The 72089-nt window shown below is 36.2% G+C and overlaps 2 protein-coding genes across 2 annotated transcripts; one reads left to right on the top strand and one right to left on the bottom strand.

The window, feature by feature from the left end:
- Positions 1-17796: 17796 nt before the first annotated feature.
- LOC107780932 (syntaxin-32-like) lies at positions 17797-26492 on the bottom strand. Its single transcript, XM_016601557.2, has 5 exons — positions 25860-26492; positions 21612-21856; positions 21203-21372; positions 19881-20081; positions 17797-18274 (listed from the first exon to the last, which is right to left on the bottom strand). Exons 1-5 carry the CDS (start codon positions 26107-26109, stop codon positions 18115-18117), a joined length of 1026 nt encoding a protein of 341 aa, XP_016457043.1. The 5' UTR covers positions 26110-26492; the 3' UTR covers positions 17797-18114.
- A 4470-nt stretch (positions 26493-30962) lies between these two features.
- LOC107780933 (uncharacterized) lies at positions 30963-41341 on the top strand. The gene is made up of 5 exons (XM_016601558.2): positions 30963-31198; positions 31323-33914; positions 34153-35940; positions 39772-40009; positions 40136-41341. The coding sequence occupies exons 2-5, from the start codon at positions 31419-31421 to the stop codon at positions 40660-40662; spliced, it is 5049 nt and encodes a 1682-aa protein (XP_016457044.2). The 5' UTR covers positions 30963-31198; positions 31323-31418; the 3' UTR covers positions 40663-41341.
- Positions 41342-72089: the final 30748 nt, after the last annotated feature.

The raw sequence follows: 72089 nt of genomic DNA on the forward strand, positions 1-72089 counted from the left end.
AGGCCATGTAGAAGAGTACCAGCCTCATAAGAAGTCAGTATGAAGCTCCCACCGGATTGTGTATGCACCAGAGGTGCAAGTGTTAAAGTAGAGCATCAAGTTATGGATGTGAATTATACCTATGTGGATTATGAAAGAGATAAAAGATACGATGTGAGATTTTAAGGTAAGGTAAGGGTGAACAACGTACGAGATACTCAAGTGCAGAAGGTTGTGAATAGTCTATACTTCAGATGGAGGGCAAGAAGCGCTGGGATTCAGTATCCAGGAATGATAGCGGTGTCATCATAGGCATATCTTCCAGCCTTTGGTTTCTAGGTACCGAGAGGTCTAGTTAAGAGAGTAAAGAAGAGTTAAAGTTGATGTGATGTCTCTCTTGATATTCCAGAATAACATAAGGAAATCTATGATGCAAGCAAGTTAAAGGAAAGTTGCGAGTAGTATAAATAGATATGTGTTGGTCGCAAGCTAAAGTATGGTAGAGCGACAAGGTTTTAGGAAGACATGAGTAAGGATTAGAAAAGGCGAGTGAGAAGGTGACGAGAATAGGTAAGTCCTCAAGATTAAGCCCGTGAAAACAAGAGAGTTGATGGTTTCTCTAAATTATAGAAAGGTTAGTATAGCCTGAATGAACTCAGAGGAGTCTAAGACTAGGAGCATTTAGAAGAGATGGCATGCGGCCTTGGTAGAAAAATGAAAGTGTAACTGTGATAAATGATGAGAGAGTGACGTTTAGGCCTTTGATTGAGTGATGATTTTAAGAAAAGGGATTTCATGAATTGCACGAGATTAGAATACCTTCATAAGATGAATCATGTTGGGATGCTATGAAATATGGTTATTGAAGTATAGTATCGTCCCTAGGTGGATTAGGCAAATCACTTCAGATGTTCCCCGATAAGACATGAGCCTAGTGACAATATGTTACGTATGAGGTTTCAAGTTATCAATGGTATATTATAAATCAACATCAAGGTGAATCAACAATAGATGGATAAAAGTTACAAAGTATGAGATTAAATTAGGTTGTCATTCTTAAGATGAACAGTAACGAGGAAGCACTAAAGGACTTAGATTTATACATATAGGTTTAGCAATGAGAATAACCTAGAGTTGCGAAGCAGACCTTAGTAATAATAAAACCAAAGTAAGAGTTCTAGTATAGTATGACCTACCTAGATGTAGTAAATCCATAAGAATATATAATCGAGTCTACGAAACAAAATATAGCAATAGTCGTAAGTTTGACAAGTAGTGATGGAATAACTTTAGTATATCTACAGATGCCCAGAGGGACAGCTTGTTATAGTACTGCATATGTTCACAAAGTGCGGCCTAGAGATTGTCTAAAAGCTGAAGGAAAAATGAGAGAAGATAGCATAGGCACAGATACAAGGACAGAGTCGTACAGGCTGCATGATAGAAGGTACCAACAGTTACGAGATTGGAAGAATTCCGACCGCAGGTCGGGGTGTGAGAAAGAGGCCTAAAGTGGGGAATGCCTTAGCCTTTGGATTTATTCACAGAGCAGTTTCCTAGATGGCAAGGACAATATTAAAAACTGTTCGTAAGAGCTATTCGGTTATGAGACCGATAAGCGCATCAGTCAACATTCGAGGACGAATGTTCCAAAAGGGGGAATAATGTTACACCCTGCATTATTACGTCAATGTTACACCCCATAATCTTATGTCGATGTTACAATTTGAAGTATTACGTCGATGTTACACCCCGCAACATTACGTCGATGTTACATCCCGTACTTTTGTACGTTGGATTTGTTATAAGATAAATTACATAAGTTCAAGGACAAGATTATTTTTGGAGGTTATAAGTATTATGCGTTCAAACAAGTGATAAGTAAGAGTCGTGAAGGTGAGAGGGTAAACGAGTTGAAGAAAATAAGGTTGGTCGAAGTTTGATATTTTGGGATAAAATACGGTCCAAGCTATAATACCCCGTATTTATGGACTAGTACCATACAAGGTACCATATGACCATGATAGTTATATGAAGTATATTAGTATTTAAGTGAAATGAGATTTAGAAATTAATTATGTGGGTAATTAGTTAAATGCAAGGATGTAATTAGGGATTAGTGGAAGACAAGTGTCCACAATAGGGGATAATTATGGAGTCCACGTGAGACTACTCAAATCTCCACCTTATGACTCAAGTTCCATGGATAGGTATATCTTGGTGGTTACTCCATGACCAAGCTTCTTTTTCTTATTAAATGACTATTATGTGGGGCCCACAACCCACTAAGTATTAGCAAACTTTAAAGTTTCATTTCATTATATGTATATTATTAACAAGCATCACCACCTTGCATTAAAAGCATAAAAACATGAGAAATTAATAGGCAACTTTGGGATTTTATTTTCAAATAATTTCTATCTTTTGATGGGGCAAAACGTGGGCAGCAAAATCATAATAGATAATTTATCCCCCCTCCCTCCCTCCCCCTCCCCCCCAATAGATTAGCCTGTTGTAGCTGCTTATGGCATGACTGTTTGGAGCATAATTGGCAGGTCCTAGTTTATTAAGGTAAGATTTCATCTCTCATATATATTCTTGAGGTTGTTGTTGTGATATGCTTCTTGAAGTTGGAAGAAGGAAGTGTATAAGGTACCGTATAAAAAGTATTTATTGGGCTGTCTTGGTGTATATTCTTAGGTGTTGATGATTTGAATTTAAAGGGATTAAAAGAGGTTGTAGTTGTGGTTGTTAAAGAATAAGGGAAATGTTGTCCATTCCAATTCTGAACCGAATTATCGTTTGATGTAAGTGATATACTAGCGTCATCTAAGTTCGCATATGCATTCCTTTGTTATAGGATTGGCGTACTAGTTATGACGAGTTCGTTGTTGGATTGTGTTGATGACACGAGATATGTTAAGGTTATCCTTTCTTTCCTTTTGGCATGATTCATATGATACAAACAAAATAAGCAAATGCGCAACTTTTACATATGACTATATTCATAGAGGTACTAGGGATGCCTATGTTCTTGATTCCCCACGTGTCCTGTTATTGTATCGTCTGTTCATGGATCTCAAAAAATACGTAAGTTGATAAAGTTTATCCGAAGGTATATTGATTTTATGATCCGAGAGATCTTATCGACTTACTTCTTATGTATTGCATTCTTTTATATATGTACATTAACCCATGAACAATTGATGCTATATACGCGTATATTATATATATATGGGGTATGAGAAAAGGTTACGTCATTGTATACGCACCATCACCTGATCAGTTAGTATACGTTGATGATTTCGCCCATAGAAGCCGGGATGATATGATGGGATGCCCTCAGAGGCTTGATAATGTTATATACGTATATACCCATGCATGATATGACATTTATACGCATATGCGTCTATTATAACTGTTTCACGATACACAACAATATTCAGACTTACAGATTGAGTCCTTTACTCCATGTTTCATTCATGTCTTTTACATACTGATTTTTATGCCTTAAATACTCGGTACTTTATTTGTACCGATGTCCCTTTTGTCTGAGGACGCTTTTTTTCATACCCGCAGGTCTCAATAGACAGGTTGACAGTCCTCCTAGTAGGTTATCAGCTCGGCGGAAGGTGTTGGTGTACTCCACTTGCTCCGGAATTGCCTATTTGGTCAGTATGATTTAGACATGTATTAATTAATATGGCGGGGCCATGTCCTGACCTTTATGACATTTATATACTCTTAGAGGCTTGTATACAGATGTCATGTATATAGATACTTGTATGACCTTGTCAGCCTATGTTTTGAGTGTACAAATGATCATGTTGGCCTTATAGGCTCGTATGTCACATGTATAAGTTTCTATATCATGTTGGGTAGTCCTATGCCTAGTATTCCCTTATGCTTTATTCTGGTTATCTCATGACGTCCCTTCTGGCCCATTTACACATGATGGTGTAATAAGAAAGATATGTTGCGTTAGTACACGGTTGAGTAAGACACCAGGTACCCATCGCGGCCCTCTGATTTTGGTCGTGACACCAACAATCCTCCATTAATGCAAATATAAAGATAAGAATAATTTCTGGGCAAAAGGAAGGAACATGTACTTAAATGTCAATATCTTTCGATTTTAATTGACATGTAGTGAAATGAGGCAATGACTAATATCCACAAAGTGAAGTACTCTTGAACCAAATGGACATGAGTTGAGACCCCCACAACACAAACTATATCCTTAATCTTTATGCAAATTCAGTGATACTACCAAAGTGCTTTTATGGTCATGCACACACCTCGTGTCTCATGAGTGATCTAGAAAGACATCCCAAGTCTTTCATAAAAGGCGACCGGACCTTTACACTCACGTATGTGATTCCATCAAGTCTATCAACATTTAGACTACCTTAAGGCTACGGAATCAATAAGAGCAAAATAGGCTCAACCTTATAGAGCACCATACACGCCATAGGTATAGGAAATGTATGTGCATATTGAAGTCTCATATGGATTTGTTTGACCACAAACGGGTATCCACCATACTTTCTCAATCCACGGGCTTTAGCCTTATCCCCCTCGACATTTCAAGGACAACTCTCCTTGCCAAACCTTTGGTTAAAGGATCCGCCAAATTTCTCTTAGATTTTACATATTCCAAGGAAATAACACTATGTTTCAATAATTGTTTCACCGCACCATGTCTAATAGGGATATATCTTCTTTTTTCATTGTACACACTGTTCTTGGCAATTGCAATTGACAATTGTGAGTCATGATGTAAAGAAACTAATGAAGTTTGTCTTCCCCGCAAAGGCACATCTACCAATAAGTTTTTTAGCCACTCAGCTTCTTACCCGGCTAACTCAAGAGCAATAAATTTAAATTTTATGGTCGAATATGCTATAAATGTCTGCTTTGAAGACTTTCACGAAATATCACATGGATCCAAAGTAAACACATAGCCACTAGTGGAGCTAACTTCCTCATTGTCAGTAACTAGTTTGCATCACAAAAGCCTTCTAAAACAGCAAAAAATTTATTAAAATGCAAAACCAATCCATAGTACCTCTCAAATACCTTAGTAAACGATGAAGAGCATTCCAGTATTTACTACTGGGGTTGTGAGTATATTTACTTAATCTACTAATAGCATAAGCAATATCATGTCGTGTATAATTCATGAGAAATATTACACTACCAATTATCTTAGCATATTCCGTTTGAGAAACACTAGATTCTTTATTTATTTTCAAGTGTATGCTAGGATCATAAGGAGTTCTCACAGGAGCTACATCAAAACAATAAAACCTTTTCAACATTTTCGCAATGTAATGAGACTGAGACAATGAAAATCCATTAGCAGTTCTTTTAATTTTAATCCCTAAAATTACATCTGCTTCTCCAAGATCTTTCATTTTAAATTTAAAAGACAAAAACTTCTTAGTCTCATTTACAATATTCACATTAAGGCCAAAGATTAACATATCATCCACATACAGACATATAATCACACAATTTGATCCTGCCATATTGGAATAAACATAAGTATCAGATGCATTAACAATAAACCCGTTATCTACTAGTGTGCTATAAAAAAATTTATACCATTGCTTAGGTGCATGTTTAAGACCATATAGAGACTTTCTCAATTTGCATACTTTATTCTCTTGTCCTTAGATCACAAAACCCCCAGGTTGAGTCATATAGATATCTTTCTCTAAATCACCATTTAGAAAAGCTGTATTAACATCCATTTGATGTATCACTAAATTATGGATAGCGGCTAAGGCAACAAGAGTTCTAATAGTTGCTATTTTAGTTACGGGAGAATAAGTATCAAAGTAGTCAATGCCTTTCTTTTGGTTAAAACCCCTAATAACAAGTCTAGCCTTATATTTCTCAATTGTACCATTAGATCTCAATTTCTTCTTACATACTTGCTACTTATGGGTATTCTACATCTGTTACTTCTTCGAAGTTAGTTTTCATGATCATTAGCAGTAATACTAGAAGAAGGCACAATATGAGAATTATCAGACATAGATGTAGAAGCAATATTAGGCACATCAGTAGGAACACTATCTTTCAATGGAAAAATATGCTCAAAAAATTTCGCATCTCTAGATTCACAAATAGAATGATCATTCAGAGATAGAAATCTATATGTAGCACTGTTTTGAGCATAACCAATAAAAATAGTATTAAAACTCTTGGGTCCTACAATTACTTGTTTAAAATCAGGCAGACCAACCTTAGCCAAACAACCCCACACTTTTAGAAATTTCAAGTTATGGGCAAATCCTTTCCATAACTCATAAGGAGTTTTTTCTAACTTCTTATGAGAGACTTTATTAGAGGTGGGCATAAAATTCAAAAAAACAAAAAATCGGACCGAACCAGAGCGAATTAATTTGGTATTAAAGTATTGATTTTTCGATACTAATTCGGTATAATTTTTTTAAAAGTTCAGTACTTCAGTACGATTCTCGGTATTCAACTTTCGAGACATCGGTATACCGAAATGCCGAAGTGACTAAATATTTCTGTCTGTTGATGTATTTTGCCTTCTTTATACATGTAATTCCGGTAATCTTCAGCTTTTCTTAAGTATTATTTTCTGAAATTTTTAATTTTTTTTTTAATTGTTGATTTTTTCTTCTTTCTTACGGTGATTAATTTTTTTGTTTCATTTGCACTTTTCTTCTACTGCTTGAAACATTTAGATGTTTCTAATTTCTTTAAACCTCAGCTATGGTTGAAGAAAGAAAAGGGCAAACTGATTCTTCCTTAAAGAGCTAGCTGTAAAGTTTTTTTGTTCTCGCCTATAAAAAAATGAGGACCGGTTCCACCGTTTGATTAACTTAAGATCATGTCTTTGGTGTAGAAAACTTTTCTATAGTTATTAGAATAACCTTGTGCTAAATTGAACTAGATTCAACACATTTAGCTTCTAGCAATGGATAATGTGATTGGAATATATATGTGAAGCCAAAACATCATAGTTAGAAGTGAGGAACATCGAGTTGGTGGAGAAACTATTTTTTCTTTAAATACCGAACCATACCGAATCAAACTAAGAAATATCAAATCATACTGAACTACTTTGGTACGGTATTTGGTATGCACAATTGATATACCGAATATTGAATTACCGAACCGAAATTCTTAAATACCGCACCGAAGTACCGAACGCCCGCCCCTAGACACTATTAAGAACATAACATGTAGATAAGACAGTCCCCCCTCTCCCCCCCTCCCCCCCCCACGTCTTATCAGATAAACCTGAACTCAAAAGTATAGAATTCATCATTTCTTTAAGAGTTCGATTTTTTTGTTCGGTTACACCATTTTGTTGGGGAGTACATGGAGCACTAACCTCATGTATAATACTATTTTTCTCACAAAAAGCTTCTAGAGTATTAGTACTATATTCACCACCCCTATCAAACCTAAGTCTCTTGATTTTCCTGTCTAATTGATTTTTTACTTCTGCTTTGTATTTTAAAAACATGCTTTCAGCCTCATCCTTAGACTTCAGAAGATATACCTTAGTGTATCTCGAAATGTCATCTACAAAAGTGATGTAGCATTTCTTCCACCCTTACTAACAGTGTTCTTGAAATCAACTAAGTCTGAATGCACTAGTTTAAGCAATTCTGTCTTTCTACTAGTTATATTTTTAAAAGGCTTTTTGGTATATTTTGCTTCTATACAAACTGGACACATAGAAAATTTATCAACATTAACCCTAAGAATTAATTTCATTTTTTAAAGTCTTTTTATAGAAGCAATATCAATATGACCTAGCCTACCATACAACAAATCAATAGACTCAGCAATATAAGCAGAATTAGAAGTACTTGCATTACTAGTAATCTCTTGAACAATATTCAAGACAAATAAACCTCCATTGAGGTAACCCTTCCCAACAAAGTATTCGCCACGAGAAATAATAATTTTATCAAATTCAAAAACAAATTTAAAGCATGCTTTGTTGAGAAGTGTACCAGAAATTAAGTTTCTACGAATGGAGGGAACGTACAGAACATTGTTCAAGGCTAATATTTTCCTAGAAGTTAACTTAAGAAGTATTTTTCCTTTACCCATAACTCTAGCCGTAGTGGAGTTACCCATGTAGATACACTCGTCATCGGTAGACGCCTCAAAGTCATGGAACAATTCCTTGTTGGCACAGAGGTGTCTTGAAGCGTCTCTGTACAGTATCCAATCAGTCTTGTTAGCCACTATATTTGCCTCAACGACCATCGCAGCAATCATATAACCACTTTCAGTAAGGTTATCTTGGATTGGAGCTTTCCCTCCATGATTCGAGCTTTATCCTTGTCTTGCACTGGAAAGCCTTGTGACCAAGTTTTTCACAGATATAACAAGGTCCTTTCGACTTATGGATTTGGCCCTCCGGTTTATTGAAGTAGTTCTGCTTCTTCAGATATCCTTTCTTTTGGCCTTTATTCTGCTTCCCTTTAGACCTGTCTTTTGCAAAAGTACTAGCAGATTTCACAAGGTTAGCTTTAGAAGAATTAAGAGAGAGATATTTCATCTTATCCTTAAGACGTTCTGCCTCTTCATCTGTGAGACAGTTTGCTTCCTCAATCCTCATGTGACTGATCAGTTCTTGGAGAGTTAAGTTCTTCTTCTTGTGCTTGAGTTGATTCATGTAATCACTCCGGGAAGGAAGGAGCTTTTCAAGTAGAACATTAGCTTAAAGAATCTCACGCATCTCCATGCCTTAGTTTAGAACATCAGCAGTCAAGTTCTTGTACTCGTGAACCTGCTGCATAATTGACTTATCATCAACCATTTGGTACTTGATCCACCTTCCTACTACATACTTCTTTTTTCTTGCATCATCTGCACTATATTTATTCTCTAAACTGTCCCAAATAACTTTAGAAGATTTATAATTTATAAATAAATCAAATATAGGGTTAGTCATATGGTTAAGCGGATACCCTCGAACAATTTTATTATTTTTTTCGAATTTTTTTTTAGCAGCATCATCAACAACAATAGCAACAGTAGTATTAGAACCATCAACAACAACAGTAGTATTAGAAACAACATTAGTAGAAAGTCCGTTGAACAAAACATAATCAACTTCTAATTATTCGAAGAAAATCAAAAGTTTCTGGAACTAACGCTTATAATTGTTTTCATCCAAAGGCTCAAGCTTTGACAAATCGGGAAGAGTTTTAGTCAAAGTTCTAGCCATTGATCAATTTTATACGTGAAATCGCTTTCAAATTGTTAGAAAAATAGTTGATAATATTGACCAAGAATAATAAGAGAATAGAAATAACTTATCGAATAAATATTGTGTCGTGGTAAGCCACTGCCTTGAAAGCGATTTCGGTCCGACTGGGTTCAAATCGTTAAGACTGGTCGCTTTCCAAGGTTCCACAGTACTTCCAAATACGTTCACTCGTAGCTGAAAGTTTGGAGTTTACAAAAAAGAATTGCCCAGAAAAAATAGGAAGAAGAATAATCTTTTGAGAGGATAAGGGAATAATGTTTTTGGGTGATTTTTTAGTTCACAAATGATGATGCTTATATAGGCAAATCATCTACGGTTTCTTCCATCAGAAAAATATAAGAATCAAATGGGAGTTAATGTTATGTAACATTATTCTTGTCTTAATGACAAAATTGTCATAAAGAGAGTATCTTCAAGCTTTCTGAAAAGCTAATATCTTTTCACAAACGAAGCCACAAAATTAAGAAACTGTCATATGAATGAATGTGAACACTTATGAGGTAGTAACTTCATTCTCCCACTCTGCATATACATACAATCTAGATATGTTACAAAAATTAATGGTGGAGAGGTATGAGAATTAACCACAGATTAATTGTGGATTAGAAGTTCTTTATTCTTTGCATTATCAAATTAAAGTATAACGCCTAAAGAGGAATAATACCAACACCTACCACTTATTCCCCAGCATGACTCGAACTTTCAAGGCCTCAACCTACTGGTTGATGGTAGAGGTATCAACCACTAGAGCAAGCTTCACTTGTCCAATCAACAACCTTTATATCATTTTATCACGACATTTGTGCTGGAGCTTAAGAAATGAAGAAAATGCTCCAACATATGCCCTTTTCTCTTATCTTTTCTTATTTAAATAATAATAGTATTCGAGCCAACTTGTGCGCCTTCCATCAAAGCATGTATATAGGATAATTTTATATGTTATCTTTCTTTACAATGGAGGTGTCTGAGCCAGTTTGTGCACGCCTCGACTATACAGCCAAATATCTGCTACCTTTCATCAACACAAGTACAAGATAATTCTGACCATCAAGGCTTAAGCGAATAAGAAAAAATCACTTAGTATTTTATGTATGTTATAAAGTTTGAACACTAGTCTCCGAAATTTTGCACATACTTCATTGGTCATTGGATCATACCAGTGGCGAATCTAGAATTTTTAAGTCATGGGTGCTGAACTATTATTTATTTGAAAATTAGTATTAAGACTGGATGCTCAAATAATATATTTGTAAGAATTACTAGCTTTTTTATAATGACTCCAAAAATAATGGGTACTTGAGCATCCATAACCATCAACATACATCTGCCACTAGATCACACCCTTTGGTATCCTCAAAACACATGCATTAGGCTATAAAACAGATTAAAAGATCGAACCTTAGAGCCTTATGATATGAAACGTATCTTGTCATCATTCCTATAATACTAGTTACAGATAGTCCGTGCTGAGCACGAGCCCAATAACTCTATGTTAAATCTTGGGGTGCAATTTTATTTTTCTTTTCTTTTTTTCCTTCTTATTTATTAAAAGGGAGATTTTTATGTTGTGCAACTACTGTAATTGAGTAATTACATTTTGCAACACAACTTTTGTCTAACTATCAATTTTTTATTTCTGATTTTATGAGAAAATATCTGTAATTATCTCAAACTAAATATTAGTCTTATAGAATGAGCAACCTGATTGTTTTATGCGATTTAGACTTTAAAATACTTCAACAAAGCAATATATACAAATTTGAAACTTTTTTACACCGGTAGTCTTTAAAAATACTTAGAGTAACATAATATATAATTCACCTTTAGAATAATTTCTTCTTTGGTCGAGAAATAACAAGTTTGAATAAATTATATTTGATCAAAATTAATTTTCGACAAAGATTAAATTTTTAGTAAGAATTTAAATCAGGTCCAATTCATAAATTTGGCTGCCCAATGGACATTACAAAGTGGGTTCGTTGCAACTGTTACTTTAACAACAAAATTAACCCAAATAATCGACCACCCAACTGTTTAAACTACAAATAGCTAGAGAAAGTATATTATATACATAACTTATATATTATATGTGTATAATTATATATAATTAATGTATAAACTATGTAAACGGTTAGAAAAAGCAAACAATAAATATAACAGACTATTCGTGTAAAAATCCCTTTACGCAAGCATAAAAGTGGTTGTACGTGTAACTATAATTTTTTCCTAAAACTATCACTTTTATGTCCTTTTTGAGTGTTCAAATAAATCTCCAGAGTACATTAAATTCAATTTAATAAACTATACATTTGTTGGTAATGTTGCAAGTGGCAAAATCAGGGACAAAAAGAGATTCACTATTTGTAGCATTCCATGAATTTTCAGAAAAAGCTCCATTGTAACCTAATTTATATAAACATGTGAGGTAATGTGTAACGACCCGATCGATCGTTTTGAGTATTTACGCTCCTTTCAACTATTTGAAGTTTTGAATGGTTTCATACGATGTATTATGACTTGTGTGAATTGTCGGTTTACGTTTTCAGGTGTTTCAGAATTAGTTCGGAAGAATGAATTTTCATGTTTAAAGCTTTGAGTTGGAAGAGTTGACCAAGTTTGAGTTTTAGTATTCGACCCCAGATTGGAGTTTTGATTATTTCAATAGCTCCGTATGGTGATTTTGGACCTAGGAGTGTGTCCGAAAAATTATTTGGAAGTCCGTAGTTGAATTTAGCTTGAAATGGCTAGAATAGAAAGTTAAGTTTAGAAGTTTGACCGGAGAGTTGACTTTTTGCTATCGGGGTCGAAATCCGATTATGAAAATTAGAATAGGTCTGTTATGTCATTTATGACTTGTGTGCAAAATTTGAGGTCAATCGGACTTGATTTGATAGGTTTCGGCATTGAATGTAGAAGTTGAAAATTATTAGTTTTCATTAGGCTTGAATTAGAGTGCGATTTGTATTTTTGATATTGTTTGATGTGATTTGAGGGCTCGACTAAGTTCGTATGACATTTTAGGACTTGTTGGTATATTCAGACTGGGTCCCGTATGGTTCGGGTGTGTTTCGGGGTGAGTTTTGAGCGAGACTGGCCATTTCGGCACTCTGATGTTGTTCTGGAACTTTGAAAGTGCGGGGGCACATTTTGGAGTACTGAGGCAGAGGAAAAGTGCGGACCGCAGAGAAATTGTGCGGACCGCAGAATTTCTCTCGCGGCCGCAGAATTGAGATTTCTGCATATTCGATGGTTCGAATTCGGAAACTTATATCTTTTAATCTAAAAGGAATTTGGAGATGATTCAAAAACGAAAGATGTAGCCCTTTGAGTCTAGTATTCAGAAAGGTATACCATTAATCATTTGGACATTTATAGAGAAATCTATGGTTAATTTACTGAAGCCTGATAGTGTAGAGCTGCTGAAGTGTGGTCAAAACTGGTAGTGCAGAGCATTAGAGTGAAGTATTAGAGGATGCACGGCCGCACAAAATAAATGTGCGGTCAGCACAATGGGGATCAAATTTTGTACTATATAAATGAAGGTTTCATCTCATTTTTCATATTTGGACTTTGGAAGCTCGGTTTGTGGCGATTGTTTCGTGGGATTTTGAAGAACATTCATCGAGGTAAGTGATTCTAACTCGGATTTGGTTAATATACATGAATATATCATTATTTTCATCATTTAATCAGTATTTTGAGATGAAAATTTGAAAAAAATTGTAGAAATTTTATAAAATAATTTTTTGGGATTTGAATATCGATTAGAAGTCGGATTTTAGTAAAACTAGTATGGTTGGACTCGTAATTGAATGGGTTATCGAATTTTGTGAGTTTCATCGGATTTTGAGACGTGGGCCCCACTGTCGATTTTTCGAGCGGAGTTAAAAAATTTTATAAATTGTTAAATTGTAAGCACTAGAGTATATTTTGATTACTCTGTACGTTGTTTGAACAGATACACATCGTTTGGATTTATTTGAGGAGATAGGAAGGTGTATGAAGGTTGATACGCGCGGAATGAAAATTTTTGAAGTATTGTTTAGCTTGCTCGGCACCGAATTCGGCTTGTTCGAGGTAAGTAACATCTCTAATCTTGGAGTTGCGGTTATGAACCCTGATTATACATGTTATGTGAATTGTTTGGAGGTGATGCACATGCTAGGTGACAGGCGTGTGGGCGTGCACCGTAGAAATTGAGACTCGGTTGATTTCGTAGAGCTGTATAGTCAATTAACTTGTTTTTTCTATGTATATATATGTGTTAGAAAAACTGAGTTGTGACTCATGTTAGAAAACATGCTTATTCTGTTGGGACCCACCGAGGTCATTGTTGTTGTTGAATTATTTGCTTACATTGCGCAATTATATACTTGGTCATACGCATTCATTTTCATATTATCTCTCTGTCTCTGTCTCTGTCACCATTTATTGATACATCACATCATCATTTTTGGGCTGATTTTTTATGACATTGTGAGGCCGAGAGACTGGAGAGATTGATGACTGAGTGAGGCCGAGGGCCTGATGGTAAGTGTCACGACCCAAACCTTTGGGCCGCAATAGGCACCTGGTACCTTACTCAACCGAGTACCAACCTAACGTATCTTTCTTATTATGCTATCATAGGTAAATGAGACGGAGAGGTTGCCGTAGGGTAACTAGAATAAAACACGTAATACCAACTTATACATAAAATATATGGGCATATAAGCCCAAAATGATTACTCGTACATTGAACATAGGCCGACAAGGCCATACAAACTTTCACGTATATGACATATGTCTACAAGCCTCTAAGAGTACATCAACATCATAAGGCCGGGACAGGGCCCCGACATACCAATCAATACATGTCTAAGTCATACTAACCAAACAAGTAACTCCGGAGCAAATGGAGCGCACCAATATCTTCCGCTGAGTTGATAGCCTACTTGGAGGACTCTCGACCTGTCTATCGGGACCTGCGGGCATGAAACGCAACGTCTCCAGACAAAAGGGACGTCAGTACGAATAATGTACCGAGTATGTAAGGCACATAAATAAGTACATAACAGACCTAGAAGAAATATAGAGTAAATGACTTAACCTGTAAATCTGGATAACTCTGTAAATCATGAAATAATTATAGTGTCATGCATATGCGTATGAATGTCATGTCGTGCATAGGTACATATTTCATAACATCATCAGGCATCTGAGGGCATCCCATCATATCATTTTGGCCACTGTGGGCAAAATCATCAACGTATACCAGCTGATCAGGTGTTGACACACACACACACATATATATATATATATATATATATATATATATATATATATATATATATATATATATATATATATGTGTGTGTGTGTGTGTGTGTGTGTGTGTGTGTGTGTGTGTGTGTGTGTGTGTGTGTGTGTGTGTGTGTGTGTGTGTGTGTGTGTGTGTGTGTGTTACGTTAATAAAATCTCTCGGTACGTCATAAGACCATTATACTTCTGATTAATATCATAAAATAAACTTTATCAACTTACGTATTTTTGAGACCCATGAACAAATGATAAAATACTATGACATATGGGGAATCAAGAACATAAGCATCTCTAGTATTTCTATGAATAGAGTCATTTATGGAAATTGCACATTTTCTCGTTCCGTTCGTATCGTATAGATCATTCCAAAAAGAAAGAAGGGATAGCCTTAACATACCCGGAGTAGGGAAAAATTCGTATGATATTTTTAGAAAAGGTTGCACCGCACTCTTTTAGAACCGCAAAATTTTACGTTGCTACGATTCTAACAATTCTCGTTGGAGTTGTTTGGTTGCAAGAAGTTTGGTTGAAATCTCGTAAGAATTGCTTGAAAGAATCACGTTGTTAAGGTAATGTTTTAGAATCTGGTTGTAGAGTTTTGGTAAGGAATTTTGTAGGAATCTGATGTAGTATTTTGAGAATGAAAATGTTGTTTTTGTTATTCAAAATCCAAGAATGAAATGTGTCTTGAACTCAATGTATTAAGTTGCCACCTAATCCCAAATGACCAAGAGTCATTGGTTTGCTTAGGGTCTTGATGCCATGTGGGGGTGGGGTGGGAAATTTTAATCTTTATTCACTTATTAGATAATTAGGTAATGTCTCGTTACCCGATAATTAACCAATGACCCGCATAATTAAGAATTGTCTCAAATTACATAAAGTTCTACTTATTTTTAATATACTTTTATACATCATACTATCATTGTCATATGGTACCTTGTATGGTACTAAGTGCATAAATACTAGGTATTTTAGCTCGGGTCGTATTTTATCCCAAAATGTCAAACTTCGACGAAATTCATTTTCTTTGATTTGCTTACCCTTTCTCCGTCACGAACTTACTCATCATGTGTTTAAAATAGCATAATGCTTATAATCTCAAAATAATCCCATTCCCGTACTTATGTTGATTAACTTACGACAAAACTTTAACGTACGAAAATGTGGGATGTAATATCTTATTTACGAGCTTTCATCAATTTACTTATGGCGTATTTTTACGTACGAAAACATAGGGTGTAACAGGATATTTATGGGATTGGGCTGCGCGCCGCAGTATATTTTATTAATTTATGCCATGATTGGCTTGTTATAGCGCTTGGGATGAAGGACCCCCTCCAGAGTCTATACACACCCCTAGTGAGCGCAGGTACCTACTGAGTGTGAGTGCCGGGTGCGAGTACCGGATGATTGGGAGGATTGAGTGACTGTGATGACTGAGTGACTGTGAGGATTGAGTGACTAGGAGGACTGAGTGAAATGATACTCTAAGAGTATGCATATGGTTTTATTTCGTTTGCTATTGGAAAAAAAAAATCAACAATAAATAGTTTGGTTTGATTTGGTTTTAACTAAAAAAAAATCAAACTGAAACCAAACCCAAACCAACCTGACATTACATTTATACAATTTTAAAAATATTTTATACATATAAATATCTATTGTAATATAATTTATAAATATTTCTTAAACTTTTTCACAATTTTATCTTTTAATGTATTATTTCAGGCTCGGACTTAACATTCTTGAATAGTCCAATAAGTTTTATAGCCCATAAATGTAACAAATCAAATAAAGTTCAAATCAATACTAAACTAACAAAATAAATTCAATTCAACACTAGAAATGACAATAGTGTTTGTTGGATATCTATTTTAATTTTGTATTGATTTATATGAAAATACATAACTTAGTTTATCTTTTTCTTTAGTACTTAGTTAGGTAATTAATAGTACTTATTAGATGTACTTATTTTAGCATTACTTATATAGTACTTTTAGATTGTGTTCATGACTTATTATGGCTTATTAATTAACAATATTTGTTTTATGCGATTTTTTTATCTTTGTTATTGAATATTTTAATACAATGCTATGACTAATCTCATATTATTATGTTATTTTCTTGAAAAACATATTATATAGTTGTATCCTACTAGAACTAAAGAAATATTTGGAGCACAAGTTACAAATTTTCTGCCATGAAGATTTTACCGGAAAAAAATCCCAAAAAGACCCGAAAAAAAAACGAGATTGAAAAATCTGGGGAGAAATTCAAAAATAGTCATATTTACAAGTGGTCATTCAAAAATAGCCACAATTTCAAAAGTAATCGAAATTTAGTCACTTTTCATGTAAAGATAAATTTGAACGAAAACACTGTTCAAAATCCGGAAAATACTCCAGCATAATATACTGAAAATCTAGTATATTATACTGGAACTCTAGTATATTATACTGGAACTCCATCATAATATACTGGAGTTCCAACATAAGTATACTGGAGTTCCAGCATAATATACTGGAGTTCCAGTATAATATATCAGTCAAGCATAATATGCTGGAAGTTCATACACATGTGCACCGATCTCCAGTATATTATGCTGGAACTTTCAGTGTTGCAGTAAAATAGTGGCTATTTTTCAATGACTTTGCAAACGCTGGCTATTTTTGAATGACCAATCCGAAAACTGACTAGCCCGTGCTATTTTTACAAAAAATTGTCTTCGTTGATTTGATTTGGTTTATAGATTAAAAAATCCGACACCATTGAGTTGATTAGTAATTAAAAAATCCGAACTAACCCGATCGATGTACACCCCTACCCTCTGGTTTCTTCGCATGCAACAGCAAGAACGCATTAAAAGGACGGCAAACTACGGAAAGCACTCAATAATTAACTTAAAATGGTAGATATATATGATCATTTAAGTGTTGATACTTCAAGCTCAAAATAGTGATGTTATATGTTTTAATTATCCTGTGTAATATTTTTACACATAATATTGAATTCGCCCAATTCAGTAGTTTTTCGGCTTGTCATATGAAAATAAAAAAAATATCAAAACCTCTGAACAATAACCTAAAACTTGATTCAGCTTGATCGGTTCTTGAAATGGTTTTGACACCCCTATAGCTAATCATCGTATTGTTATCTCAATGTGGGATAAGCAAATACAATATTTCTTGAATAAAACAATACATGTACTAACTACTAACTATACTGAATTCAAATGGTAACCAAACGGAGTATGAAATAATAGCATAACTTTTCATACAAGGATAAAATTCCCTTGTACTGGTAACCCAACGTGACAGCTTTCATACAATTGAAGCAGTGACAGAAACATAAGTGCCAGTCTCAGTAAGCTCATAGGTTAACTACAATACGCCACATCTGATGGAATACAAGGCTCAAAAAGTACCTCTCGGTGGCGAGGGTATCAAATCCGAGCTTGAAACAACAGACAAGGTGACAAGCGAGCAAAGCAACTTATCTAAAATACAGGATTATTGTCTTTCTACATCATGCTGTGTCGAATGTTGCATACTTCACTATGCCACAAAAAATAGGAAAATCATAAGGAAGAAAATCAACACAAAGAATATCTTAATCATTAGCCACCTATTTGATGAGATGCTGTTGAGGTACTTGAGCAGAGCCCCTTGTGCCCCTTCTACATTTGCTAGTGTGTCATCCATGTTCTCATCAATCCTGTGTGGACACCAAGTTATTACTTTCTTCTTAAAAGAATGTATTATTCACCCCCACTGTATCTTGACCAAAATCATATATGAGGAGAATTTATTGTGAATACCATTTAACATCAACATTTCCACAATAAAGAGTGACAACAAGAGAAGCAACAAAGTTTAATTAAGTGGAAAGCACCATTTTACAAGATTCTAAATGCAGATAGCCAAAGTACAAGAAACTTCATCTGCTTTCAGATTTTTCTCTAACCATGGATAAAGCAGTAAATCCTGCTGATAGCACAAACATCATATTGAAGATCATTTATGACATCTCAAGCAAATATGAATTCACATATATCAATAATGTACAAAGATTTACTTGTAAAAAAACAAGTGCGCCAAATATTACACTACATATCACATTACACAGATATGTTACATAAAATGAGATGGTGGGGTTCATTGAGTGGTACATGCATCACATTGAGGTGGTAGATACCCGGTGGAATAGTCGAGGTGCGGGTAAGGTGGCCCAGACACACCGTCATTTAAAAAAAATATGCATCTTATATTAATGACCCTTAAAAGTTTCAAAAGCTCAATTAAGCATAAAATTTACAATACAACAATGGCATGCCATTCCCTTGATAAAATAAACCTACAAATTTGGATAAGATTTGTCAATCCCACAGATTTGCTCCCCTTACCGACTTAGTGTCAAACAAACAGGAAGGACTACCAATTTTTATTTTTTTAAGAATCGAGAAGAATTGACCCATTTCCCTGAAACCTAAATATGCAATAATCTAAAAACACAGGCTTCTAAAATCCTTATAACTGGCAGATGCATGATATGATCCCAAATTGGATCCTCAATGTTTTCAGTCCGGAAGTTCATGTCAAGGTTAAAAATCAACATTTACCATACAAAATAGAAGATCAACATTTTTCAGAAAGTGATACAGTTAGAAGTATAGTTGACAAATTGGAAAAGGTAAATTCCACTAGTTCCATTTGCCTTTCAAGTGAGATCTTATAAGATCATACTGAAATCTTATTAGCTAGTTCAATACCTTCTATACACAGCCTTTGCATTCAGGATCAGTTAGTACTTAGTATTGTGATTTGCAAGCTCATGACAGAGCCGAAAAAAAAAAAGGAGGGGGGGGGGAAGGGGGGGGGGAGGGGGGGCATCTGATCAGATTGCGAAGTCCAAATCTAATGATTAGTTTATCAAAATAATAACAAACAAAAAATCCATCACTAGTCATCAAATGTTAAACTTTACCACTAGGAGACTACATTGTTGTCAACTGGTTGTACTAAGATAACTACACAAAATGCAAGCATTGAGATCTCTTACATCCTTTTATTATAAGTCTAAATCTAGTGATTCTTTTATCAAAATAATAGTAACAAACAAAAAATCAATCACTTGTCATCAAATATTGAACTTTACTATAAGAAGACTAGATTGATGCCAACTCGTTGTACTAAGGTAACTACACAAAATGCAAATCATTGCGCTCTCCTACATACTTTTATTACTGTTCTTGTTGTTATTGTTGTTAAATTCTCTTACATCCTTTTAATTTTTCAAGTGCTACAACAATTGGCATAAATACCTGATTGCAACCTCTCCTTGCTGAGAAACCAAGGTAGCAAGCTGATTAAAAATGCTGCCCAGCTCATGGATAGTAGACTCAACATTTTGAAGAGCTTCTGCTCTACTCTGCATGTAGCTGTCTTGCAGCGGAACTAACTGCTGCTGCTGTTGTTGCTGTTGCTGCTGCAACAAGGGCTGGGTGTCTCCATCCCCTTGATTCCTACCAGAGAGAATTAGGAGGGAAAACTCATTGATACTTATAAAACCCAAAGTTGATAGCGAAAACAGATGTAGAACAGAATCTGGTTTATCTAAGTTAATTTTTCAGATAAATTTTTTTTTTGAAATAGGTTAAAAAAAATCAGATGGCTATTACCGATGGAAAAGAAAGTAGAAAGCAATGATATTGAAGGGACTGAAAATGATTTTGTACATTCGAGGAATAGCCTCTTGTGTCTGATTTCTTTTTGGTGTACCCATGAGGTTCCTATTTGTATAGATGGTTGGGTGTCTTTTGTAAAGAATCATGTTTTGATGTAGATTTTCTACTTTTGGTATAATGCTTATATACGGGAGTTCTTCCTACATTAATAACAAAATTTAACTTACAGAAGAAAAACTGCTAATATCCAAAAACTGACCATGTGACTTAACAACAACTAAACCTCAACCCCATGGATATATGAATTCTCACTATCCATTTAACTCCCTTTTAGACCCATCTTATTCCAATATTCTATAAATTTAGGTTTTCTAACCCTGGAAGAACCGTAAGCATATAGCATTAATCTGGTGGAGGTTGCATGTCTTATTAAATTTCACCAATTCAAGAATAGAAGTTCCACAGAAGAAAAGGGGTCAAGTTAAAGTTGTGTGTAGTAATGGATTAGATGAATAGGATAAAATAAAGATACATAGGATTATTGTAGACCATGTTTGGAGAAGCAGTTATCTGGAATTTTTGGTAGTAAAAGCAGGAAGACAGATAGGTCATAGGCTGAAGAGAAGGTTATTCCCATGAGAGGAAGAGTTATCTCCTCTCTTTCAACCTTTAATTCATGAATCAGTTGTAATTACTTTTTGGCATCAATATGGGTAAATCAGTGATTTTGGAAACATGTCAAGATTACCAAAAGCAAAAGTTAGAGAGACAACAAACTCCTTAACACTTCTTTTCTTTTCAATAAGTTAAAATCATTGCATTAAAAATATAGCAAGCAAGACGTTGCCAAAATTACAAAAGAGGTATGTAAACCTCATGGGTGCTAACCAAGCATCTACTCAGTGATAGCGGGCTTGTGGGCGAGAACTACTAACAGTGTAAAAAAAATTCATCCTCACCTTGGAAATAGCTGAGATGAAGTTGAACCATTAGCCCAAGGAGGAGGGCTGGCTGATGTACTAGCAGTATTCCGTGAAGCTAGAGGACGCTGGCGCACAAATGGATTTGAAGCTTCTTTGGAAGCCGAAGAAGAAAACAACTGCCTTCTGTTCTCATGAACCTTCATATTCTGGAAACAAAAATACAAGAAAATGCAAATGACCATGATTAAGCATATTTTTCTACTGTTAACGATAACAGTTGCAGGGCAAATCATAATAACCACAAAAAAATAGTAAACAGAAGCATTCGCTAACTACAGACTCACAGAAGATATATTTGAGTAAGAAAAGAGGCAAACAAGGAAGATTTTTCTCTTCTTTTTAGATGTAGGCTAACAAGGAAGATATAACCAGCATCTGGTCTCACCTCTGTCCGCATGGTGAGTACTTCTTTGAACTCCTTTGTGGCAGTCATCAGTCTGTTCTTCAAGTCATCTACAACGGTCGTCGAGTGACTAGTGGTATCACGATTACCACTTTCATTACGAGCATTAGAGTGAAGCTGAAGATCTACTACAGCAGAGTTAAGTGCTGTAATATCTTGCTTGATAACTGCAGTAAGCTCCTGAATTTCTGTAGTCGGATCATCAAAAACAGAAGTCCTTTTTGCCACTGCAATGAGACATAGTAAAACATTATCACTTTTGGATAAATCAGCATTTCTCAAGCCTGCAATCTAAATCAATTACCTTGGAAGAGAATCACAACCTATTTGATCCATGCATTTGTTTTCTCGATATTAGAAGTATACAAATGGAAATAATTTTTTACAAGTTCTCTTTTGTTCTCCGCGAAAATATATTTTTCACAAGTACAAATGAAAATACCTAAGAGGGAAGGGGGAAAATCATATGCCGAAATTTGTAGGATGATGGTGTCCAATAGAAAGGATAAGATGGTTTCATCTGAAAATATCATCTCAAAAGTAACCTTCTAGAGTTTATTTGCAATCATAGGGATTTCATTCTTATTTTGAAGGCTTAGAGCCCATTTGGATTAGCTGATTTGAAGTAGCTGATAAGCATTATGTGCTGAAAAGCACTTTTAAGTGCTGAAACTGATTTAATAAATAAGCAGTTACATGTTTGGGTACAAGAGCTGAAATTGATAATAAGATGCTGCAGTATTTGATAAAAAAGTGTTGATAAGCTCTTTTTCTGTTAAAATGACTTAAATAACCTTAGAACTGTTTACACTTATAAGGGCGTAATTTTTTCAAAATTTTAGATTCCAGATCAATTCAAATACAAAATACTCTATTTGTCATTTTATTTTAAATACAATTGTGCTTAGATAAGATAATTTTTATGATAAATATAATTTATTTTAAGATAAGCATATAATCATAAGTTATAATAATTAATAAATTGACAAAAGTTTCTCAGTAAAAATAAACCTAAATAGGACAAAATATTTGAAGAGAAACAAATACTGTCTTCATCACCACAACACTTAGAAAGCAATACACCTAAAATTTTATATGTCCTCATTTATTACATACAATTCAAAGATTAATACACAATCACATAGATACAAATATGCAAAAGGAATAGAGAATTTGTTTATCTTAAATAGTCAATGAAAATTGCAGACTTGAAAGGGGGGGGTTAGGTTGTAAAAATACTTGAGGCAGTGAGTATCGATGTAATAATTGTGTTCTAAAAAAAATATTTTAAGGATAAAATAGTAAAAATCTTGGTCAAACTTAAAGTGCTTATAAGCTAAAAATTCATAAGCTAGGGGTGACCAGCTAATCGCTTTTGGCTTATTTTTGACTTATAAGCACTTGGCTTATAAGCACTTTTAACTTTATCAAACGCGTAGATAAGCCGAAAAGTGCTTATAAGCTAGTTTGACCAATTTATAAGCTTAGCCAAACACCCTCTAATATCATGATTATTCTCATAACTTCTCATCTATGTGTTTTCATGGCAATGTCATTGCTGATATTATTTTTCCATGTGAAATTTACCATGATAGCTGCTACATCATCCTTTCTGTCTGATTCACTGATAAACTCTCTTTGCAGTTTCAGCAATCCGGTACAGTGTATCTATAAGCTCAGCAAATACATTACATGTTCAACTATTTTGGAGATCAATGTCAGTTTGCAGCTACACACTTCCTTTCTCAATCTCCTCCACAATGACACTAGAGATATTTTCCTGTTCTTTCTTTAGAAAGAACACTAGAGATATGCTCCTTACAAAATGAGACACGTATAGGTGCAATATTGTTAAATTATATCAAAAATCTTGGCCGCGATAATTACTCACATCACAAACAAGTGTCAAAGAGCTAAGGCCCCGGTATACTTAACCACATAATACGTAAAATACGAGGATTAACATCTAGTGTCTGCAGTTTGCATCTTCTCTATTATAGTTTGAGAGGAAATCAAAGCATGAAAGGTAAGGTTTGTATGCACAACGAAGTCCAGGGAGGGACTGCACTACTAAAAACATTATCTTGGACAAGAAAAATAGCTGTGGTCCTTGTAAAACCTGAGGAAATGGTTAAATTTAGCAATTCATTCCACAAATTCTCCTTGGCATCCATAAAAAAGGTCAGTTGACCAAGTTTGCAGCTCTTTTTTCCTTTTACAAAAGATTTACGGGCTTAAATCCATTAGACGCCAATCAAGCAAACTGAACTGCCCCAAGAACCCATGGTAAGAGAAAACACAAAGGGAGACCATAACTGGGGCATCTAAGTGAACTGCAGAGTCTAGTAAGCCCAAATTTCTGACCTGGTAACTTCAAAAGGCAAAAGGAATGTCTTAAAGCACAGAAATTACAAATAAAACTACATGTGACTCTTGTTTCTGAAGGAGAAAGTATAAGATTTAACCAAATAGTCAAAAGATACTGAAATGGCTAAAAAGAAAACCCAAGAAGTAAGAGAGAGTTAAGAAGTCAGAACCATTAGGGTAGTAGTCAACCCCAAACAGAACAAGAATCAACAACTTCAAAACACCATAAGAACAATGAGTATTCATATTAGAAGAAACAGCTAACTTCAATATCCGGCAAGTTCTGTAGGTCTCAATTTGGCAGAAAGCTTTTCCTATGGGAAAACTCTTCACTAGTTTTCCCAAATGTACAAAAAATAAAAGATATACCAAGCAGTGCCTGGGCCAACGTACATGCACATAGACTAGAGTATCTGCTACCTCCCACCAGCACAGGTACCGGGCAGCTCTACCCACCAAGAATTAGGCAGACGAGAAGAAATTACCTAGTGTTTTTTGCGTCCGTTGGGATAATTCTTCTTTATTAGGCTTCATGGCCTTAAAATCTTTTCGGATGGAATTTAAGGCCGTGAAGCCTAATGGAGAAAAACTATATGTGCTACAACAATCAGCCATCAAGTTCATTGAATGCACAATAACACTCAAAATGCAAAAATTCAGCTCACATCAGCTGAATTTAGATTATATAATCCACAGAATCATCAGCATTTCCTTCATATCACAATTCAAAACTTAAACAATAGCTCTAACTTTCAAGAGTGACAAATGCAACCACAGCATAAGAAATAACAAGCGCTTAAGTCACGCTCAATGCATATGTCATCATTTAATTTAGTAAAGGGTAGCAAATTGCCAGTATGATGAGATCTATAAAAATAATAATTCACATAAGAGTTTGAGAAAATAAGATTTAAGAGCATAGTAAGCAACAAATTCTGGAAATTACCAGAAAGTGAGCACAACGCACACACCAAACGAAAGAAGTCACTCAAGAGCCTTGGTGCTCCGATAACAATAGTAAATAGATTCGTCTCCATAATTCCATATTTCTTAGCAATGTGGTTACGCGTGAGTTTATATTTCCTCCCAATAGTGAGATGACTCTCATGCTTGCTAGAGTAAAAAAGTTAATAATCTGTCACCAACATGCGTGAGTAGTGGGATGACTCTCGTGCTTGCTAGAGTAAAAAATTTAATAATCCGTCTCCCAACTATATTGCTGAAGTACCACACATAAAATCACTAATCTTCGAGTTAATTTCAGATATCTCCATTTTCTCGAATTACAATTTACCTATTAAAGAATTAAACAAAATTGCAATTACTAACTTAAAATATAAAATATTTAAAAAATGGAAGGATTATACAGGTAGTAAGTGAGTCATGTAAAATGGGACAAACCGAGTGTAGAAGTATACTTCCACTTCCAAATTGTTTGCTACTTATAAAGATAGCCAAGAACTAAATGGAGCATACAACACCTAACTACTACAAAAATTAAGCCTCAATATCAAGCTAGTTGGAATTGGCTAATGATATCTTTGGGAAGCATGGATGCACCTCGACTATTCCACGGTATACCTGCTATCTCCCACCAATATTGGCACCCAGTAACTCCACTCACCGAGGAATTCGCTAATGATATATTGACTAGTTTTAGTTTGGTCTCAGCATGTATCCTGGTTTGGGACCCGCAATGTGAACACGATCACACATAAAATGCGACATCGAATGAATTTTTAAAACAAGTAAAATATTCAAAAAGTAAATGCGAAATATACTAAAACATATTATAATTGCAAATTCTTCCTCTACAACACAAAATAACATGTTAAAAAGCTTTAGTGAGACAAATGGACTTACATTTCGCTAGCTTTGCAAGCTTCTGCGAGGTTTGATGTATTCCGAAACCAATTTTCGAGGCTCGTTTATTAAACTCCGATTGCATAGCAACAGTGGACCGCTGTTCCTCCGATCTAGAACCACCACTATTTGTACTGCTACTAACCGGCCCATTCTGTACGGACGAAAATGACTTCTTTAATGTCTCCGCTATACTCTGAAACTCCTGAGTCCGATCCCGTATTGACGCACTCGCTACTTTCACAGGCATTTTCAATAATCTCCGGAAATTAACGGTTTCAATATACTAACACAAGCAATTGCAAACAATAAGCTGTAGATCCAAAATCAAACTCGTAGACACATAAAATCTCACATGCTCATTCAAAATTCGATGAGATCTCTGCTTGAAGATCTCACAAACCCTAGAATTGCGAGATCGAAAAATCTTCCTCAGATGAAAACCTTAGATCTTGCGTAGAGATAATGTAGAATTGTAGATCAGATGACGAACGTTGAGCGGACGAGGGAGACAATTCGGTGCCCAAAAAATGATTCAACAGCTGGTGCCAGGAGAGGAGTTTTGGAAGAAAAAATGATAGGCTGGAAGGCTGAATGGTTAATCCGAACCCGAATATTTTAACCCAGTATATTTGATGGGTATCACGCTGAAATTATAAGCCAAGGTATTTGTAAAGCTCAAACGTCGAATGTGTTCCATGTATTTTATTTTCGTGTTATAATAATTAGCAAAATTAATCTGAAGATCAGTACCCCATATAAAATGACGCAATATTGGTTGGAGGAATTTAAAAAAGTAAATGAGATACATCCTTTTTGGCAGGTTATATAAGAAAAAATAAATTTCACAATTATAGCGTTCGATTTATAGCATTAAAATAATACTTTCAAAATATTGTGTGAGAATTATTTATTTGTATAAGTGTAGAACCGGGCTCTATGCTTGATTGAGGCATCTGGAACAATAGGTCAAGGCTCGGCACCTACGTAAGAGATCGAAGTTATAGATGTAACTAAGCTCGATATCGAGGATTGAAGTTCGAACAAGACCATCACTTTTGCCCTCGAATTTATCGGGGCACGACCGACCCCGCTTCTAACGACCTCGAAGAAAAACTTTGCCAACTCACACGACAAGTATCTGTGATTCTCGCCATTGACCAATCATTATGGCAGAAATTACGGGATTAAGTCAAAAAGGGAGCCAATGTCTATATAATTTCTTATAAAATAATGTCTTCAAAGTTTCATCTCCCCGTATATATAAAGGGAATGGAGTAATCCATGGGACACATTGTAACATACTGGAGAGAAAAATATAGTATATTTTTTAGCTTTGTTCATATTATTCTGGCTTCAATAATATTGCATCTAAATTCGAATGAAGTTAACCTTGCGAGACTTAAGTTGTTCAATCTGTATGGTTTGCATTTGTTTTTCTACTTATTCTTCTATATTAAATCCGATTCCTCACTTTGTATCAAATTAGATCACATATCTTTAAAACCGCATATAATTCAATTGTTATCCGATTTTGGGGGTAAACATTATTATTTTATATGAAATTTTATGTAAAATAGAGAAGTCACGTAATATTTCATGTATATTACTTTACGGGTAAAAAATAAAGTTATAATGCTCTCATTAATTATCCGTATGCGATTTAGTTTTCACACACTAACAACAGTGAAATTAAATAACGTAGTATGAAAATCCACATGATCATGACCAAGAGCTTTGGCACAGTATAAAGATCGCAACATGCTTGTTAAATGATGCATATAAAAGAGGATCACTTATTTCTTACTTGATGTCTTATATCTCGATATATCTCAGACTATTTCATCCATCGGACTAATTACATCGTGCTCTTGTGATGATTAACTGCGACATTATTTGTGTATGTGCTTCTTTTTTTATATTCAAATAATAACCTTTCGTTAATACCTTGATATTCACATGCACAAAAAAAAAATAACGCGTTAGACTAACTAGGTATCGACTCGTCAAAATCAAAGCTAGAGCCAATTATGAAATTAGGTCCATATAATTAGTTATTAAAATAATAATTGATGAAATATAATGCATTTAGATATAACAAGTACGCAAAATTCAAGATTATAGTATGTGGTTGACATCCTCATGTGTTGACCTACTGAAGAAGGGAGATGTTGAGGAATACATATTGTATATAGTGAAATATGTTCTATACGATAATAAGTCGAGCTTAATACAACGTAACATTCTTACATATACTATGCGTTTCTAACTTAAAATATATTATTCTTCGACTTTCATTTAGTTTAACAAATTTTTATTTTTAATGTATATCACTATCTTAAATATTGGAGTTTCCTCATGTGTGAGATTTCGCTTTAGACCTCATTGTTCGATTTTTTATTTATTTTTGTTAGATATTATATACGAATAGATCAGAACATATGATTGATCACTAAATTTTTTGAGATTTTAGAGTATTAAATTTACTCTAATTAGAAAATTATGAAAATGAATTAGATTCACATCACCAATAGAATTCATGCTTTTTTTCTTACTTTAATAATAATTGACTTAATCAACTAAATCAAGAAATACAATAAAGGAATATAATATTCGCGTGGGAGTTTAATTTTGAAAAACTCACCCAATATTTATTTTGTCTAGAGTCTCTATACATTAATTTATGTTCTTATTAGTTTTAGTTACAACTTATTATGGGATAACGTTGATACATTTGATACTTATCCATTATTTTATTTTAAACTAATAGATATAAATTGTTTACATGATTAATTTAAGTCATACTAAACTATGGATAAATGAGTTGATTTAATGATAAACTGAGAGTTTAATTTTGAAAAACTCACCCAATATTTATTTTGTTTAGAGTCTCTATATATAAATTTATGTTCTTATTAGTTCTAGTTATAACTTATTATGGGATAGCGCTAATACATTCGATACTTATCCATTATTTTATTTTAAACGACTAGATATTAAATTATTTACATGATTGATTTAAGTCATACTAAATTATGAATAAACGAGTTGATGTAATGATAAACTATGATGTTTTTTTTCTCCAAGTTTTGAAGAGATCGTCATGGACAATAAGAAGTTATTTTACAGTGTCAAATTTTTTATTACCCGCTCTATTCACTTATACTTGTTCATAATGAACTTTTTACTCCCCTTAAAAAATAACAAAGGAAGTATATATTTCTCATAATATCTATAATAATATCATTTAAAAAAGTCTTAAAAAATAATTTAAAAAGTGGGTAATTAATGATATAAATAAAACAGGAAAAGAAAACTATATTTCTCTTGATTTGCTATAATAAAAAAATAAAAATAAAAATATATTTTTAATATAATGGACAAGTAAAAGCGAATTGAGGAAATATTACAACTTGTTTGAATTGTTGTTACATGTCGTTTCATAATGTATCATATTGTATCGTACTGTATTGTTTATTGAATACAATATTTGGATAGATTGTATCGTTTGCCGTCGTTTCATGATGTCACACACAAACAATATAAAGAATAAACTTGTAATATTATTAAGAAAAAATAGGATGCGGAGTAGAATTATTGTATAAAAAAGTAGGGTAAATGATAAACTGTGATTATTTAATAATAAGGAAGGGCAAGACGAGAGAAAAAAATAAAATAACGACGTCACCACACCAAATACGTCGTTCCATAAAGTGTCACCTTTTGTCATTATGTAACTACGGATTTAACGATACGATACAATACAATTTAAGTAACAATCAAAACAAACACTGTATTTAAAGTAACAATACGAGACAATACAATGGGTAATAACCACCCAAACAAGATGTTAACGTATGCAAATCACACAAATGTTAATATTGGGAATCAAAGAAAGTGTCCAACATCTAGCACATTTTTTTATATACATTTAGTTGCCCAGGACCCCGCGCATAACGGGAGCTTAGTGTACCAGACTGACCTTTTGTCCTTTAGTTGCCTAGGTATTTTTAAATTAATATTTCAGACCAAAAATAATTAATTTATCAATTGGACTTGAAAATCCAGTTATTACGTTACTCGATATTTATATATCAATACTTGTAAGTTGTATCTAGCCTACAATTTGATGTTTGTTAGGTTAATAACTTAGAGCATTTTCTTATTGTTTTCTTTAGATTCTTAGGTCTAGGGTCATAACTAGAATTCTTACACGAAAAAAGAGAAAAGGAAAAGAGTACATCCTAAAGAATCTAATTTTCGTGGGCCATCCAAACAGCGCTGCCCTGGCCACGTCACCTTCTAGGTTAATGCCTTCAGCTGTTGACACGTAACATGTAGGTAGAAGACAAGTAAAATATTATTTTATACTTATCTTTTTTAAAGAGGATCGTAAAAATTATATATCAAATTAAGAAATGCATCACATCTATCTTCAAAACAAAAAATTCTCACATAATTATACTTAGCTAGTATATTTTTTGTTACTTTATTATATCATTTAAGATGATTAATTTATCTATAATGATTTGGTATAAATGTTAAACACGTAAATTTATTTGGTCTATGAGCTAAATTTATCACGTGACAGACAAAGGTAACAAATATGCTTCTTATTAAACTTCATGAAATTACCCTTATTACCGGCATTTACCCCGGAAAAAAAAAAAGCCATGGTCTTTCTTGTTATTTTTCATAAATTTTTCATAAATTGTATTCCCATTTCGTTAACCCATAAAAGGAAAAGCTACCCTTTCTCACATAATTAATTAACGAACTTTTCCCAAATAACTCTTTTATCCAAGCCGTCAATTACCACCGAGCATCTAATCTCCACCGTCGATCTTTATCGCTTCTGTTCACCACTTTAACTAATAAAGCCAATCTCCACCGTCAATAAACTGCAGGGTACAGATCTTGCCACGTAAGATAACACGTCATTATATTTTCTCAAATTCCCTGCCAATAAATCAAATCTCTCACCGTAAAACGTAACCAAAACGGAGATAAAGGATGCCACGTGGCGAAATTTATTGAACGATATTTCTCAAAAAACAATTCTCTGAAAATTGTAAAACCAAAACGAACCCTAAAACCTCTCTCACTTTCGCTTTTGTTTCTCTCCTTAGGGAAAAAAAGGAAGGGTAAAATTCAGAAAAACGACATTATTTACAAAAAGTTAAATTAAAAAGATAAAATCAGTTAGGGTTTCAAATCGAACCAAATCACACTAGTTTTTTTCCCCTCAATTTCTCTGATCGGAGCCCTAGAATTTCACCCTTTGCATGTGGCGGATCTTCGCCATTTTCGGTTTCTAGTTCGATAATTCCGAGGAAAAGGTACGTGTATATCTGTATGTTGAATTTAACCTATTTCATTGAATAAATGTGTCCATTTCTTTTGTTAATTGTGAAGTTTTTTGTGTTTTGATTGAGTATTTTGTTGTGAATTTCTGCTTAACAGATCTGGAAATACGTATTTTATGTGAACATATGATGTGTGATGGAATATGAAATTTGGGGAATTATTTGTTGTTCGGTTATTGAGTGATTATTGTAGATGGAAAGTGGTGTCGAAGAAAAATCTGGTGGTGGTTCTGTCGAGAATTCGAAGAAACAAAGGTCTTTGGATCTGCAGACACTGTATAAGTTTGGGGATTTGAAAAAGGGGAAATTTTCTGCCGGGGACAGTGATATTGATGTTAGGAAGAAGAAGAAGAAGAAGAGGAAGAGTATAAAAGAGGTGTCATTGGACAAGCCTGAGCCATCTGGGAAGAAGAGTAGGACTAGCGCAGATGAGGATCATGTGAATGGGGGGGATAGTGGGGGACCAGTTGAATCGCAGTTATCATCATCTGGGCTGGAGAAAAGGTTGAATTACAGCAATGGGTTGAATGGATTTTCTCTTAGTTTAGATAGTAATGGTAATGCTATTCCAACTCCGAAGCGGCCGCGTGGTTCTGTGGGGCGAAGGAAGTTTGATAGTATTGGTCGAGGTTCGCAGTTATCATCGAGGATTCAGACTTCTGTCATCGGCAATGGCAAGTTAAAAACTGAACCTGAGGAGACTGAGGGCGATCGACTTCCAAAAAAGCGGGCTTTGTCTGGTGGAGAAGCTAAAAGTGATGAAGGGACTTCTAAATTACCTAGTCGTTCGGCTGGCAATGGTGTTACCGTCAAGGTAAAGAAAAAGATAAATGTTGATGAATCACGGGAAAAGAAGAAAGATAAGGCGAGTTCAATTCGGCATGCTAAGGAAGATGGTCATGTAGCTGTAAATAACGGTGAAGCATCTTCTAGAAAGCACCGGAGTACTTGTAACAGGAGAAAGGACTCGTCATCTACGAGTAGAAAATCTGTAAAGAGGGGTTTACCATCTGGAGATAACTTCGGAAGCTTTTGTCAAGATACTTTGGATGATGATGATGAGGAGAACCTTGAGCAGAATGCAGCAAGGATGCTGTCATCGAGATTTGACCCTAGTTGTACAGGTTTTTCTTCCAAAAGCAGATCTTCAGCATCACTATCTGCTGAACGATTATCTTCTTTACTCACTTCTGGTCAGGATTTTGTTAGTCGGGAGGGGAATTCCTTGGCTGGCTCAGAATCTGCATCAGTTGATACTGCTAGCAGAGTTCTACGACCAAGGCAGAAGCTCAAAGCAAGGGGTATTTCTAGGAAACGCCGTCATTTCTATGAAGTTCTTCCTAGGGACTTGGATGCTTACTGGGTATTGAACCGAAGGATTAAAGTCTTTTGGCCATTGGATGAGAGTTGGTATTATGGTCTTTTGAATGATTATGACCCAGAGAGGAAACTCCATCATGTTAAATATGATGACCGAGATGAGGAATGGATAAACCTAGAAACTGAGCGGTTTAAACTCTTGCTTTTACCTGGGGAGGTACCTGGAAAAAAGAAAGTCAGGAAATTTGCAAATGTTAAGAAAAACATTGACAAAAGAAAATTAGACTTGACTGTAGACGATGACAGCCACGCAGGTAACAGTCTGGACTCAGAGCCCATTATATCTTGGTTGGCTCGATCATCTCGTCGAGTAAAGTCTTCTCCTTCCAGGCCATCAAAGAAACAGAAAACGTTCCAGTTATCTACCCCTGTTGTCTCATCACCGCTACATGCCAAAACTGAGAGCACAAACTGGAATTTAGGTTCCTTGAACAACAGTAAAGGCAAGCCAGATTGTGATCTTTTGTTCCCTGACAAACTGATTGATCTTAGCAAGGCTGAGAATTCTTTTGTTGGAAGTCATAGCAGCCACAAAGATAGAAAACCTGTTGTTTATGTTCGAAGGCGTTTCCACAAGAAGAGGGATGGACTATTACCTGTGTATGAAGCTGACAAAGCTTATGGAGCTGATATAGTTACCGTTTCTGTTGCACCAGCTGTGGATGGATTGCAGAACTGTAATACCAGTATTATGTGCATTCCTGGCCCTGAGAGAGAGAAATTATTGCCTGCAGTTGATGATGAAGGGGTGCTAAGATTAAACATGCCATTGCTAGAAGCTAAGCAATTCAGGGTTGAAATATGTCTACCCACATTGCCTTTGTTGCTTCTTGAAGCAGAACAGATTTGGCTGTCTCACACTGTTTTGCTGCTGCAGCATGGTGCCATTGTGATAAGGTGGCCAAAAATTATTTTGGAGATGCTTTTTGTTGATAATGCAGTTGGACTCAGGTTTCTTTTATTTGAGTGTTGCCTCAACCACGCCATGGCCTTTATTTTCTTTGTCCTAACATTATTCAATCAAGCTGATGAAGCATGGAGGTTTGAAAGTCTTCAGTTACCTGTAACTTCAGTAAGGTTTCGGCTTTCTTCTATTCAAGATTCTAGGAAGCAGCAGTCTTTTGCATTTTACTGTTTTTCTAAACTCAAAAATTCAAAATGGTTATACCTGGACTCCAAGCTTCAGAAACGTAGTTTGCTTGCTAAGCAGCTGCCCCTCTCCGAGTGCACATATGAGAATATCAAGTCCCTCGACTGCAGAAGTGAACAATTACAGTTCAATGCTCATGCAGACCCTTCCTCATTTAAGGTACTTCTCATTCTTAATGTGATGTGTAGGTCTGCTATTTTGTTCTTCGTTCTAGCCTTCCTCTTTTGATGTATCTTTTGTTCTTAATGCTATAGGTAGGGTAGTATGCTATATCTCTTTCGTTCTTTTGCTGTTTCCTTTTTCCCTCTTTCCAGATTTTACTTATCCCCATCTATGTTTCACCATTGTTATTTGTAACTAACCATGGTGATCATGACCATATCTTATTTACTTGCAGAAGAAGTTAGTGCCAGCTTGCCTGCCCACAGGCACCTCGACAGAGTGTTCCAGTGCACGGGTTACTAGTTCTACTTTTAGTTCTGCAATGAAGCTCGGAAGAATTCCTCCTTTTGCTCTATCATTTACTGCTGCACCCACTTTCTTCATATGTCTACATCTCAGGTTACTCATGGAGCGCAACTTTGCTTGTGTTAGCCTTCAGGATTATGATTCTATAAATGCTTGCCAGCCAGTTAAAGATGACGGCAGTAGGGTGGAGTGCTCTGATATCGCTGAGAATATTGTAGCTTCATCTACTGGAGGGTCATCATTTGCTGAACGGAAACTGGGGAGTTTAGCGTGTAAATTGAAGTCATCTCAAAATTGTCAATTAGATATTACCCAGAGCTCTTTCATTGCCAAACATTCTGAATTGGACACGCCTGATGTGATTGTTGTGTCAAACAAATCGGAATCTGTTGGTCAAGGATTAGACCAGTTTGTTGCATCTCCAGGGAGAAGGCAGTCTAACAATACATCTCACAGCTTGTCCAGTGCTCGGTGCCATTCTGGATTGGTGGGGATGAGTGTTGTAATTCCATCATTTGACCAAGTAGAGGGACTATCGGAAGGAAAAGGAATTATCTTGGGCGAGGCATCTCATTTGACTCTGAATAAAAGTGATGGCATGATTTCTAGCCCAAAACTTACTGTTACTAGTAATGTGGTCCAATGTCCCATTATTGCTGGTACGAGTGATCGCATGGTCCAGAGCCCCAACCCTTCTGGTCCTAGAGGATTGCTGTATCGTAACAGAAACAGCTCCAGTTCTTCCCCTTTTGGAGAAATTTCACCTGTGTTGGTTGATGGGAAGACAAATTTTACACGTGGTGGATTTGGCAATGGGCCAAAGAAACCTCGAACGCAGGTGCAGTACACATTGCCATATGGAGGTTATGATTTGGGTTCAATGCACAGAAATCACAGCCCACGAACTCTTCCTTATAAAAGAATCAGAAGAGCTAGTGAGAAGAAGAATGCAGATAATTGTAGTGGTTCACAGAGAAATATTGAGTTACTATCTTGTGATGCAAATGTATTGGTCACTGTTCCGGACAAAGGGTGGAGAGAATTTGGAGCACGGGTGGTCCTGGAAATTGCGGGTCACAATGAATGGAGAATTGCTGTCAAATTTGCTGGGGTTACCAAGTATTCATATAAAGTTCATAACATTTTGCAGCCTGGCTCTACCAATCGCTTTACACATGCCATGATGTGGAAAGGGGGAAAGGATTGGGTCCTGGAGTTTCCTGACAGAAGCCAGTGGATGTTGTTCAAGGAGATGCATGAAGAGTGTTATAACAGGAATATACGTGCTGCCTCAGTTAAAAACATTCCTATTCCTGGTGTTCGTTTGATAGAAGAAATTGAAGATTATGCATCAGAAGTCTCCTTCATTCGCTCTTCACCAAAGTACTATCGACAGGTTGAAAGTGATGTTGACATGGCCATGGATCCGTCACATATATTATATGACATGGACAGTGAGGACGAGCAGTGGTTGTCCAAGAATAATTTCTCTTGCTCCGGTGAGAGTAAATGTGAAGAGATATCTGATGAATTGTTTGAGAAGATGATGGACATGTTAGAGAAAGTTGCATATGCCCGTCAACGTGATCACTTTACGCCAGATGAGCTAGAAGAGCTGATGGTTGGTGTAGGGTCCATGGAAGTCGTTAGATCTGTTTATGACCATTGGGGGATTAAGCGTCAGAAAAAGGGCATGGCATTAATACGCCATCTCCAGGTATGATTAAATTGATATTGACAACATCAATTGCCGGCATCTGATTCTGTGTTACTACACCTTTTAGCTGTTATTAGCTGCTGAAAATATATTTGCTAAACTTCTATACAAATAATTTGAGTGGTAGTCTTGTTATAAACTTAAACAAGCTTATATTTATACAAGCTTTTAGGGGGTTAGAGTCCGTATCTTTGGTCTTGGAATCTATTACTTATGAGATTTGACTAATTTTGGTAGCGTTTTTGGCTGTAAATGGAGGAAGGGGACAAACTTGCTTATGGATAACAGCTTTCTTTATTGATTTGGTCTCTGCACCAAATTATTGAAATTGTGATGCCTTTTGTTTGTTCGGCAAGATGGTCCACTTGCGCTGATGGTGCTCAAGCCTCTGTGGAGAAATATATTCTACACTTATTTAAGGGTTGTAAACATATCGAGCTATCGTAAGTGGGCATCATATTATGCCCAATAATTTGAGTCCTCTTGGATGATGTACTGTGGTTGATGTCCAGTTGTTTACAGGATAAACCTTGAATTGTACATGACTCATCTTGACGTTAGTGTTATTGTACTCTGTCCAATTAATTTAAAGGACAAAAAATCATGCCCTCTACAATCTGCATTCGCCAATTCGATCTTTCTTTTTTCTTCTAATAAAGTAAGGTAATTTTATTAAGGAAGCACCAAGAAGGTACTATCTAATACACTAGGCTTGGCTGCTTTACAGGTGTAAGCAGTGTTATCAAAGCGCACTTAAAGCGTGCTTCTGCCCTGAAACGAGGTTCAAAACATGTTGAGCGCTTTGCCTCGCTTAGCAGGCGCTTCATTGTTGTCGTCAAGGCTCTAAGGCATACTTTTCCTTGCCAATGAGCGTAATCTTGGAGAGCGACACTAAACAATTGATATTTCACTTTATCGTAAATTTTCTTCAATTTCTATGTCCATATATTTGGTATTCATGCTTATAGATATTAGTCTTGGACTACACATACATATTTGTAGATTTTCTCCATTTGCGCCTTTCTTCATTAATGCCCACGTTTTATTTTCACTTTACGCTTAAAAAATGGCAGACAAACATTAGAGCATTTTTGTGCTTTTCGCCTTTGATTACACTGGGTGTAAGTAGTCTATCCATTCCGCTTATCCCAAAAGGAAAAATCTATCAAGTGCAAAATGTCTCTCTACCAACATTGTTTTCCCTATACCAAAAGCATAAAATTTTACATGAGGTATTTACCTTTTGTCTATCAGAAAAGTTCAGTCTTTCTGTTCATATTGTCTGAAAAACACGATGGAATGGTCTTCTAGTATGGTTTATGTTTTTTTTTCCAGAGTTTCTGTGCCTGGCCTGCCTGCCACCTTATTGGAGCCTGCTTTGCTTCACCTGGTATCAACGATTGACCTCCATATAGTTAAGAAACACTGTCCATATCAACAATTTTGTCTTCAGTATAGAAGATGATGCTTAATTGACTCTGTATCTTGTTCACGGACATACCACCTGCTGTTTATATCCTATTTCTTAGTAAAATCAGGATGGGCATGGTTTTCTGTGTCATCTTCCAATGCCAAGTTCTTCTATGTCCTTCCTTGCTTAACTAGGATCTGATAACATGACTTACCCATAAAGAATCCAGTTTTACTGCTTGTCCAGGATGTAGAATTTGCATCCAGCACAGCAGTCTCCAATTTATTAAACTTGTCACAAGAAAAAGTCTCCAATTTATTAAACAATATATTTGCCCTTTCAATTTCTCAATTAAAGGAATTTCTTCTGAAGAGTCCATCCTCTATTGTTAAGGCAGTCTGCAACATTGCAGTTTTATCAGTAACCAGACACAAGTTGTGGAATTAAATCTTTTAAACCCATCTCCTCCAGCCTTTGACAAGCCAAAACCTGATCTTCTGCTCATTCCCCACCTTTAGTTTTGGATTCTTCTAACAAATTTATTATGTCCACACTGCAATGCCATGAGGGGCTGTCATTGGTTTTTACATCTTACATTATCTTTCCCGTATTAAGTTATGAGAAGTTGCTTCTATAATTCAGTTTTTTCTTCATTATATCTCCAATACCATTTCAGCATCGGGCTTTTGTTTTGAAGTTTCAGGATTTTAACTTCCATGCCCCCCCTTCCTTTTCTCCCTGATTCTTGTCCTATTTCATCAGGTGAACTCCCTCCTTTTCTTTATTCCAAACCCATAAAAATCATTTCTGATTGTATTTGGCTTCTTCAGAGTGATGCCTGGAATGGAAATCTATGACATCGAACAAGTAGGGGTTTTATGCAAGACACTGTTTACTAGTGTTAGTTTCCAAAGATACTGCTGTCTTTTCTAAGGATCGAATTTTCATTTACATTTTCCGGATACTGTCTTCCAAACACCAGAATCCTTTTGTTTTGCTCGCAATGGTAATCCCAACAAATTATTGGGAATTTCTCCACCGTTGTAACCCAAATCTGGCCTATTCATTTATGCAAGTGTTTGCATTAACTGAAATCATGATGGGTAACCAGAGATTGCTTCAAAGGCTACAGAATCATTTTAAAATACTTTATCTACTTGCAGTGTATCATCGGCATACCATTTGTGGGAAACCTTAACTTCCTCTCTGGTATCAATTTCAAACCCCTGCTACCAGCTAGGATCTGGAGCTCTTAACATCAAATGAAAACCCTCCATGACTATTGGAAAGAAGATTGGGAGGGTCTTTTGTCTCAATTCCCTTTGTGGACCGAAAAATCTTTTTGGGGAACCATTTTGATCGCAGAAAATTTCATTGGATCCTGTGGGTTTTCACCAAATCCCATAACTTCAGAATCGTTAGTAAGAAGGCTCAATTATAACGTTAGTTTACTTTTATAAATTAACCAAGATCAACCTTTCTTTAGGTATAAATAAAGCTGTTATAGCCTGTGAAGGAAAAAAGAGGTAAAACTAAAAATATAGGCACTTAGAAACTATATGCAATCAGTAGTTCTAAGTATATAGTTGTAAGGTTAAGAGGAAGCAATCAATTAGACTAAGTTTGAAGTTGGTCATGACTCATGACAGTGCTGGGTTTTGAATATTGTAGTGAACCAACCATATCCTAGTTTTTCACCCCATTGATTATCTCGTAACTTTCCTTCCTTCAATTGAGATTTTTCAATATGATCAGTCCTCCCTTCAGTTTAGATTATCTGTATTTGACAAGGGATGTCTGCGCTGATGTGTCTTGATCTCTGTTATGACCTTTCACTGCATCAGCTACATTGGTGGTGCTTGCTGATGGGCCCTTGTGAGTTTGCTTTGAAAGATGCTTCTTGTGAGTAAACAACTTGCCCACTCTGTTGTGAAGGCAAGAGCCAACATATGCTCTCCCTGATGTGCGATTAAGAAATGCCTTCATTAAATTCAATTTTTGAAGATGTCCCAATTTGAGACATGGCACATTTTGATGATTGGAGAGATGAGATGCTATGCCCGTTTGTCGCTTTTGAACTGTATTGCGTCTGTCCCAATTTTATAAAGGAATTATTAAAGAATTGTGCTGTTGTCTTTGTTGTGCTTTTTTATTACCCCGGCGACTCTTTGCTGACTTTAACTGATAAAAAAGTACTCCTTTGATTGCTCACTTGGGTGAATGCCATGTTTATTGGTATGCTCGCTACCTTGCTAAAATGTCTATATCAGATTGATACCCTTTCATGTGTCTTATCTTTCTCGTGGTCATATTTATTAAATTCCTTCATACTTAAGTTTTCATTTGTATTGCTTGCAATATTATTTGATGGGATTGATCTTTCTGAGACAATTTACTGATTCTTTTTCTTTTTCCTTCAGCCCCCCCTTTGGGAGAGGTATCAGCAGCAACTGAAGGACTGGGAGCAAGCAATGTCAAATGCTAATCTTGGCTTTGCCAGTGTAGGCCAGGAGAAACCACCTATGTCTGCATTTTGTTTGAAGCCTCGAGGTCTGGAGGTTCCTAACAAGGGCTCAAAACAACGCTCACATAGAAAAATCTCAGTTTCAGGACACAGTCATGCTGTCTCAAGGGATCAAGATGGTCTTCATCCCTTTGGTACATTTCTTACTACTATGCAAACATCCATGCCTTTTTGTTTAAAAAATATTACTTTTCTTTTTTCTTATCTTGCGTAATTACTTTATAGTGATTTTATAAAAGAATGCTTTTTTTCCTTCACAGGGAGAAGATTAAATGGATATGCACATGGAGATGAGATGGTTGTGTATCAGAGCCATGAATATTCAGATGGTTCCCCTATGCTTCATCCGTCACCCCGAGTTTTTTCTCCAAGAGAGGCTTCTGGGTTTTTTCCCTTGAACTCAGATGTGTCAGATTGGAATCATCAGCCAAAGTTTTATAGGAACAAACCAAAGAAGATCGGGTCATTTCACTCTCTTAGTAATCGACAGATGGTGGCTTCATATGATCAGAGAACTGTTGTGAAACGAAATGGGGATCATAAGCATCAACCTGAAGGATCTCGTGGGCTTGCAATTGAGCAATTTGACAGTTCAGATCTTCACGAGTTCAGGTTGCATGATGCCTCTGGAGCAGCACAGCATGTTCTTAACATGGCTAAACTTAAGAGGGAGAGGGCCCAGAGGTTACTCTACAGAGCTGATCTAGCCATCCATAAAGCTGTTGTTGCTCTCATGACTGCTGAGGCAATCAAAGCTGCTGCTGAGAGCACAAACGTTGATGGTTAGCTTGTCTCTGAATATGTGATTGCCAGAATTCCCTGATCCGTGCTAATGGCATGTCCAGCCTCAAGTCATCATCTACCCTAGGGATGTGCTAAGTTTGCAAAATGACAATGGTATGGCATCCGTCATTGTTAATAGCATTTTGCAAGGATATTCAACTTAGGTGGCTGGGGCAGTCTTGGTAGAAGAATTTTTGTTTTCTGCCTTAGTCATGATGCATTCTCCAATTATACGTCATCATAGTCAAGGCAGTTTTGGTACATAGTTTTTAGCTTCTCTTTGCCCACTAATGTTCCGGGGAGCAGGTTTTTCCAGTTCATTGCAACGGAAGGGCTCGTGCCGGTAAGGGGTGCAGGGAATTTTGCTACGCTGATCATTTACAGATTTTTATCAGTGTTTCCTCTTCTTTTAGCTTCTTTGTTTTTTGTTGACCCGCTTAACCTTAGCGTAGTGCTTGATGCTGAAGGAGCAATTGTCCGAAATAATATAATACGTCTCTTGAAAGAAAATCACAAATTTGAGTTTGGGCTATGGAGCAGCTATTATTTGTATTTAAGGAGAGCACACCTTATTTGGAAAACAGAGGAAGGATATGGCTGTAAGTAATCATCCCATTAAATGAATCTTTTGCTTCTACAATTCACAATGAAGTTCGAAATGATGTCAAATGTTTATATTGGCAGCATGTGGATAGTTGCTTTTGCTTGATCTTTCTATGAAGTGCATGAAGTTCTCTATTTCAATTCAATTTTTGTATGACAGGCATTTGAATGTGTTGGTACCAGTTGGTGTATAGTTAATTTTCTGTGATACGCACATACATGTAAATTTGTACATATTTGTTAATTTTGTAGTAAGCTTGTTCCGGCTGTATGTATACAAGCGCGCGCGCGCACACTGCATACACCATATTGCCTAAGCCTTTCCCTCTGAAACCTCTTAAACTGAAAAGAATCAAAAGAGGGCTAATGAGGCCCATTTGTGGTTTGATTTGGATGGGGTGATTGACGCAAAAAGGGGCTTTTTCGGGTGGTTTTAGCGGAATGTCCCCAGAATTTGTGGTAATTAGAAAATAACTTCGGACCCACACAAGTTCTTCAGGGGTTTCTCTACCGGATTAAATTGTTCATCGAGGTCTACCGAATTGTCATACTTTTGCTCTTCAGGATTTCTGTATCGATCTGGTAGAGTTGATGTTATTATTACTTTACCTATCTATTAAGTTGTTCATTGGGGTCTACCACATTGTCATACTTCTGCTCTTTAGGGATTTCTCTACCGGGTCGATAGAGTTGATGTTATATTGTCTACGAAACTGTTATGTTGTTCATCTAAGTCTACTGGATTGCCATACTATTTTTGGGTTGTTTTAACAAAGTGTTCTTCAAATTTGCAACTTCAATTTCGATCAAAGCTTCCCAAATCTGCTCCAAATGATCTGAAATTTGAAACAAAGCATCAAAATACCAACACAAACAATACCCAATCACCAATTTAGTCAAATAACATTAAATCAAAAATATCCATTTTATCTTCTTCAACACTTAGGTTCAACAATGGAGTTTTGAGTTTTTTTTATCGTAAATACCACCCCTTTTGGGGGTCACGTTGTGCTAATTTTTGATTTGGATGTTTCCATTTGCAGTCAATGATCTCAAATATATATATACATACATACATTCATACAATCAGACAACTCTATAACAACATCCCTATATAACAACCATTCACTATAAAAGACAAGTTTTCCTCAGAACCGATTTTTTGAGTTATATTTTACCTCTATATAACAACTTTTTACCTATAGCAACAACAATATTATTTATAGAACAACGCTCTTTGTAAAATTACCCCTCTATAACAACTATATAGAATCTTTAAGGTTACTAATAATAATTCTAAAAATATGCACACAATCTTTTTCATTGAATAAAGTTTCTATTTTGCATAAGATTTCAAGATTTGCACATGATATATTTTGCACTAGAAAAATTTCAAAAAATATTTAAATAGAATATTTAGCTGTTAAGCTCTTAGATTGTCTTCAAGGGAAAACTATTGGATACCTTTTGAAGAAAATTTAGACACAAATCTTTATCAATTCAAGTGTTATATCGCTAGTAAGATAATGAAATATTCGAAACAAACTATAATTATAAAATTCTTCCATTAATACAACAACAACAACAATTATAAAATCTTTACCGTGAGATATGAAGAGTGTAGTGTGTACACAGACCTTACCCCTACCTTGTGAGGATAGAGAGGCTGTTTCTATTAATCTTGAAAGAATTTATTTTCCTAAGTAACTTTAAAATTTGTGCCTTAGAGTTTAAATCTTTATACGTTTAGTCATAAATTTGTTAATAATGTATTAACTTTCTTCAATATTTAACAAGTGAAATATGTATATCTTTTGAGATTTTAAATTTGAATAATTTTCTCATCTTTTATATATAACATTGGAAAGGGAAACATAGTTGATTTTTGAATAATTTTATCTATAATGGCCAAAATATATTTAAACTTCCAATGCTGTTAAAGGTGTATAACAACCATTCACTATAAAAGCCAAAACAAATCGAAACAAACGAGGCTGTTATAAAGAGGGTTGACTATATATATATAGAACGAAGTCCCTTAGCGAAATGTCGTTCGCATTTTTACCCTTTAAAAATAGAGTTTTACATTAGACAAAATTATAAATTTATAATTTTCCTAATATTTAGGATTTTAAAATTCTATAATTTTGGTTATCAAATCTTTCCTTATTTGAACTATGAGAGGTTATAAAAACTAGAAAAGGCTTTGATTAGGTATTAAAATTATTCTAAAAGTTTAAAGTAACCAATATTTAGGGCGTTGAGTTAAAGTATGAATTTACCACTTATACTTTTTCTTTTGAAAATTTCGACACTTTTGATTAACTAAGAAAGTGTAACACCCCGGAAAATTTTGAAGTACTTAAGCGCTATTAAAAAAGTTGATGTGCGCTAATTATATTATTTTGTGTGCAGACGGGGACTATTAATATGATGGACATCAACTGGATATGATAATAAGTGTATGAGAAATATTATAAGTGGTGTGGGGTCTAAGGTGAGCCCTAAGTCTAAGTCAAGTTGGAGATTTCATGATAGACTAAAGTTTCAAATGGGTACGCACAAAACCAAACTTTGGACGATCATATCTACATATATATAATTAGTTATGTGATGTATGACTTATAAAATTAAAGCTCTTTGAGTCTAATTTCTAACACTTCAAACCGTTAGTCATTTCGAGACTTCTACAATAAGTTATGACCAAATTACTAAAGGTTGACAGAATGCAATTCTGCGGCCAATTTTGCGACCATTCAATCATTCTGCGGGCCGCAGAAGTGGTTATGCGACCGCAAAATGGTCGCAGACCTGTCCAGTGAAGCCCATTTCTGGGCATCAATTTTGCGGTGTGCGACCCACATACCAATTGTATGGTCCATTATGCGATCGCAGACCTGAGTTCGGAGGGTTAGTTTTCCTATTTTCATAACCCGATCCCATTTTGATAAATAGCCTTTGGGACTTATTTTGGGGTATTTTTCTGAGGGTTTTAGAGAGAGGTAAGAGCATTTTAGAGAGAGAAGAAGGGAACCTAACATCCTAATCATCCAATCTTGCACCAATCTTCATGAATCTAGGAAGCCAATCACAGGATCTTCATCTAAGAGGTAAGATTCAAACCCCTAGTCTCCAATTTCGAGTTTGGGGGTAAAAGATGGATGATTGGAAGTATGATTCTTGGGTGTAAGAGTATTATGCATATATGCTTGTACCAATAAGTTTTGTGGGAAGATTGTTGAGCTTAAATAAGTAAGGATTGGGTTGTGGAGTGAAGAAAATCTTGCAGAAGAACCTTGTAACCAAATTTGTACACCTAGTGTTTGATACAATGCTCAAATGAGCTGAAACCATAAAAATTTTCCTAATTATGATTCACTTTTGTTATGTTTCTAAATAGATTGAGTCTGCTAGTATTTTCGGAACCTCGTAGAAATGTAAGGAAGGCTCAAGAAAGATTCGAGCCGTCCGGAGATCAATTCACGTGAGAAAGCTATTTTGGAATATCGGCCTAACTTCAAAAAGGTAAGTATCTTGCCTAACCTTGAGTGAGGGAATTACCCCTTAGGCATTGAGTCTTATGTGGAAATTGTGTAATTGAAAACCATGTACGCGAGGTGACGAGAACGTACTTGGTTTAGATATGCAGATTATATTAGTTAAAATTTGTAGACGCCCTTATGTATTAAATTGGAAAGTTGTTGGAACTTAGTAAATCCTTGATTTGTCATGCCTCATTCCTTGTTTGTCGAGTTTGTATTTTATATGATAATTTGGTGTGATTGCCACTTGGATTTTTATGTGAATTCCGTGTGTTTGTTGATTTGATATTTCTTGAAAATAATCACATTATGGATTTTTCATTTGCAAATAAATAATTAATTAAGTTTAAATTGAGGCATTTATATATTTATCTAAAATTTAGATTAAATAAGGCGTTGTCCTATGATGAGTTATTTTCCCATCCTTGTGGTTGTTTTTGAGATTTTATATACATTGTGTTGAGCCATGGACTATTTGTTGTGAAATTAATTGACTTTATTGTACCTTTGGAATGGTTGTGGCCTACGGAAAATTTGTAAATACGAGTTGATGATGTTGTGCTGTTGTGATAATATTTTGTGTGAATTATTGTGTGATATGGGTTATTGTTAAGTGGCATATAAGGGTGGCATTCCATTATTGACATTATGTAGGCATAAGGGTGTCATTTCACTGTTGTTATGTGTGTTGGGATATTATCTGGGCGGAGTGATAAGTGAGGCTATTATAGGAGCGATAAGGGTGGCTATAGGAGTGATAAGGGTGGCTATTGATATTGTCAGAGCGGGGGAATAAGGGAGGCTATTATAAGAGTGATAAGGGTGGATATATGAGAGATAAGTGTGGCTATTGTCAGGGATGATATGTGATGATGTGGGGTTATTATGTTGATGATTATTATATGATGATGTGGTATTATTGTGTTGATGATTATTATGTAATGTTGCGATTCTCCTTGTGTTTATTTTTATATCTTGTGTAACTTGTCTTTTTGTTTCAGTAAACTTGATAATTGTTCTGATCGATGTTGAAACTGTGAGCCTGTGGCTATTGCCGGGCAAATTATGTTATTGGCAAGTGATTTATCCATGCAGATATGATATGAAATGTGGGCACGAGGTGCCACGAAAATATGATGATTATGATATTGGCACGTGAACTGTCCGTGCAGTTGTGATATGAGATGTGGGCACGAAGTGCGTGAGTAAATACTAATTGTATTATTGGTACGTGAGTTGTCCATGCCATTATGATAGAAATATGTGCACAGGGTGCTGTGGAAATGTGAAAGTGGGCTGAGACCCGTATTACGAAAATATGAAAGTGGGCTGAGACCCGTGCTTTATGATTATGAAATGAGGTATTACAGAGTGACTTTTATTTGAAAGAATTATATTCGAAAGACATTTATTTGAAAGAAGTATATTCGAAAGATATTTATTTGAAAGAAATATATTTAGAAGGTATTTATTCAAAAGAATTATATGTGAAAGATTTATATTTGAAGGACATGTTTAATTGGTTGTACTTTTGTTCCCTATTCGTTTGAGTCATAATTATGGTGTTCTTGTTGCCTTGCTGTTTATATCCCTGGTTGATTTTGTTACAATTATTGCTAGTTGTTTTCCAGTACTATTGTATACTGCTATATTGCACAGGTTATTTGACTAGTGAGTATCTTGACTGTACCTCGTCACTACTCCACCGAGGTTAGTCTTGATACTTACTGGGTAACGACCGTGGTGTACTCATACTATACTTCTGCACATTTATGTGCAGAGCCAGATATTGGAGATATCAGAGTCGGGCAGAGTTAGTGGGTTGATCACAAGGATTCAAGGTAGAGCTTCTTGGTCATCGCAGTCCCTTGGAGTCTTTCCATTTTATTGTATTGTTAATTATTATTCGAATAATATTGTATATTCGATCCTTGAGATCATTTCATATATCCATGGTCGAATTATCTCGAGGGTCGAATATATAATACTGTTTGAATAAGAATTTCACAGTACAATAAAATGGAAAGATTCCAAGGGGCTGCGACGAATAAGCAGTCCTACCTTGAACCCTTGCGATCATACTTAAATCTCCGTCCGAATCCGATATCTCCAATACCTGGCTCTGCACAAAACTGTGCAGAAGTATAGTATGAGTACACCACGGTCGGTACCCAGTAAGTATCAAGACTAATCTCTGTGGAGTAGTGACGAGGTACAATAAAGACACTCACTAGTTAAATAACCTGTACAATATAGCATACAAAAATAATAGAAAAAAAATAGTAGTGACTGCAAAAATAATCGACTTGTGACATAAAAAACAAGGCAACATGAACACCATAAATATTGCTCAAACGAATAATAAACATAGGTACAACCAATTACTCCAGTCCTTCAAAATATACATCTTTTATCTATAAGTTTTTCAATGAAAGTCTCTAGAATATAATCCTTTCCAATAAATATATTTCGAATATACTTCCTTCAAATAAATATCTTTCAATTATAATTCTTTCAAATAAATATCTTTCGAATATAATTCTTTCAAGTATATTTCTTTCAAGTAAATATCTTTCAAATATAATTCTTTCAAGTAAATATCTTTTGAATATAATTCTTTCAAATAAAAGTCACCATGCGACACCTAATTTAACTTTTCTGGCGCGAGAAATATCTTCAACATATCACCTCAAATAGTACGGCAATGCCTTCGTGCACTTGTCTCATTCTCACCTAATATATATATATATATATATATATATATATATGTGTGTGTGTGTGTGTGTGTGTGTGTGTGTACGTAGATCAAATCAATTGGTACGGAAACACCCTTCATGCATTTATCTCTTTCTCACAGTGCATACATATAACAATACCAACAAGGTGGGAGAAATATCAATAACAATAAAAGAAATAAAGTGGGAGGCACACAAGAAGCAACAACGACTACAAGTCAAATAGAAAATATAAGTGCACAATGACATCTCAAGATAAAGGCATGAATATATACACAACGAAAAGATATCACAATATAATGTATGTCTCTTGCCCTCACCTGCACGGAAACACCCTTGGTGCCATGAGCATATGATAATATAAAAATAATGGCATGGCATCACCCTTCATGCTTTTACTCTCATCCTCACGTGATAATATAGTTGAAATGGCACGACATCACCCTTCGTGCTTTACACTCTCAATTGGCACGACATCACCCTTTGTGCTTTACACTCTCAAATAGCACGACATCACCCTTCGTGCTTTACACTCTCGCTCACATGATAATATATATGAAATGGAACGGCATCACCCTTCGTGCTTTACAATCTCCCTTACCAAGCACATGTATATCATCAACAAGCAAGGTGGGAAGCATAAATAATATCAGGGAGATTGTTTAAATGACAACACTATACAATAATTCATATTACAATTTGCCCACCGACCACAACCAACTCCAGAGATACAACAAAATCAATTAATTGCAAAGCAATTATCTCAAGGCTCCACACAACTTATATAAAACCTCAAAACAACAACAGAGATGGAAAAGTAACTCAACATAGGACAACACCTTCTTTAATCCAAATCGTTTTGACAAATATATTAACGCATCTTTTTAAGCTTATTTAATTAATTGCAGATGGAAAATCCATAATGTGAGTATTTCCAAGAAATATCAAATCAACAAACACACAGAATTCACATAATATCTAAGTGGAAATCACACCAAATTAGCATATAACATACAAACTCGACGAACAAGGAATGAGGCATAAAAAGTCAAGGATTTACTAAGTTCCAACAATTTTCCAATTTAATACATAAGGGTGTCTACGAATTTCAACCGATATAATTTATACATATAAACCAAGTACGTACTCGTCACCTCGCGTACATGGTTTTCAATTACACAATTTTCACATAAGACTCAATGTCTAAGGGAAAATTTTCCCACACAAGGTTAGGCGAGATACTTACCTTTATGAAGTTAGGCTGATATACCAAAATAACATTCTTGCTTGAATTGACCTCCGGACATCTCAAATCTATCCAAATTAATTGTATAACTTCATTACAATTCATCGAAAATAATTTCGGATAATAAAACGTCAACTTAAAAATTTTGCATTAAAAAGTCAACCAAAGTCAACGCGGGGCTCAACCCTCAGAACCCGACAAAATTTTCATGAAATAAAAATACCCATTCCGAAACTAGTCCAACCATACCAATTTTATCAAATTCCAATAACAAATAGTCTTTCAAATCTTGAATTTTCGTTTTTGAAAGGTTTTACAAAAATCCCAATTTTCTCCATTAAAACTCGAATTAAATAATGAATATAACCATAGATTCATGAAATATAACCACTCTAGAATGTAGAACACTTACCCCCGTCAAAGTGGTGAAGAAATCCTCAAAATCGCCTAAGAACCGAGCTCTAAATATTCCAATCGAAATGAAGAAATGACTGATTTTCGACCCCTTATGTTTCTGTCCATTTTCGCTTCTGCGGACACATGCCGCATATGCGGTCTCGCTTTTGCGAGACCAAACCTCACATCTTATCCTCACTGCCCAGCCCAAGCTCGCACCTGTGGATAGAATGCCGCATCTGCGCATATCGTTTCTGCGATGTACAGTGCGCATCTACGATGCCTTCCGCTTTTGCGCCTTCTCTGCTCGCTTCTGCAATCACACATGTGCGGGAATTGCTTCGCACGTGCGACTTCTGCCCAGTACACTCCCAGACGCTTCTGCGAAGAGCTTCACGTTTCAGCGATGTCGTTTCTACGACCAAGGCATTGCAGAAGCGATTCCACCAGCTGTTGCCCATTTTGTAGCAGTTTTCTTCAAGTCTAAATTGCTCCATTAACCTTTCGAAATCCACCCGAGGCCATCGGGACCTCAACCAAATATACCAACATGTCCCAAAATATAATATGAACTTAGTCGAGGCTTCAAACCACGTCAAACAATGCCGAAATTACGAATCGCGCATCAAATCGAATTATGAGTTTTCAAAACTTCCAACTTCTATATTTTCTGCCGAAACGTATCAAATAAATCCGGAATGACTTCAAATTTTTCACACAAGTCATAAATGACATAATGGAGCTGTTTCGATTTCCGGACTTGAAATCCGACCTCGTTATAAAAAATTCAACCTTCGGTCGAACATTCCAAAAATCTTCTATTTTCTAACTTTCGCCAAAATGCGTCGAATTGTCCTACGGACTTCCAAATCCAAATTCGGACATACGCCTAAGTCTGAAATCACCATACGAAACTATTAAAATCATCAAAATTCCAGTCCAGGGTCGTTTGCTCAAAAGTCAACTCACTGTTCAACTCTTTTCATTTAAGCTTCAAAAATGAGAATTTCTCTTTCAATTTAATTCTGAACTTTCCAAAAACCAACCACGACCGCACATGCGAGTCATAATATATATTACGAAGTTGCTCGGGACTTAAGTCGCTGAACGGGGCATTAATTCTTAAAACGACAAGTCGAGTCGTTACATTCTACACCTCTTAAACATACGTGCCAAGAATCTTTCTAAGGACATTAAATTACTGAGTGTATTCTTACACACATACTCGCGGGTGATTCTACGTTCCACAATTTAACATGGGTCCAAAAACACCATCTCAGTTGAGATTATTTCTTTTATCCATACTTATAAACTTTAAAACCAAATTCTTACACTCCAAACATTTTCCAAAGGGCTGATTTTTTTCACATTAACACACGGTATTAGTATCAACCGGCTATAGCAATTTATGCCTACGCACACATCATATTTATGCCCATAACCACATTTCTAGTCATAATAGCTGTTCATAATTAATTCTAGCACCCCCCAATTAATTCCACATTAACCAAATCTCGCTTCAAATTTTTACAACACTACCACACGCGAGGCATGAAGACCTCATAATTATTTACCCAAATTAACGAGTCACATTTAACGCCACCTGGGCACTCACCTCGTAGGCTAAAACTCAATATTTACCTCACAATTATAGATAAATATGCACAGAAATACATAAAAGAATTATCAAATAAGCCTAACATGCATGACTCCCTATCAGTACTATAGTACAAATTAAATTTCACAAAGGGAGAATTTAATCACAAGGATCTCATCCTGATATAACTTCCACCGTGGCACGTAGCCTGGGTTAAACATATCAAATCACATTAAACCGCGAAGATATTATCCTCAACTCTGAATCACAAGTACTTTGGACATTGTGCCAACTGAAATTTTCCATTTTTTATTACATCCACGAAACAATTTCACAACACATAACGAACCCCCATACCGATAGGGAATATAATTCATAAAATTGTAATCAATTATCCCGAAATTACATAAAAAACCTACTGTAGTCAGTAATAAAAAGTCACCTTTGGACCCATAGCCCACAATAATGTACAAAACAAAAATGATAGACACGGGTTAACACTATCACATCTCCCAACATGGATAAATACGGGAGTGGAGTACAAATTCACAAATCCACCATATAAGGAGCATGAAAGGAGTTCTCACATCGATAATTAGAATCGAATCAAAATAAGAATAATGCTCATTTTATTATAAATTAAATCATACTTGTAACTACACCATCTGGTGTATCGACCTCAACTAATTCATAGCAATTATATCAATGGGTCGTGCCTCCACCTCTTAGGCGCCCTCTACCCGCCTGTACTCTACCCATAACTAGTTGTGTACGTAGAGTATTAACTGAAATAAAGCTTGTACCCTGAGTGTTTTGATGAAATTCGCCTCTTCCAAGTCTGGGACCGTCTCTCATGATGTGCCTGCTATCACCACACTCATAACAACCCATCTAAGGTCGCGACTGCACGTACTGAGTCTATGCCGGATAACTGAAATAACCACGGTAAGAACCTCGTGTTAGTGGTGTACTATAAGAACTTACTAGAGTACTACCGATACTCTGAATTGCGGACTGGGCTGACCGACTGCCCGAGCCTCCGCCATGATGAGTCATAGATGCAGAGTAGAATCCACTGAATTATCCAAAATTCTAAGACCTCTTGGCCTCCTTAGACTCATTTTCTTCATTTAGAATACGTTCTAACACCCTGGTAATCTCTACTACTTGCTGAAATGCAATGTCAGTCTGCAACTTTCTAGCCATACATATTCTAAAATCAAAATTTGAGCCCTTCAATGAATCTGCGGACTCACTCTCTAATCGTAGGAACCAAGATAGGTGCGCATCGGGCTAACTCACTAAACCTGATAGCATATTCTGACACCGTCATGGTGCCCTGACGCAACCGTCCAGACTCTGTGCGCTATGCATCATGTAGAGTCTGGGGAACAAACTCCTTCAAGAACATTTTCAAAAATTGAGCCCTAGTTGGTGGTGTTGCATCGGCTAGTCTGCCCTCTTCATAAGCTTGCCACCATCGATACGCTGCTTCTGACAACTGAAATGTAGTAAAGGAAACTTCGCTCACCTCAGTAGCTATGCCACTGAAAGTAGGTGGACTATACCTCTTAAATATCTCAAGTCTCTTTTGTTCTTCTTCTGATGCCTCTGGCCTGACCTCAGGTTGAACCAAAATAACATGATGTATCGGTACTATACCCGAAACCTAACAAATATGAACCTACTATTCTGGAGCACAGGCGGTAGAAGTCTGAGTTACTCCTCCAATCTGTGCAATATTTGGTGAAACAGACATCAATCCTGCCTGAGTTAATGTACCAAACATATTCAAGAACTATGCTAAAGTCTCCTGAAGTCCGGGGGTAACAACAGGTGCTTCTGGTACCTGTCCCTCAACTGGAGCTACTGGAGACTCCTCAACTTCCGCTCTGACATGTGCTCTAGTTAAGGCATGTGCCCTTCCTCGGCCTCTACCTCAGCCTCGACCTCCTGTTACCTTAGCAAAATACGCGGGTGTATGCTCAGCTGACTCGGTAGCTCGTGTCCTCACCATGTGTGAGAGAATAGAGATACAAAGGCTCAAACTCCAAAATTAACAAATTCCGCACGACAGGAATGAAAGAAGTGAAAATTTCCTAACAGTTCTATAGCCTCTCGAAGATAAGTACAGACGTCTCCGTACCGATTCGAAAGACTCTACTAGACTAATTTGTGACTCGTAGAACCTATGAACCTAGAGCTCTGATACCAACTTGTCACGACCCAAAATCCCACCACAGGCGTCGTGATGGAACTTAGTGTCTAAGACTAAGTAAGCTGATTATAATCACAATTCAAGCCATTTTTTTTACATATAATTTAATACAACCTGCTAAGGCAGGTAATAATGAGTCACGAACTCTAACTAAATACATGGAATTATCTCGAGGGTCGAATATACAATACTGTTCAAATAAGAATTTAACAGTACAATAAAATGGAAAGACTCCAAGGGACTGCGACGACCAAGCAGTCCTACCTTGAACCTTTGCGATAATACTCAAATCTCCGTCCGAATCCGATATCTCCAATACCTGTCTCTGCACAAAAATATGCAGAAGTGTATATGAGTACACCACTGTTGGTACCCAATAAGTATCAAGACTAACCTCGGTGGAGTAGTGACGAGGTACAATCAAGACACTCACTAGTCAAATAACCTGTCCAATATAGCATACAAAAATAATAAAAAACAAATAGCAGTAATGTCAATAATAATCAACTTGTGACATAAACAGCAAGGCAATAGGAACACCATAAATATTGCTCAAACGAATAATAAATACAGGTACAACCAATTAATCAAGTCCTTCAAAATATACATCTTTTATCTATAAGTTTTTCAATAAAAGTCTCTAGAATATAATCCTTTCCAATAAATATATTTCGAATATACTTCCTTCAAATAAATATCTTTCAATTATAATTCTTTCAAATCAATATCTTTCGAATATAATTCTTTCAAGTAAATATCTTTCAAATATAATTCTTTCAAGTAAATATCTTTCAAATATAATTCTTTCAAGTAAATATCTTTCAAATATAATTCTTTCAAGTAAATATTATTCAAATATAATTCTTTCAAATAAAAGTCACCATGTGACACCTCATTTAACTTTCTTGGTGTGATAAATATATTCAACGTATCACATCAAATGGAACGACAATACCTTCGTGCACTTGTCTCATTCTCACCCAATATATATATATATATATATATATATATATATATATATATATATCAAATCAATTGGCACGGTAACACCCTTCGCGCATTTATCTCTTTCTCACTGTGCATACATATAACAGTACCAACAAGGTGGGAGAAATGCCAATAACAATAAAAGAAATAAAGTGGGAGGCACACAGGAAGCAACAACGACTACAAGTCACATAAAAAACATAAGTGCACAATGACATCTCAAGATAAAGGCATGAATGTATACAAAACGAAAAGATATCACAATATAATGTACGTCTCTTGTCCTCACCTGCACGGAAACACCCTTCGTGCCATGAACATATGATAATACAAAAATAATGGCACGACATCACCCTTCGTGCTTTTACTCTCATCCTCACGTGATAATATAATTGAATTGGCATGGCATCACCCTTCGTGGTTTACACTCTCAATTGGCACGACATCACCCTTCGTGCTTTACACTCTCAAATGGCACAATATCACCCTTCATGCTTTACATTCTCGCTCATATGATAATATATATGAAATGGAACGGCATAACCCTTCGTGCTTTACACTCTGCCTTACCAAGCACATGTATATCATCAACAAGCAAGGTGGGAAACATAAATAACATCAGAGAGATTGTTTAAACGATAACACAATACAACAATTCGTATTATAATTTGCCCACCAGCCACAATCAACTCCAAAGATATAATAAAAATCAATTAATTGCAAAGCAATTAGCTCAAGGCTCCACACAACGTATATAAAACCTCAAAACAACAACAGAGATGGTAAAGTAACTCAACATAGGACAACACCCTCTTTAATCCAAATTTTTTTGACAAATATATTAACGCATATTTGTATGCTTATTTAATTAATTGAAGATGGAAAATCCATAATGTGAGTATTTTCAAGAAATATCAAATCAACAAACACACATAATTCACATAAAAATATAAGTGGCAATCACACCAAATTAGCATATAACATACAAACTCGACGAACAAGCAATGAGGCATGAAAAGTCAAGGATTTACTAAGTTCCAATAATTTTTCAATTTAATACATAAGGGTGTCTACGAATTTCAACCGATATAATTTACACATATAAACCAAGTACCTACTTGTCACCTCGCGTACATGGTTTTCAATTATACAATTTTCTCATAAGACTCAATATCTAAGGGGAAATTTTCCCACACAAGGTTAGGCGAGATACTTACCTTTATGAAGTTAGGATGATATTCTAAAATAGCCTTCTTGCTTGAATTGACCTCCGGACAGCTAAAATCTATCCAAATTAATTGTATAACTTCATTACAATTCATCGAAAATAATTCCGAATAATAAAACGTCAACTTAAAAATTTTACATTAAAAAATCAACCAAAGTCAACGCGGGGCTCGACCCTCGGAACCCGACAAAATTTTCATGAAATACGGACACTCATTTCGACATGAGTCCAACCATACTAATTTTATCGAATTCCAATAATAAATCGTCTTTCAAATCTTGAATTTTCGTTTTTGAAAGGTTTAACAAAAATTCCAATTTTCTCCATTAAAACTCGAATTAAACGATGAATATAACCATAGATTCATGAAATATAACCACTCTAGGATGTAGAACACTTACCCCAGTCAAAGTCGTGAAGAAATCCTCAAAATCGCCCAAGAACCGAGCTCCAAAAATTTTAATCGAAATGAAGAAATGACTGATTTTCGACCCCTTATGTTTCTGTCCATTTTCGCTTCTGCGGACACATGCCGCATATGCGGTCTCGCTTTTACGAGACCAAACCTCGCATCTACGATTCTCACTGCCCAGCCCAATCTCGCACATGCGGACAGAATGCCGCATCTGCGCATATCGCTTCTGCGATGTCCAGTGCGCATCTGCGATACCTTCCGCTTCTGCACCTTCTCTGCTCGCTTCTGCAATCACACATGTGCGGGAATTGCTTCGCACCTGCATCTTCTGCCCAGTAAATATTACATCCCGTACTTTTCTACAGAGGATTTGTGACCGTAAGATTCCGTAAGTTTAACAACCTTGATACCGTTAGATACATTTTGATATGGTATTTATATTGAGTGGAACATTTTTGTAAAAAGTTTGAAAAATATAATTTTATATAGTTATTAATATTACTTCTTTCGAATATATGTTAAATTATACACATGATATGAGGAAGTTTATGAGATTTTCTTTATTGTAAAAGATAGAAATTATTTTCTCACAAGAAAAGAAGGTTATCTTTTTACCATTTTAAGAATTAAGCGTACGAGAATTTGCACTCTTTATATGAGATTAGGAAAATTAGAAGTTGAGAAAATATATGCATTTTTACATGGATATTTTAATAAAATAAAAATGTATGTATTGATTTTATATGGTACCATAAGTTATTAAGATTTTAATATTTTAATAGTAGTATTTTATGTAAGTAGAGATAATTCTTAATTATGCGGGTAATTAGTTAATTATCGGGTAGCGAGATATTACCTAATTAATTAATTTATTATAGGATAAGATTAAAATCCCCACCCCACCCCACGTGGCAGCAAGTGGAGTAAGACATAGGTGACTCTTACCTTTAGACAAATCAATTAGTAGGCACCTGGAGATCAATCTTAAGACATTTACACGTGAAAAATGAAATGATTTTGGTCTATCTCTAACTTATCTTCAAGGTTATGTGGTTACGCCACGTGAGATTCTCAAACTGAAGAAGCTTTAAAAATTGGTGCCGCACCAAATTTTACACAAAAACTTATCCAAAATCTTGAAAGTCATATTACACCATATCAAAGGTGTATAATATAGTAAGGTAGTACATTATAATATAGTACTCTTTCTATTTAGAAAGTTACATGAGTATATCTTGAAAGAACACAACATTTTTCTACTGCAATACCAAATAAATATGATGGAGCACTTGGTAGGTTTTTGGTTTAGGTTACTGTTGTGACTGAATTTGGTTGTGCCCTTTGATTTTCTTTGTTAATACTTCACGCACGCTTCTCTGATGTAAAGGGAAGTGCATATATCAAACTTTAAGAACGGATCTTCAACAATTCAAATCAGCTTTCATAAGCAACGCAAAGTTTTGCGGTTCTAAAGGAGTACGGTACAATCTTTTTCAAAAATATCATACGGATTTTTTCCTACTCCAGGTATGTTAAGGCTAATCCTTTTTCCCTTTTTGGCATGATCCAAGTAACGAGACGTAAATGTAATGCTATTCCATAAGTGGTTCTACTCTTAGCAGTTAAAGATATCTACGTTATTCATTCCTATAAAGTGATATTCAAGCATGTCTAAGTATGTTCCTAAGTCCCTATTGAGGTATATGATAGAGATGTTAATGTTTATAATATAGTGATACACGCATCTTCATGCATATTCATTTACCACCGTGCTACAGTCGGTCGGGCAGTTACCACTGATTAGTTGGGCAGTCATGCATCATACGATATTGATAATAGTCTTAAAGAGAAGCATTGTATATATGTAAGTATAATAAGTATGCATAGAGATTCAGGTTGATTCTTATATGTCTTTAATTAACGCTGACTTACTATTATGTTTCAGTTCTGCCTTACATACTCAGTACATTATTCATGCCTGCAGGTATATAATCAGTTTGACGAGCCCTCATATTAGACAATATTGGCATTCAACGAAGGATCGATAAGACTCCACCTCATTCGGAATGCAGCCGAGTCTATGAGTCATCGTGTCAGAGTTTTGCTACAGACTTTTGGGTAGGCCGAAACCCTGTCCCATTTGATGTCAAATAATCTTAGAGGCTTTGTAGATAGAGGTTCATTTTGTACAGTATGTCAGAGGCCTTGACGGCCTATATGTTTTTATTTTTTAAGAAAAATGGTTCAGTGATATAGTGTTGCCTACTTATAGTTGTATATTATGAGTCGTGGCCATGTGGGCCCATGATAGTTACGAAGGGAATGAGTTCATCTCACTCGACCAATGTATGTTCTAGTCTTGGTCGAATGATCATGAGTTACAGAGTGGTTCGCTCGGGCCAGTACGGTACCGGGTGCCAGCCACGCCTCCCCAGGTTTGGGGCGTGACAGTAAACTCCTAGCCTCTTCTGCGAAGAGCTTCACGCTTCTGCGACCAAGGCATCGCAGAAGCGATTCCACCAGTTGTTGCCCATTGTCCAGCAGTTTTCTTCAAGTCTAAATTGCTCCGTTAACCTTACGAAATCCACCCGAGGCCCTCGGGACCTCAACCAAATATACCAACATGTCCTAAAATATAATACGAACTTAGTTGAGGCTTCAAATCACGTCAAACAACACCAAAATTACGAATCCCGCATCAAATCGAATTATGAGTTTTCAAAACTTCCAACTTCTATAATTTGTGCCGAAACGTATCATATCAATACAGAATGACTTAAAATTTTTTAAACAAGTCATAAATGATGTAATGAAGCTGTTTTAATTTTCGGAATCGAAATCCGACCTCGTTATCAAAAATTCAACCTTCGGTCGAACTTTCCAAAAATCTTCTATTTTCCAACTTTTGCCAAAATGCGTCGAATTGTCCTACGGACTTCCAAATCTAAATCCGGATATACGCCTAAGTCCAAAATCACCATACAAAACTATTGAAATCATCAAAATTCCATTCCTGGGTCGTTTGCTCAAAAGTCAATTCTCTGGTCAACTCTTTCGATTTAAGCTTCAAAAATGAGAATTTCTCTTTCTATTTAATTCCGAACCTTCCAAAAATTAACCTCGACCGTACACGCGAGTCATAATACATATTACAAAGTTGCTCGAGACCTTAAGTCGCTGAACGGGGAGTTAATTCTTAAAATGACAAGTTAGATCGTTATATTCTCCACCTCTTAAATATACGTTCGTCCTCGAACGTGCCAAGAATCTTTCTGAGGACGTTGATTATTTTGAGGAAAAAAAATAAGAACATATATATGCAGGTACATGCGTAATAACTGATATTTGGATATACTAAACTATTTCATGCATGAGCATGTACACTTATGGATGATTGAAGTTTTAATTAATTAGAATTGAAGTGAATCTAGAGATTGGATTATTACCGAATAACTTATTATCTTTGTATTTTTCATTATTAATATATATTAATCTAAAGAAATATGACTTCTATATACTTGAATCATTAAGGCTGAACCAAATTAAAGTAAATCATCCAATCACAATTTGTTTTAAAGTATTGTTGCATTCTTTAAGCGATTTACTGTCACGACCCCAATTTTCCTTCGTAGGATGTCGTGACGGCACCTAGTCTCTAAGACTAGGTAAGCCTAACAAACATGCAGAATTGAATGAAACAATAACTTAAAAATCTCAAAACTCAACAACATATATAAAATTGGAAATCTCTGCAGCTCAATGTGTATACAATAGCCCAAAATCCGGCGTAGTACAAGTCACAAGATCTATGTCAATACCAAATCATTCCTATACAACTGTGTCTAGTAAAGAAGTAAACATATAAAAAGGGATAGAAGAGGACTCCGAGTCATGCAGACGGGGGCAGGTTATAACGACCCAACCGGTCATTTTGAGTGTACAACCTCGTTCTCCCATTTACTACTTATCCTGTGTTCAATTATAATTTTGTGACTCGTCGGAGAGGTTTCAGAATGAATTGGAACACTTAGTTCCAAGATTTAAAGCTTAAGTTAAAATAGTTGACCGGATGTTGACTATGTGTAAACGACCCTAGAATAGAGTTTTGATGATTACAATAGCTCCATATGGTTATTTTGGACTTAGGAGCGTGTCCGAAAAATTATTTAAAAGTCCGTAATTAAATTAGGCTTGAATTGGCTAAAACTAGAAATGTAAGTTTGGAAGTTTGACCGGAGAGTTGACCTTTTGATATTGGGGTCAGAATCCAATTTTGGAAGTTGGCATACGTCCGTTATGTCATTTATGACTTGTGTGCAAAATTTGAGGTCAATCGGACTTGATTTGATAGGATCCGACATCGAATGTAGAAGTTGAAATATTTTAGTTTCATTAAGCTTGAATTGGGGTATGATTCGTGATTTTAGCATTGTTTGATGTGAGTTAGATATTCGACTAAGTTCGTATGATGTTTTAGGAGTTGTTGATGCATTTAGTTGAGGTCCCGGGGGCCTCAGGTGAGTTTCGGATGGTTAACAGATCAAATTTGAACTTAGAACAGTTGAAACTTTTTGCTGTCTACTGATGCAATCGCACCTGCGGAAATGGGCTCGCAAGTGTAGGCTAGAAAAAGTGACCTTGGTTGCGCAGAAGCAGACTGGGCACTGTTGGGCATGATCCGCAGATGCGGGAGGAGTGCAGGTGCAGACCCTTGGCTCACACCTGCGATTGCGCAGAAGTGAAGGAAGTTCCGCAGGTGCGAGGGCTGCCTGTTTAGTATAAAACCTCAGATGCGAGAATTTAGTCACAGGGGCCACGCCGCAAAAGCGGCCCTTGGTTCGCAAAAATGAAAATCGCTGTGCAGAACCTATAATTCGAGGTCTTTGGTTTCTTTCTTCATTTTCGGATTTTGGAGCTCGGATTGGGCGATTTTGGGGAGAAGTTTTTCCACACAACTTGGGGTAAGTGTTCTTGACTCCCTTGTGATTATATGCCATGAATTAATCTTCGTTTTCGACGATTATTGATTTTTTAAGAGGAATAAGAGGAATTTTCTACAATTTCATAAAATAATTTCCGAGATTTGAACATCGATTTGGAGTCGGATTTGAGTGAAATTAGTATAGTTGAACTCGTAATTGAATGGGTTGTTGGATCTTGTGAGTTTCGTCGGATTTTGAGACGTAGGTCTTACTGTCGATTTTTCAAGCTTCGTTAAGAATTTTTGTAAATTGTTAAATTGTAAGCATTGGAGTAAATTGTGATTTATTTGCATGTTATTTGAATAGATACAGATCATTTGGATTGAATTGAGGAGATAGGAAGCATTCGTAAGTTTATACGTGCATAATATAATTTCTGGAGCATTGTTGATCTTACTCGGAATTGAATTCTGCTTGTTCGAGGTAAGTAACTCTCCTAATCTTGGAGTTGAGGGTATGAACATTGATTATATGTGTTATGTGTTTGGTGTTGGGGTGACACACATGCTAGGTAACGGGAGTGTGGGTGTGCACCGTTCGAACTGTGATTCCGTTATTCCCATGGTACTGTGTAGTTACCTGAACTAATCTAAAATCATGAAATCTCTATGTACTAGAGTTATCGAGTTGCGACTCATGTTAGAAATAATGCTTAGGAAAATGCTGGTATTATTGGGACCCACTGAGGTCATTTATGTTGTAGATTTATTTATTTAAATTGTAACTTCATACTAAGTCATGTTCATTCATTTCATATCATCTCTCAGTTTCTGTTTCTATTTATTGATTCATCATATCATCATTTTGGGCTAGTTTCATGACATTGTGAGCCCGAGATACTGGAGAGATTGATGACTGAGTGAGGCCAAGGGCCTGATTGTGAGAATAATTATGGGATCGGGCTGCACGCCGCAGCATGCCATATTGGCTTTACATACTTTATTATTATGGGATCGGGCTGCCCACTGCAACAGGACAGATTGGCTTATTATAGCACATGAGTTGTCCGTGCATATTATAGTGCATGGGCTGAAGGAGACCCACCGGAGTCTGTATACACCCCTAGTGAGTGCAGGTACCTACTGAGTGCGAGTGCCGAGCGATTGGGAGGATTGAGTGACTGTGAGGACTAAGTGACTGGGAGGACTGAGTGATTGGGAGGACTGAGTGAATTGATACTGTGAGAGTATGCATATGGTTTTATCACTGAGTTGCTTCGCATTCGACATGCACACTTGACATACATGCATATAGATGCATTTTTCCTCATGTTGTACGGTATCACGTCATTCATGACTTATCATACATATTGATATGTACGCATAGAGATGTATTTTCCTCATGCCATTTGAAAATGAAACATTTACCTGTTGAAAACTTTGAGCAAAATCACAGATTTCAGACTTACTCATACTTTGGTGATTTCGGCAAAAGATTCGAGTTTTACTGTTGTAATTGAAAAGAAAATGTTTATTTTTCGGAATCGTATATGAGATGAGCATTTTATTGTTGAATTATTACTGGTGTTACTTTCATTATATTTTTATGAATTGTTGTTGACTATTGGTGTTGGGCCTGACCTTTGTTCCATCTCATCACTACTTTCAACCTAAGGTTAAGTTTGTTACTTATTGAGTACATGTGGTCGGTTGTACTCATACCTACACTTCTGCACCTTGCGTGCAGATTTTGGATGTTGATGCTGCTGTACATGGCGGGAGATGGATCTGAAGACGTACCTGCATTCCAGTCATTGCTGCCTCTTGTTCATGGTGGCCTTAGATTTATAAAAATCTGTTTATGTACATTTCGAACAGATGATATATTTATTTCATACTAGCTTTGTAATTTCCAATCATAGAAGCTCATGATTTGTACTACCAGTCCTTGGGGAGCGTATTAGAGTCAGTTAAATATTAATTGAATCGGATTATTGTTATTTGGCTTACCCAGCGGGTGAAGTTAGGTGCCATCATGACTAGTTGGATTTTGGGTCGTGACAAGTTGGTATGAGAGCTCTAGGTTCATAGGTTCTACAAGTCATGAGCAAGTGTCTAGTAGAGTCTTGCGGATCGGTATGATGACGTCCATACTTATCTTCGAGAGGCTACAGGGCATTTAGGATAATTTCCCATCTTTCTTTCCTTATCGTGCAGAATTGATTTAGCTTAAAGCATAACTCCTTGAATTCCACGCATTCGTGTGCGCATGTGAGCGCTCGGTATCAATTGTGCATTGACGGCTTATGATTTCAAGGATGACGAGTGAGATGTGTATTCTGTGTTTTGGTGATAGGCCAGTCTGGAGGACTTGAGACCAGGTTTAGACCGTAGCTTAGACTCGACAGTTTTCGTTGTGAGAACTTGTACATTTGGACCCATATGTCTGGTAGTGTAATGACCCGACTTGTCGTTCTAATAATTAGCATCTCGTTCAGTGACTTAAGGTCACGAGCAACTTTGTGATATGTATTATGACTTGCGTGTGTGGTTGAGTTTGGTTTTCGGATGATTCGGGATTAAATTGAAAGAACAATTCTTATTTAAGAAACTTAAAAGCAAAGAGTTGACCGGAGAGTTGACTTTTGAGAAAATGACTCCGAAATAGAATTTTGATGGTTCCAATAGATCCATATGGTGATTTTGGATTTAGGAGTGTGTCCGTATATTTTTTTGAAAGTCCGTAGTTGATTTCGCTTGAAATGGCGAAAGTTGGAATTGGAAGTTTTGAAAGTTTGACCAGGACTTGACTTTGGTGATATCGGGATTGGAATGTGATTTTGGAAATTTTAATAGGTTATTTATGTTATTTATGGCTTGTGTGCAAAATTTGAGGTCAATCGGACTTGATTTGATAGGTTTCGGCATCGATCGTAGAAGTTGGAATTTCCTTAGTTTTAATAGGCTTCAATTGGAGTGTGATTCATGTTTTTGATGTCGTTTGATGTGATTTGAGGGCCCGAATAAGTTCGTATCATGTTATAAGACTTGTTGGTACATTCGTACGGGGTCCCGAGTGGCTCAAATGAGTTCCGAGGTGAGTTTTTAGCGAGTCCGGGTATTTCGGCACTCTGACGATGTTACGGGACAGTTGAAGTGCGGAGGGCATATATTAGACTGTAGAAGTGCGGCTGCAAACTCCCAAAGTGCTGTATCAGTAGGAATTGTGCGGACCGCACTTGAAGATGTGCGGACCGCAGTTGAAATTATGCGGTCCGCAGAAAGGTTATTTCGCAGATTTGATGGTCCGATTTCGGAAGCTTATATCTTTTAATCTACAAGGAAGATGGAGATGATTCAAAAACGAAAGTTGTATCCCTTTAAATCTAGTTTCCAGAAAGGTATACCATTAATCATTTGGATATTTGTAGAGAAAGTTATGGTCAATTTATCGAAGCGTAGAACTGCTGAAGTACGACTGCACAATTTGGAGTATGACCGCAGCACCTGGGATGTGCGACCGCAGCACCTGGGATGTGCGACCATACAAGAAAATGTGCAGTCAGCACAATGGGGATCAGATTTTGTACTATATGAACGAGGGTGTCATCTCATTTTTGGACTTTGGGAGCTCGGTTTATGGCGATCTTTCGTCGGATTCCAAGAAAATCATCGGGGTAAGTGATTCTAACTCGAATTTGGTTAATATACATGAATATATCATTGTTTTAATCATTTAATTAGTATTTTGAGATGAAAATTTGGGGAGAATTGTAGAAATTTTATAAAACTAAAATTTAAGATTCAGAGGTCGATTCATTATCGAAATTTGATAAATTTGGTATGGTTGAACTCGTATCAGAATGGGTGCTCGGATTTCGCAAAAATTCTATCGGGTTCCGAGAGGCGGGCCCCACGTTGACTTTTTAATGTGTAATTTTAAGTTGATATTTTATTATCCGTAATTATTTTCGATGAATTTTAATAAAGTTATACTTTTAATTTAGATATATTTGAGCTGTCCGGAGGTCAGTTCAAGCAAGAAGGTAATTTTGGAATATTGGCATAACTTCAAAAAGGTAAGTATCTTGTCTAACCTTGAGTGGGGGAATTACCCCTTAAGCATCGAGTCTTATGTGCCATTTGTGAAATGTGAAAAGCCGTGCACGCGAGGTGACGCGTACGTACTCTAGCTTATATGTACAAAATATATTGGGTTAAATTCTTAGGCATTATTGTGTAGTAAATTGGATAATTCCTGGCATTTATTAAATCATCTATTTGCCATGCCTCAAGTCTCGTTTGTTGAATTTGTTTTTATGTGAAAATTTGATGTGATTGTTACTTGAATATTTATGTGAATTCCGTGAGTTTGTTGATTGATATTTCCTCGAAATAATTATATTATGGATTTTTTATCTGCAAATAATTAATAAAATAAGTTTAGACTGAGGAGTTAATATAATTATCAAGAATTTAGATTAATGAAGGCGTTACCCTATACTAAGTATTTTCTATCTCTATTGATTATTTTGAGGTTTTATATACGTTGTGTAGAGTCTTGGGCTATTTTTGATAAGTTTATTGATTTTACTATATCATTGGAAATGGTTGTGTTGTTGGGAAAATTGTGATAGGAATTGATTGTGTTGTGTTGTCGTGATAATATTCCGTGTAAATTGTTGTGTGATTTGAGTTATTATTATGAGGATATAAGTGTGGCATTTCACTGTTGATATTATGTGGGTATAAGGGTGGCATTTCATCATGGTTATGTGTGTTGGGATATTGTCTGGGCGGAGTGAAAATGGTGGCTATTATACAGAGCGATAAGGTTGACTATAAAAGCGATAAAGGGTGGATATTGATATTGTCAGGGCGAAGGGATAAGGGAGGCTATTATAGGAGTGATAAGGGTGGCTATAGGAGAGATAAGGGTGGCTATTGTCAGGGATGATACGTGATGATGTGGAATTATTGTGTTGGTAATTTTTATGTGATGATGTGGGGTTATTGCATTGGTAATTTTCATGTGATGTTGTGATTTTTCTTGTGTTTATTTTTATATCTTGTGCAATTTGTCTTGTTGTTGGTGAATTGATAGTAGTTTGATCTATGTTGCAATTGGGAGCCTGTGGCTATTGCCAGGCGGATTATGAAATGAAATGTGGGCACACATCCCGTGAGTAAATAATGATGATATTGGCACGTGAACTGTCCATGCAGTTGTGATATGAAATATGGGCACGAGGTATCATGAGTAAATGATGATCATATTGGCACATGAGTTGTTCGTGCGGTTGTGATAGAGAAATTGGCATGGGGTGCCGTGGAAATATGAAAGTAGGATGAGACCTGTATTTTTATAATTTTGAAATGAGGTGTCGCATGGTGACTTTTATTCGAAAGATATTTATTTGAAAGAATTATATTTGAAAGAGATTTATTTGAAAGAATTATAGTTGTAAGATATTTATTTGAAGGGAGTATATTCGAAATATATTTATTGGAGAAAGAGTATTGTATCATGAAGATTATTATTTGAAAAAATAACATATAGGCAAAATATTTATATTTGAAGGACTTGATTAATTAGTTGTACTTGTATTCATTATTTGTTGATAAATATTTATGGTGTTCTTGTTGCCCTGCTGTGTATATCACTGGTTGATTATTGTTGCCATCATTGTTATGTGTTTCCTATTATTTTTGTATATTATATTGCACAAGTTAGTAGACTAGTGAGTGTCTCGACTATACCTCGTCACTACTCCACTGAGGTTAGTCTTGATATTTACTGGGTACCGACTGTGGTATACTCATTTTACACTTCTGCACATTTTTGTGCAGAGCTAGGTATTGGAGCTATCAAACTCGGACAGAGTTAGAGTGTGATCGCAACGATTCAAGGTAGAGCTGCTTGGTCGTCGCAGACCCTTGAATTTTATTGTACTGTTAATTATTAATCAAATAGTATTGAGTATTCGGTCCTTGAAATCATTTTATGTATTCAGTTAGAGTTCGTGACTCAGTATTACCAGTCTTGGGAGGTTGTTTGTAACTATTTCCGCTATTAGTTTCTATTGTAAAAAAATATAATTGGCTTGAATTATAATTATAATTGGCTTACTTAGTCTTAGAGACTAAGTGCCATCACGACGCCTGTGGTGGAAATTTGGGTCGTGACAAGTTGGTATCACAGCGCTCTAGGTTTATAGGTTCTACGAGTCACGAACGAGTCTAGGAGAGTCTTGTGGATCGGTACGGAAATGAGACGTCTGTACTTATCTTCGAGAGGCTACAAAAATGTTAGGAAATTTCCACTTCTTTTATCCCTGTCGTGCAGATTTATTGATTGTGGAATTTGAGCCTTAGTATCTCTATTCTCTCACACATGGTGATAACACGTATTACCAGGTCAGCTGAGCAGGCACCCGCACATATTTCTAGGGCCGCAAGAGGCTAGGGATGAGATAGAGACCGAGGTAGATGCTGGGGAAGGGCACGTGCCGCGACCAAAGTATCTGTCAGAGCAACAATTGATGAGCCGCCAGTAGCTCCAATTAGGGGACAGGTACCAGAAGCACATGTTGTTACCCCCGGACTTCAGGAGACTTTAGCATAGTTCTTGAATATGTTTGGTACATTAACTCAGGCGGGATTGATCTCTGTTGCACCAAATATTTCACAAATTGGGGGAGTAACTCAGACTCCTACCGCCTGTACTCCAGAGCAGCGAGTTCCCATTGGTCAGGTTCCAGGTGTAGTACCGGTACAACCTGTTTTTTCGGTTTAGCCTGAGGTCAGGTAGAGGCATTAGAAGAAGAACAAAAGACACTTGAGAGGTTTAAGAGGTATAGTCCACCCATTTTTAATGGCACAACTACAGAGGATGCTCAGGGATTTCTAGAAAAGTGTCACCGTATTCTCCATACCATGGGTATTGTGGAAGTGAGCGGAGTTACCTTTACCACATTTCAGCTATCAGGAGCAACGTATTAGTGGTGGCAAGTCTATGAAGAAGGTAGACCAGCCGATGCAACACCACTAACTTGGGCTCAATTATCGAAAATATTTTTGAAAGAGTTTGTTCCCCAGTCTCTCCAGGATGATTGGCGCACAGAGTTTGAACGGTTACGCTAGGGCACCATGACGGTGTCAGAATATGCTATCAGGTTCAGTGAGTTAGCCCGACACACACCTATCTTGGTACCTACAGTCAGAGAGCGGGTTCGCAGATTCATTGAGGGGATCTATTATGATCTTAAGATATGCATGGCTCAAGAGTTGCAAACTGATACTCCATTTCAGCAAGTAGTGGAGATTACGAGGAGGATTGAGGGTGTTGTAGGTGAGGAATGGGAGTCTAAGGAGGCCAAAAGGTCTCGAAGCTCTGGAGGGTTCAATGAATTTTACTCTTCAGCTATGACTCATTATGGCGGAGGCTCGAACAGTCGGCCAGCTCAATCCGCATATCAGATTACCCGGCGTGCTCTAGTAATGTCACGCCCCAAAACTGAGGAGTGCGACCGGTGCTCAACCGAGTGAACCCGACCGAGCAAGCCTGTTAGATTTCATTCTACCCAAACTCATCCACGAATGGAGATAATGCATATTTTCCTTAATTAGACAAAAGGTGTTCACGTCTACAATACCAATTTATTTCAAATAGTTTCATCATTTTTAAAGTCTCAATTGGACAAGTAATACAACCACAACATAATATATATATTTTGACTTTCCCAGCACCAATACACAACCCACACTATGTCTACGAAGCCTCTATAAATAAAGAAGAGTACAATGATAATGCCAGCAACAAGGCCCCGACTATACCTCAAACAGAATACATAAAGTACAAAAGATTCATGACCCCGGAATGAAGTGGGGCTCACCAAGTCAGCTGGGAAGAAGGTGCACTGCTATCACTGATCAATATCTCCTGCTGTGGAACCACCTGCATCCATTTAAAGATGCAGCGCCCCCGGCAAAACGGATGTTAGTACCGTTGAATAGCACTAGTATGTATAACTAAACACCCTCTCAATAGAATGACAAATAATACAACAAGATTATCATAATATCAATGAAAGCCTTAATCAACATCAAACCTCAATTTAGGATCAAGACAGTGTTCAAATTAATTTCCATATCTCACATTGGGAGATTTTTAGTATCGATATACCATTTTTCACAATACCAACATTCACAATACCAATTTCACCGTACTTTTAGCACGAAGTCCGATCACGACCCGATCGGCTAGGCTATCTCATTAGAGAATCAACCACAATTACTATCAATACCAATACCACCGTAAATTTAGCACGGAATCCGATCACGACCCGATCAGCTAGGCTATCTCATTGGAGAATCAACCACAATTACTGTCAATATCAATTTCCAGCACAATCACCACCATGTGTGCGACATGGTGTCCGATCACGACCCGATCAGCTAGGCTGTCTTATTTGAGACATCAACCTTTTTATATCAATCATCGCATTTCATAATACTTTCACATCTTTTCATTTCATTGGCACTAGTGGCCATAATTATAAGATCATTCTTGGCACGTTGGCCATATTCAGTATTTCATGCTCACCTTATCAATTTCAAACATCATTATCATCATCAACAACAAATACAATTCAAATCAAGGTGTGTAGTACACATGTGAGCAATTTAGAGTCTAAGGCACATAGAGATATTTCACAAAATTTGGCATAATAGCCTTCATTTAAACTTGACTTAAAGTCGAAACATTATTAATGCACAACCCATATTTTAACACATCCTTAATTGGTAACATAACATGAATAAAACATTTGGGATGCTTGTTGAACATATTTCTTTCAACCCAATCTAACTCGGAATAGCCAGTTTCATAATGAATCACTCACGACTTACATAATTTACATGACTATCGTGGGATTCAATTCTAAGAGAAGAGTTTAGCCAACATACCTCAATTGAGCTTCCTTAAACTCTAAAATATTCCAGAATTCTTAGCAACTTCAATCTATTTTAGAAATATAACAAATTGAATCAAAATTAGGAAGATGATCATGGTTCTAGGTCATTTGAGCATTTTATCAAACACTAGGCGTGCACAGGGTTTCAAGGTCTTTTTATGGAGGATTCCATCATCCCACAACCCAATCTTTACCATTCTTAGTTCAACAATCTTCCTACACCCCTTGATATCACATGCATGTAAAATAATCAACTCTCATGCCCAAAAATTATCTTGCTAATTACCCATTTTCAGATGATTTCGAAATTAGGGTTTAGGCTGTAGAATCTTACCTCTAGGATGAAGACCTAGTCAGCTTGCCTTCTTAATCTTCCAAAACTTGAGCAAGAATTGAAGAACAATTATTAAAGAACACCTTATCACTCTAGGGCACTCTCTCTCACTCTAAAATATGAGATTATAACTCAAAAATGGCCCAAAATGTGTATTTAACGAAGTAGGGTCGGGTTTTAAAAACCCAAAAATGAATCTCCGGAACAGGTTTTGCGGTCGCATATGCGACCGCAAAATGGTTATGCGGACCGCATATCGGTCGCATATTTGGTGTCCAAAATGACCAAAATTCTGCCTGAGTCTGCGGTCACTATGCGGTCCGCATAACTGTTCTGCGGTCGCATAGTGCACCGCATAACAGTTATGCGGTCGCATAGTCGATCGCATAATTGCTTCCAACTGACCCCATTAACTGCCTCACTCTGCGGCCATTATGCGGTCGCATAATGGACCGCAGAAATGCACTTTTCCGCCAAATATTTTCCTTTACTTTTCGGTGCATTGTTCAACCCAAAATGTCTGAGCACCATGAATCGCAAGATCGCCGCGAAGAATTTCTATAATACTCAACACGTAAAACCAATTCGGCACCACGAAGCATTACTTTCTTTTGCAAAATTTTACGGGGCTTTACACTTAAGTACTTCAAAATTTTTCAGGGTGTTACAAGTAAGTTCTTATAGTACACCACCAACACAAGATTCTTACAGTGGTTATTCTAGTTATCCGGCACAGACTCAGTAGGAGAATCCGTGACCTCAGAGGAGTTGTTATGAGTGTGGTGATACTAGGCACATCATGAGAGATTGTCCCAGACTTGGGAGGGGTGGATTTTATCAGAACACTCAAGCTATGGTCCCCAATGCAGTTACTACCCCACGTGCACAGCCAGTTAGGAGTGAAGGACAAACGGGTAGAGGATGCCCTAAAGGGAGTGGCCCAGCTCGTTGATATATTTGCTATGGTTTGGATGATACCACTACACCAGATGGTGTCGTTACAGGTATGATCCTGATTTGTTATAAAAGGATATTTTTTCTTAATTGATTCTGTTCTGAATATTGAGGCGAGTCCTCCTATTATTCTTCGCTTATAGGTGAGCTTCGTAATTTTGTGACCCACTTATATGTTTATCCCGGTTGGGAGGTTTGATGATGTTAGCCCGTGTCTATCATTTTTATTTTTGTACACCATTGAGGACTATAAGTCCAAAAGTGACTTTTTAATACTCACTACAACGGGTTTTGATGTGATTTCGGAATAATGTATTTCAATTTTATCAATTATAGGTCCTATTAGAATGGGGTTTCATTATGTGTTTTGAAAATTGTTTACGGAATTTATTAAAAGAAAGCAAGAAAATGGAAAAAATTGAGTTGGCACAATGTGAAAAATACTTGTGATTCGGAGTTGAGGACGAGATCCTCACATTTTTATATGATGTGAAATACTTAAACTGGGCTACAAGGCGCGGTGGAAGTTATATAAGGGCGAGGTCCTTGTGGTGAAAAATTTATGAGTGTAAATTCTCCCTGTGTGAAATTTAAATTGTACTATAGTACTGATAGGGAGTCATGCCTATTAGGCTTATTTGATAATTTTTTTATGTGTTTTTGTGCATATTTAGCCATAATTGTGTTGTAAATATTGAAGTTTTAGCCCCATGCTATGAGTGCCCATGTGGCGTAAAATGTGACTCGTTAATTCGGGTAAATTGCTGTCATTATTGCAAAAATTTGAAATGAGGGTTTGATTAATATGAGGTTAATTGAGGATGGTGGAATTAATTATGAACAACTATTATGACCAGAGGTATGGTTATGGGCATACGTATGACGTGTGCATAGGCACGAGTTTCTACAGCCGGTTGAAACTAATACCGTGCGTTGATGTGAATATGAGGCCTTTTGAAAATGTTTGGAGTGTAAGAATTTGGTTTTAAAGTGTATAAATATGGATAAAAGGAAATAATCTCAAGTGAGATGGTGTTGTTAAACCCATGTTAAATTTGCGGTGACGTAGAATCACCTACGAGTATGTGTGTAAGAATACACTCAGTAATTTAATGTCCTCATAATAATTCTTGGCATGTTCGAGGACGAACGTTTGTTTAAGAGGGGGAGAATGTAATGCCTCGACTTGTCGTTCTAATAATTAGCATCTCGTTCAGCGACTTAAGGTCACGAGCAACTTTGTGATGTGTGTTATGACTTGCGTGTGTGGTCGAGTTTGG

This window comes from Nicotiana tabacum, chromosome 23 (genome assembly GCF_000715075.1).
Source record: "Nicotiana tabacum cultivar K326 chromosome 23, ASM71507v2, whole genome shotgun sequence".
NCBI classification, from domain to species: Eukaryota; Viridiplantae; Streptophyta; class Magnoliopsida; order Solanales; family Solanaceae; genus Nicotiana; species Nicotiana tabacum.

Coding starts and splice junctions, on each gene's coding strand:
- LOC107780933 (XM_016601558.2), top strand. CDS start 31,419: ATGGAAAGTGGTGTCGAAGAAAAATCTGGTGGTGGTTCTGTCGAGAAT. Junction 35,941..39,771: donor CATTAATACGCCATCTCCAG/GTATGATTAAAT, acceptor TTTTTCCTTCAG/CCCCCCCTTTGGGAGAGGTA. Junction 40,010..40,135: donor AGATGGTCTTCATCCCTTTG/GTACATTTCTTA, acceptor TTTCCTTCACAG/GGAGAAGATTAAATGGATAT.
- LOC107780932 (XM_016601557.2), bottom strand. CDS start 26,109: ATGCCTGTGAAAGTAGCGAGTGCGTCAATACGGGATCGGACTCAGGAG. Junction 21,373..21,611: donor TACTCACCATGCGGACAGAG/GTGAGACCAGAT, acceptor TTTTGTTTCCAG/AATATGAAGGTTCATGAGAA. Junction 20,082..21,202: donor TCATCTCAGCTATTTCCAAG/GTGAGGATGAAT, acceptor TCTCTCTGGTAG/GAATCAAGGGGATGGAGACA.